This window comes from Tursiops truncatus, chromosome 1 (assembly GCF_011762595.2).
Source record: "Tursiops truncatus isolate mTurTru1 chromosome 1, mTurTru1.mat.Y, whole genome shotgun sequence".
NCBI classification, from domain to species: Eukaryota; Metazoa; Chordata; class Mammalia; order Artiodactyla; family Delphinidae; genus Tursiops; species Tursiops truncatus.
Genome location: NC_047034.1, coordinates 68,010,872 through 68,082,960, shown reverse-complemented (window position 1 = coordinate 68,082,960; position 72,089 = coordinate 68,010,872). Strand labels below are relative to the sequence as shown.

Below are 72,089 nucleotides of genomic sequence, written 5' to 3'. Positions count from 1 at the left end.
ACCACCCAGCCAACTGGTGGTCTTATGGTCAGACAGCAAAGTGTCATACTGGGTCTATGGTGGCAGAAAAGCAGGGCATATCAGTAAAGACTAGAAGAGACATGACCAGTTAGTTGGGAAGAATACTGAACATACAGTTTCCATAGCTCATGTGTGGGAGCAGAGGTAAAGAAATCAGCACAGGTGGGCAGAGTAGATTGGGTCCAAGAAGACCATGAAAGAGCCATGTCTCCAGGGGCCATGATCCCTGATGATTGGGTATGACAGGAATCTCAGGTAAATGTTGGTACCACAGGTATGAGTTATTCTGGAGGGATTTGTACACCAGGGCTTGGGGATATGATTTCAGGCCTGTGGAGAGCACAGGGCCTGAAATGCTGAAGATGGTGATCCAAATTTATTAAGTGGTTGCCAAATCCCTAGTGTCTCTAGAATTAAAAGGATTGGGCCTAAGTTAACTACCATTCATTGAGGACTTGTTAGATACTGTGCTAGGTAGTTATCTGTATTGCCTCATTTAATCCTTATAATAGTATGAGATAAGAACTATTGTTTTGTCTTATTTAAGAAGGACATGACTTCATACAGAGTGAAGTAAGTCAGAAAGAGAAAAACAAACCCCCTAGGCTAATGCATATATACGGAATCTAGATAAATGGTACTGATGAACCTACTGGCAGGGCAGGAATAGAGATGCAGACGTAGAGAAAGGACTTGAGGACACAGTGGGGGAAGGGGAGGCTGGGATGAAGTGAGATAGTAGCATTGACAGGTATACACTACCAAATGTAAAATAGATAGCTAGTGGGAAGATGATGCGTAGCACAGGGAGATCAGCTCGGTGCTCTGTGACCACCTAGAGGGGTGGGATACGGAGGGTGGGAGGGAGGCTCAAGAAGGAGGGGATATGGGAATACATGTATACATACAGTGATTCACTTTGTTGTACAGTAGAAACTAACACAACATCATAAAGCAATTATACTCCAATAAATATGAAAAAAAAAAGAGAAGGACATGATTTGGAGAAGCTAAGTAACTTGTTTAGCTAGTAAGTGACAGTCCCAGGATTAATCCCAGGTGTAACTGACTCCAAAACCTATACTCATAGCTACCCCACTATGGGACCTGTGTAGGCTTGAGAGAGAACGAGGAGTGATGCTCTAATGAGTGGATCCTCCCAGGAGACAGAGAAATCTGAAACACGAAACCCAGAGTTTGCTTTTCCAGCTTCATCAAGGAGCATACACCTGGGGAAGAACAGAAAGTCTCTACCTTAGGATCAGGTTCTCCTGTTCACCACTTGTTCTCACTCATGCTCATCCAGTTGGCCCTTTTTTCCTTCGCTGCCCACCAGAAATGCCTCTGTGTTGCGGCCCAACAGTGTCTGGACTGTTCCCCTACTTGCCCTTTTTCTCCCTGCTCACCCTGAAATCTCAGATTATCCTGCAAGGACACTGGCCTCAGATTCCAGGATGATGCACTGTTAGAGCACGGCAGGAGAAGGGGAAATCAGAGCCCCTGTGCCAACTGCCCTTTGCAGATGAGGACCCTGAGCTCCACAAAGCCGAGGTGAGCTGCTGAGAGGCGGTGAACCCTCTCAGCAAGGCAGTGAAACCTTAGAGAACCCAAGTCTTCCATGCCTTTAGGATTCTCCACTAATTTCTGTGCCAGGAGGCTGAATAAGTTCTCCACGCTTTTCTTCCTTCAAGAGAAAACTAGTTACCCTGTGCCCACCTCAGCTCCCTTGGCAGTATCTCTTACCCAGTACACAGGGTGAAGTGAAGTTGACTGTGTAATTTTGGCTGCTCACAGGATTGCTGACTTGGCAGGTATAAGAACTGGAGTAGTTTTGTGGTGTATGAGTCACTTCAAGCACACTGCTCTGGAACTCTTTTGGAAAGGACTCTGCATACCAGGTGTAGTTTGCAGACTGGTCCTGGATCACACAGGACAAGGTCAGGTTACACTTGTTCCCTTCCTGTGTCTTCTTGACTTCTATGACAGGCTTTGGTACAGGGTCTAAAAATGAATATGTTAAGATGAGACAATGGGTTTATGCATTTATGAAGCATTTATGCTGGGAGGGTTTCGCCAACAAAGTACAAAGGGAGCCCCAGAGGGCTGCAGGAGCAGTCATGGAGAAGAGGCCCCTGCAGAGGGAGCCAGTGAGCAGTTTTGACCTCTGGAGGCTTCAGACTGAAAGAGCTACTCCTTGGAGTGAAGCTAAGCTGGATCCAGAAGGGGGAGCCATGCACCCAGAAACAAAAATGGGGTTATGACAATCTGTGGGCCAGAAAGAACAACAGAGGTTTAGCATAGATATCAGCGGGGTTGGACTTGATATCCCAACTGTCTGAGCTGCTCAGGGCCCCTTCTCTAACAATGGTCCACACTTGGCACCTTGGTCTATCAGTCCTTCAAGAGTTCTTGGGCTCAGATTCAGCAAGAGTCCTGGGGTAAGGGGTACCACCCTATACCTTTCCTGGATGCTGGCAGAACTACAGAGAAGAACCTCATGGAATTCCCAGCAAAAGTCAGTAGTGATGAACAGCACTGCGTCAGTTAACTTTGGTATCTCAGTGCCAGCCACAGAGCAGGTATTCTATAAGTATCTGATGAAAGGGATAGGTGGATGGATGGATGGATGGATGGATGGATGGATGGATGAATCAGTTATGCAATAGAAAAGACAAAACACTTGCTTTACAGTGAGACCAGCCTGGGTCCTGGACTTGGTCCTGGTAGAGTGACATTAGGCAAGATAATTGATCCCTTGAACTTCTTTCTTGCATGTAGGATGACTCATGTTAGTAATATACAATGCCATCATCCATGAGAAAGTGCTTTTGCAGGGTGTAAGCGTTACATGCATGTTGGAGGTCACAGCATCTTCACTGATGTCATCCTGCAGCCAGATTTGTTGAGAGGTAATCCCATCATCTGCTCCTTCCTTGACTAGGACTGCTTTACCTGAAATCCTCTGGGGTCTTTTCCTTCTGGTCAAGCGTAAAACACAGAATCAATACAGCTCAGATGTCATAGGATTAAAATGTGGCAGAGAATTGACCCAATCAGTGCTGGCCTCTGGATCATATGTCTGTGAGGGGCAGTGGAGGCTCTGCCATCTGACCTCCTGAACTCTAGATCCATCTCCTCCGTGAAACCCTATCAGATTGCTGGACTCCTCCTGCATACTTTACATGAGCAATCTTCATACTGTCTTCCATCATTTCCTGTGGTCTGGACTCAAGTCTTGCATACCATCCTCATTTCCCATGGTGAGCAGCACAACCCTGAGCACATTGTGGACAGAGCGAGCTAGGGCAGACTGGCTCCAAGATGCCCCCTTTGAGCTGTCAGAAATTCCTGGGCTGGACTGAAGGATAATTCTTCTGCTAATCGCAACCTCAGGGTCTTATCCCTAGGCAAGTGTGCTAAAGCTAAGCCAGCTTGTGGATTTTAAGATATTCAGAAATTTTGCAAGCTGGTTGTGAAACCATTAGCAGTTTGGAGGTGGCTGTGGTGGGAGTATTTACCACAGAATTTGGTAAATGATACAAATTTGGGATTTTTTTTTAAAACCACTGTAAGAGCCTTTGAATCTTTCCTGTTCCCAGTACGTCTTGAACTTTCAGGCCGTATGACATGGAGGAAGTGAGTGAGAAGGGGATTTTAGCCTCTTAGACCATTCTTCCTTCCCTTCAGCCCTTCTTGACTCTTCTAAACTCCTTGCATTGCTTTAAATAGTCCTAGTTTTTTTTTTTTAAGAAATTCTTTTTTGCTAAAGGTACATCAAATTGGTCTCCATCGCTTGCCATCAACAGAATCTTACCTAATGGGGCAGAGATGGCAAGATCTTTCTCCAAGTTCACACAACTAGTAAGTTATTGACCAGGGTTTTAAACCCAGGTCTGTCTGACTCCAAGTATAATGTTCTAGCCCTTACTTCACTTATACTCGTTAGGCTGGCACTAGGAGTGGAAGTTTTTTTCCCACCCATTCAGTAAGGTAAAAACACTCTTGAATGGCTCTTGCCCAATCCTTTATCTCTTCTATCTTTTTCCTTATGTTTGATGAAGTCTTTGTTCAGTTATGTTATTAAGAAGAGCTCAGAACTGATTTGGGTTGATCACAGGAGAGCATGAAGAGAATAGAGAGGAAACCATCCTTACTGTTTTCTTTATCTTCAAATCTTAGACTCCTTAATGTCAGAAGAGGTTTTAAATGTCCCAGAGTAATCTACTTCGAGTCTGGCTGGCCCAGCCTCACTTCCAAGTGGAACTGGCTCCAGGAGAAATGAATTAAGCCTATCCTGAGGTTTTTCCCTCCCCCTCCCAGGGAGAGTCCCCTCCCAGTGGTCTGTCCAGGGCTCTGGAGTGGGGACTTGCCCTTTGGTTCCCCTAACTCACCAAGCACCTCCAGTGGGATCTTCCATTCGTCCTCGTACCCAGAGTCCTTCAGCACCCTCAGGAGGTAAGTGCTGCTGTCCTCCTTCTGGACGTTATAGATGTGCAGTGTGCCACTTTGACAATCAAGCATGACCCTGTCCTTAAATTTAGTATTGAAGTATTTAAGCTGAACGGGATCACATTCTACAATCTTCTGGTCAGTAGTATAAAGCCAGGTGAGTGATTTGTTTTTCGTCGGCAAACTGGAGATTGACAGACTCACGTTGCTGCCGGAGATGGCATATTTTGAATAATCTGTCAATGAGAGGCAGAGTGAGTGAGACCCATTTTAAAAAAGGCAGAGCTGCCCAGTGGCCCAGGCTTTGGCCTGGGCTGGTGGAACAAAGAAGAAGGAAGAGCCTTTTGCTTGGGAGCAGTGAGTATGATCTCTATCAGAGGGCCTGACCCCTGATCAGGAACTCAATGATAGTCAGAGCTTGAGAAGTGGGCATGAGAACAGGAGATGTGCTCATAATCCGTCTAATTCTGCCCTAGAGGATAAAGAAAAAGGACACTGAGCCAGCCCTTGCTCTCTCCCTTACTCTCCTAATAGGACATTTTCAAAGAAAATGATGACGAGTCACGTCTCCTCTCTGTGCTTGTGTTCCTTGTGTTTCAATTTAGTTCTCCAGCAGTAGGTAAGAAGTGAAGGAGAAACAAGGTTAGAAAGGAAAGGGAACCAGAGTTAGTCAGTGGCAAAGTATTATAGGAGAGTGAACGCATTTTATTAATAAAAATATTGTGCTATTTTTCTGGCTTTCGTGATTTTTGTATTTGTCAGCTTTTAAAAAAACTTGTGATACACTGGGCTTTCTTTTCTCATCCTAACTACATTCATTTTTGTTCCTATTTGTATTTACAGTTCTGTTCTCTTTCTCATGAGGGCACTCCAAATTGTATAAGCCTCAGTTCTAAAAACCCTGGTTTCTTGAATGCAAGGAGAAAGAAAAGGTGATAGCCAGAAGACATAAGATGAAGGAAGGTCTGCTAACTCTCTCTGTGGAGGGAGGAAAACTAAGTGTAAATGTATAGGCTGAGAAAGAGCAGTAGAAAAAAGCTAATGGTAGAGGAAAGAAGAAATATGATCTATATCTCTCTTACCTCATATACTGTCACAAAAAACTTCATATTGTTTAACATCGTGTCTATACCTATTTACTTTCCACATGTCTATCGTTCCCGAAAACATTCTTTTCAATAAAGATTCAAAATGCCTGTGTCCCCAGGTCTTTCAAGTTCCTAGTCACTAATCCTTCCAACCATCCATCTATCCATTCAACAACCAGTTATGGAGCATTTAATTTTTGCCTGGCGCATTCACAAACACACACAGGCATTTATTTCCAGAGTGTTTCTGATTGATCCATTCCGTACTTTATAATCTCTGACAGCCTAGGTCAGTGTTTTTCAACCTTGGCATTATTGACTTTTTGGACCAGAGAATTCCTTGTTGTGAAGGGCTGTCCTTGTGCATTGTATGATATCTAGCAGCCTCCCTGGCCTCTGCCCACTAGATGCCAGTAGCATCATTCCAGTTGTGACCATCAAAAATATCTCCAGACAATGCCAAATGCCCCCTGGGAGGAAAAAATCTTCCTGCCTTCATTCTGGTTAAGAACTGCTGGCCTAGGTCATCCTTGGTAGACTCTCCAACAAGTCTCAGACATATGCTTAGGAAGATAGCACAAGCCACAATTAACCGCTTTATTTCTCAGTAAGAAGTCACAGCCAACCACCAGGATGGCTTTTTTTGAATCATTACACATAGGTGGTGAAGGAAGGAGGACGGAAAGCTACAATATCCTGTGCATGTCTATATCTTAGAACTCATATCATATTAAAGTGATCCATTTAATATCTATTACTTGCCTTTATCACCAGATCACATGCTTCCTAAGGACAAAAAATGAGTCTTATGAGTTTAACTCATTTTCCATTGTAGTATGATGGTTAAGATCATGGGCTCTGGGGACTTCCCTGGTGGTGCAATGGTTAGGAATCTGCCTGTCAATGCAGGGGTTCGAGCCCTGGTCCAGGAAGATCCCACATGCCGTGGAACAACTAAGCCCATGAGCCGCAACTACGGAGCCTGTGCTCTAGAGCCCATGAGCCACAACTACTGAGCCTGCGTGCCACAACTACTGAAGCCCACGTGCCTAGAGCCCGTGCTCCACAACAAGAGAAGCCACTGAAATGAGAAGCCTGTACACTGCAACAAAGAGTAGCCCCAGCTCGCCACAACTAGAGAAAGCCTGTGTGAAGCAACAAAGACCCAATACAGCCAAAACTAAATAAAGAAAGAAAAGAAAAAAAAAAGATCATGGGTTCTGGAATTAGATTATGCAAATCCTGGCCCACTTATTAGCTGTATAACCTTGAGCATTTTACCTAACATCTCTGCATTTGTTTTAGTATTTATCTTACAGAGTTTGTGAAGGTGAAGTTCATGTGTCAAGTTTACTGAGTTAAAGGATGCCCAGACAGCTGGTAAAACACTATTTCTGGATCATCTATAAGGGTTTTTCTGGAAGAGATTAGCATTTGAATCAGTAGACGGAGTAAGAAGATCACCCTTACCAATGTGTGTGAGCATCATCCAATCTACTGAGGGCCAGAATAGGACAAAAAGGCAGGAAAAAAAGGCAAATTTGCTTTCTACTTTGAGCTGGGATATCCATCTTCTCCTACCCTTGGACATCAGTGCTCCTGGTCCTTGGACCTTAGGACTTGAACTAGGAATTAGACCATTGGCTCCCCTGAAGACTCTCTGTGGAAGGATGAATGAAGATGAGTCCACTGAGAATGAAGAACACAGAACATATAGACTCAAATCATGAGTCTATATATTCTAAGGCCTGTGGATTTGTACTGGAACTACACCTGTAGCTTTCCTGGCCTCCATCTTGCAGGTGGCAGATCATGGGACTTCTCCAAAGAAGTACATAATATGGGTTATACTTCCATAACTGCATGGGCCTCATAATAAATCTCTTTCTATATATTTATATATATCCCATTGGTTCTTTTTACTCTAAAGAACCCTGACCCAGAGTTACACAAATAAATGCTTAGAATACAATTAAATTAATACAAATAATCAATACACATAAAGTACTTAGACTAATACTTGGAAGATTAGTAAGTATTCAATAAATGTCATGTATTGTTTTATTATTATTACCTACGTTAATTTTGTATCCATAACATCTAGTACTATGCATTAAGTACTGAGATGTTTAACAACTGCCTGCTGAACTTACTTTATTGTACCAAAACAGTGGTAAAATAAGGACTAGACTAATGATATATTTTTAAGGAATGAATGCCTATGTGTGAATCTGGAAGAGTGAAGAATGTTGAAGTAGGGGCCAAAAATCCAAAAACCTGTAGCAGCTCCTGAAGAAGCTTTCACTTGTAGGCTAGGTCTAAAAGTAAAAGACATCAGCATGCACAAAAGAAAAACAGAACCAGGTCTTTGGCTAGGACATGTGATGATAAGAAAGAGGCCCCAGCACCAGGGTAGGACCAGAAAACTTACCTGAAGCTCCCTTGGGGAAGGAGGAATGAAGATGAACACAATGAGGAATGAAGAATGGAGCATATAGACTCAAGTCATGATCCAGACCCAGGTATAATACACATCATTTCTCCTTGTGAGAATGGAGTCTGCTTTATAACAATGAGATCTTGTTTGTCCAGGGTATCCCCAACATGCTCAAAAAAACTTCAAACTACAGTGTAAGGGGGAGGGAGAAACTATAACAGACACATAGTCACTAAGATTGTGAGCTTCTCAAAGGCAAAGACCATGTCTTACTCAATCCCCACAATATTTGGCTCACATTTGTTGTTTAGTATAGAATGAAAGAATGAATGAATGAATGGCAGGGACAAAAATGCATACATAAGTGTTCCCAGTTGTCTCCTCATGACCTCCTACTAGTCACATTTTTCTTACTTTTACTCTCCCTTAGCTTTTTTTTTTTTTTTTTTTTTTTTTTTTTTTTTTTTACTTACTTCTTAAGATTGGTTTGGACTGAAAAGGCAGAGAGGAAAGGAGAAGAAAAACAGGGGCCACTCAGGTTGGTTTAGGAAATAGGGGTGCTATAGTACTAAGGCTCAAAGGAGTGAGAATCTCTGGGCAGCAGATGAATGGGATGGTTTGAGAAGACTGAAGAGGACAGGAGAGGATATGATAGGAAGTATCACTATAACTTATAAATTGGATTCCCTTTAACATCCTTTGAGAGACTTCAAGTAGAAATTTGAGTTACTATTTAATTACTTATGACCAATGAACTGTGTTTCTTAAGTATCATACTGTGCCCAAACTGGGCCAGTGAAGCAGCCCTGTCTTATGGTTGGGTCCTGAATAAAGGAATAAAAGATGACAATTATGACATAGACAGCAGAGGAGCAATGGAAAAGCTGCCCAGAAACTCTCAAAAGAAACAACATAAAAGAGTGTTGAGGAGACAAGAGAAGATGGGCGGAAGAATAGGATGCGGAGATCACCTTCCTCCCCACACATACATCAGAAATACATCTACACGTGGAACTGCTCCTATAGAACACCCACTGATCGCTGGCAGAAGACCTCAGACGTCCCAAAAGACAAGACACTCCCCACGTACCTGGGTAGGACAAAAGAAAAAACAGAGACAAAAGAATAGGGACGGGACCTGCACCAGTGGGAGGGAGCTGTGAAGGAGGAAATGTTTCCACACACTAGGAGCCCCTTTGCGGGCGGAGACTGCGGGTGGCGGAGACGGGGAGCTTCGGAGCCGCGGAGGAGAGCGCAGCAACAGGGGTGCGGAGGGCAAAGCGGAGAGATTCCCGCATAGAGGATCGGTGCCAACCAGCGCTCACCACCCCGAGAGGCTTGTCTGCTCACCGCCGGGGCGGGTGGGGCTGGGAGCTGAGGCTCGGGCTTCGGTCGGATCCCAGGGAGAGGACTGGGGTTGGCAGCGTGAACACAGCCTGAAGGGGATAGTGCACCACGGCTAGCCGGGAGGGAGTCCGGGGAAAAGTCTGCACCTGCCGAAGAGGCAAGAGACTTTTTCCTGCCTCTTTGTTTCCTGGTGCGCGAGGAGAGGGGATTAAGAGCGCTGCTTAAAGGAGCTCCAGAGACGGGCGCGAGCTGCGGCTAAAAGCGCGGACCCCAGAGACGGGCATGAGACGCTAAGGCTGCTGCTGCCGCCATCAAGACGCCTGTGTGCGAGCACAGGTCACTATCCACACCCCCCTTCCGGGGAGCCTGTGCAGCCCGCCACTGCCAGGGTCCCGGGATCCAGGGACAGCTCCCCCGGGAGAGCGCACAGCACGCCTCAGGCTGCTGCAACGTCACGCCGACCTCTGCCGCCGCAGGCCTGCCCCGCACTCTGTGACCCTCCCTACCTCCCGGCCTGAGTGAGCCAGAGCTTCCGAATCAGCGGCTCCTTTAACCCCGTCCTGTCTGAGCAAAGAACAGACGCCCTCCGGCGACCTACATGCACAGGCGGGGCCAAATCCAAAACTGAGCCCCTGGGAGCTGTGAGAACAAAGAAGAGAAAGGGAAATCTCTCTCAGCAGCCTCAGAAGCAGCGGATTAAAGCTCCACAATCAACTTGATGTACCCTGCATCTGTGGAATACATGAATAGACAACGAATCATCCCAAATTAAGGAGCCGTGTGGATGAAAGGCTCTTGGTGCTGCAGCCAGGAGTTAGTGCTGTGCCTCTGAGGTGGGAGAGGCAACTTCAGGACACTGGTCCACAAGAGGCCTCCCAGCTGCACATAGTATCAAACGGCGAAAATCTCCCAGAGATCTCCATCTCAACGCCAGCACCCAGCTTCACTCAACGACCAGCAAGCTACAGTGCTGGACATCCTATGCCAAACACCTAGCAAGACAGGAACACAACCCCACCCAATAGCAGACAGGCTGCCCCAAATCATAATAAGTCTACAGACACCCCAAAACACACACCAGACGTGGACCTGCCCACCAGAAAGACAAGATCCAGCCTCATCCACCAGAACACAGGCACTAGTACCCTCCATCAGGAAGCCTACACAACCCACTGAACCAACCTTAGCCACTGGGGACAGACACTAAAAACAACAGGAACTACAAACCTTCAGCCTGCAAAAAAGGAGACCCCAAACACAGTAAGATAAGCAAAATGAAAAGACAGAAAAACACACAGCAGATGAAGGAGCAAGATAAAAACCCACCAGACCTAACAAATGAAGAGGAAATAGGCAGTCTACCTGAAAAAGAATTCAGAATAATGATAGTAAAGATGATACAAAATCTTGGAAATAGAATGAAGAAAATACAAGAAAGTTAACAAGGACCTAGAAGAACTAAAGATGAAACAAACAATGATGAACAACACAATAAATGAAATGAAAAATACTCTAGATGGGATCAATAGCAGAATAACTGAGGCAGAAGAACTGATAAGTGACCTGGAAGATAAAATACTGGAAATAACTACTGCAGAGCAGAATAAAGAAAAAAGAATGAAAGGACCTGAGGACAGTCTCAGAGACCTCTGGGACAACATTAAACGCACCAACATTCGAATTATAGGGGTTCCAGAAGAAGAAGAGAAAAAGAAAGGGACTGAGAAAATATTTGAAGAGATTATAGTTGAAAACTTCCCTAATATGGGAAAGGAAAGAGTTAATCAAGTCCAGGAAGCACAGAGAGTCCCATATGGGATAAATCCAAGAAGAAACATGCCAAGACACATATTAATCAAACTGTCAAAAATTAAATACAAAGAAAGCATATTAAAAGCAGCAAGGGAAAAACAACAAATAACACACAAGGGAATCCCCATAAGGTTAACAGCTGATCTTTCAGCAGAAACTCTGCAAGCCAGAAGGGAGTGGCAGGACATATTGAAAGTGTTGAAGGAGAAAACCTAGCAACCAAGATTACTCTACCCAGCAAGGATCTCATTCAGATTTGATGGAGAAATTAAAACCTTTACAGACAAGCAAAAGCTGAGAGAGTTCAGCACCACCAAACCAGCTTTACAACAATGCTAAAGGAACTTCTCTAGGCAAGAAACAAAAAAGAAGGAAAAGACCTACAATAACGAACCTAAAACAGTTAAGAAAATGGGAATGGGAACATACATATCCATAATTACCTTAAATGTAAATGGATTAAATCCTCCCACCAAAAGACGCAGACTGGCTGAATGGATACAAGAACAAGACTAATATATAGGCTGTCTACAAGAGGCCCACTTCAGACCTAGGGACACATACAGGCTGAACCTGAGGGGATGGAAAAAGATATTCCATGCAAATGGAAACCAAATGAAAGCTGGAGTAGCAATTCTCATATCAGACAAAATAGACTTTCAAATAAAGACTATTAGAAGAGACAAAGAAGGACACTACATAATGATCAAGGGATCAATCCAAGAAGATATAACAATTATAAATATTTATGCACCCAACATAGGAGCACCTCAATACATAAGGCAAATACTAACAGCCATAAAAGGGGAAATCAACAGTAACACATTCATAGTAGGGGACTTTAACACCCCTCTTTCACCAATGGACAGATCATCCAAAATGAAACTAAATAAGGAAACACAAGCTTTAAATGATACATTAAACACGATGGACTTAATTGAATTTTATAGGACATTCCATCCAAAAACAACAGAATACACATTTTTCTCAAGTGCTCATGGAACACTCTCCAGGATAGATCATATCTTGGGTCACAAATCAAGCCTTGGTAAATTTAAGAAAATTGAAATTGTATCAAGTATCTTTTCTGACCACAACGCTTTGAGACTAGATATCAATTACAGGAAAAGATCTGTAAAACATACAAACACACGGAGGCTAAACAATACACTACTTAATAACAAAGTGATCACTGAAGAAATCAAAGAGGAAATCAAAAAATACCTAGAAACAAATGACAATGGAGACACGACGACTCAAAATATATGGGATGCAGCAAAAGTAGTTCTAAGAGGGAAGTTTATAGCAATACAATCCTACCTTAAGAAACAGGAAACATCTCGAATAAACAACCTAACCTTGCACCTCAAGCAATTAGAGAAAGAAGAACAAAAAAACCCCTAAGTTAGCAGAAGGAAAGAAATCATAAAAATCAGATCAGAAATAAATGAAAAAGAAATGAAGGAAATGATAGCAAAGATCAATAAAACTAAAAGCTGGTTCTTTGAAAGGATAAACAAAATTGATAAACCATTAGCCAGACTCATCAAGAAAAAAAGGGAGAAGACTCAAATCAATAGAATTAGAAATGAAAAAGGAGAAGTAACAACTGACACTGCAGAGATAAAAAAGATCATAAGAGATTACTACAAGCAACTCTATGCCAATAAAATGGACAATCTGGAAGAAATGGACAAATTCTTAGAAATGCACAACCTGCCAAGACTGAATCAGGAAGAAATAGAAAATATGAACAGACCAATCACAAGCACTGAAATTGAAACTCTGATTAAAAATCTTCCAACAAGCAAAAGCCCAGGACCAGATGGCTTCACAGGCGAATTCTATCAAACATTTAGAGAAGAGCTAACACCTACCATATTAACAAATTGAAGGAGAAAAACCATATGATCATCTCAACAGATGCAGAGAAAGCTTCAACACCCATTTATGATAAAAACCCTGCAGGAAGTAGACATAGAGGGAACTTTCCTCAACATAATAAAGGCCATATATGACAAGCCAACAGCAAACATCATCCTCAATGGTGAAAAACTGAAAGCATTTCCACTAAGATCAGGAACAAGACAAGGTTGCCCACTCTCACCACTTTTATTCAACATAGTTTTGAAAGTTTTAGCCACAACAATAAGAGAAGAAAAGGAAATAAAAGGAATCCAAATCGGAAAAGATGAAGTAAAGCTGTCACTGTTTGCAGATGACATGATACTATACATAGAGAATCCTAAAGATGCTACTAGAAAACTACTAGAGCTAATCAATGAATTTGGTAAAGTAGCAGGGTACAAAATTAATGACCAGAAATCTCTGGCATTCCTATATACTAATGATGAAAAATCTGAAGTGAAATCAAGAAAACACTCCCATTACCATTGCAACAAAAAGAATAAAATATCTAGGAATAAACCTACCTAAGGAGACAAAAGACCTGTATGCAGAAAATGATAAGAAACTGATGAAAGAAATTAAAGATGATACCAATAGGTGGAGAGATATACCATGTTCTTGGATTGGAAGAATCAACATTGTGAAAATGACTCTACTACCCAAAGCAATCTACAGATTCAATGCAATCCCTATCAAACTACCACTGGCATTTTTCACAGAACTAGAACAAAAAATTTCACAATTTGTATGGAAACACAAAAGACCCCGAATAGCCAAAGCAATCTTGAGAACGAAAAAAGGAGCTGGAGGAATCAGGCTCCCTGACTTCAGACTATACTACAAAGCTACAGTAATCAAGACAGTATGGTACTGGCACAAAAACAGAAAGATAGATCAATGGAACAGGATAGAAAGCCCAAAGATAAACCCACACACATATGGACACCTTATCTTTGATAAAGGTGGCAGGAATGTACAGTGGAGAAAGGACAGCCTCTTCAATAAGTGGTGCTGGGAAAACTGGACAAGTACATGTAAAAGTATGAGATTAGATCACTCCCTAACACCATACACAAAAATAAGCTCAAAATGGATTAAAGACCTAAATGTAAGGCCAGAAACTATCAAACTCTTAGAGGAAAACATAGGCAGAACACTCTGTGACATAAATCACAGCAAGATCCTTTCTCACCCACCTCCTAGAGAAATGGAAATAAAAACAAAAATAAACTAATGGGATGTAATGAAACTTCAAAACTTTTGCACAGCAAAGGAAACCATAAACAAGACGAAAAGACACCCCTCAGAATGGGAGAAAATGTTTGTAAATGAAGCAACTGACAAAGGGTTAATCTCCAAAATTTACAAGCTGCTCATGCAGCTCAATAACAAAAAAACAAACAACCCAATCCAAAAATGGGCAGAAGACCTAAATAGACATTTCTCCAAAGAAGATATACAGACTGCCAACAAACACATGAAAGAATGCTCAACATCATTAATCATTAGAGAAATGCAAATCAAAACTACAGTGAGATATCATCTCACACCAGTCAGAATGGCCATCATCAAAAAATCTAGAAACAATAAATGCTGGAGAGGGTGTGGAGAATAGGGAACACTCTTGCACTGCTGGTGGGAATGTGAATTGGTTCAGCCACTGTGGAGAACAGTATGGAGGTTCCTTAAAAAACTACAAATAGAACTACCATATGACCCAGCAATCCCACTACTGGGCATATACCCTGAGAAAACCAAAATTCAAAAAGAGTCATGTACCAAAATGTTCATTGCAGCTCTATTTACAATAGCCCAGAGATGGAAACAACCTAAGTGCCCATCATCAGATGAATGGATAAAGAAGATGTGGCACATATATACAATGGAATATTACTCAGCCATAAAAAGAAACGAAATTGAGCTATTTGTAATGAGGTGGATAGACCTAGAGTCTGTCATACAGAGTGAAGTAAGTCAGAAAGAAAAAGACAAATACCGTAAGCTAACACATATATATGGAATTTAAGAAAAAAAATGTTATGAAAAACCTAGGGGTAAGACAGGAATAAAGACGCAGACCTACTGGAGAACGGACTTGAGGATATGGGGGGGGAAGGGTGAGCTGTGACAGGGCTAGAGAGAGTCATGGACATATACACACTAACAAACGTAGTAAGGTAGATAGCTAGTGGGAAGCAGCCGCATGGCACAGGGATATTGGCTCGGTGCTTTGTGACCGCCTGGAGGGGTGAGATAGGGAGGGTGGGAGGGAGGAAGATGCAAGAGGGAAGACATATGGGAACATATGTATATGTATAACTGATTCACTTTGTTACAAAGCAGAAACTAACACACCATTGTAAAGCGATTATACCCCAATAAAGATGTTAAAAAAAAAAAGAAGATGTGGCACATATATACAATGGAATATTACTCAGCCATAAAAAGAAACAAAATTAAGTTATTTGTAGTGAAGTGGTTGGAACTAGAGTCTGTCATACAGAGTGAAGTAAGTCAGAAAGAGAAAAACAAATACCATATGCTAACACATATATGTGGAATCTAAGAAGAAAAAAAAGTGTCATGAAGAACCTAGGGGTAAGACAGGAATAAAGACACAGACCTACTAGAGAATGGACTTGAGGATATGGGGAGGGGGAAGGGTAAGCTGTGACAAAGTGAGAGAGTGGCATGGACATATATACACGTATAATAGATATATAAACGTAAAATAGATAGCTAGTGGGAAGTAGCCGCATAACACAGGGAGATCAGGTAGGTGGTTTGTGACCACCTAGAGGGGTGGGATAGGGAGGGTGGGGGGGAGGGAGATGCAAGAGGGAAGACATATGGGAACATATGTATATGTATAACTGATTCACTTTGCTATAAAGCAGAAACTAACATACCATTGTAAAGCAATTATACTCCAATAAAGATATTTAAAAAAAAGTGTTGAGTAGAGCATTCATGGTTTCAGTATCAAGAAATCAATAAAAAGCAGCTAAGGGAAACCTTGAAATATAAACCCAGCAGCCTCTCATGGGCTGAGACTAATGCTTTAGAATAGCAATGGAAAAGTGAGTTTGGGGAAAAGAATCTGAAAAAGAATGAATATATGTTTACGTATAAAACTAACACAATATTGTAAATCTACTACACTCCAATATAAAATAAAAATTAATTTAATAAAAGAAAAGTGAGTTTTGCTATGAAATATCTAATGAAAGGGTGGGCTTAAAAAGCAACATGAACCTAAAGATAGAAACAGTAGAAAGAATGCTTGATTAACCATAAAAAAAGGGAAAAAAATATTCTAGTCTTCTGGAAGGATTCTTTAATCCAATCACAAGTTGAAGAAAGATGCATTAATATTACTAATATAGATTGCAAAAATTAATGTACAGCCATTATATAATTTGGGATAACAAGGTGGTGGTTTAGTCTGTTACAGAGGATTGTCTAATAAATTCAGAAAGATAGATTCACTTATAGTTTTCTTATATATAATATATTTATGTATTTTTTCAAATTTTAAAGTAAATTGAAAAAAATCTTGATTTGCCTTCCTAACAATTCCATGTTTTAGAAGTAGAAAACTACCTTAAGAAAAGTACTATTTTGATTTAATTCTATCGAGAAGAAGTAGTTGGTTATGTGTGTGGATGCTTAGGATAAAGTAACTGTGTTTTCCTGTAGTTTATAACAGAAAATGAAGCAGATCTTTCCTGTGCTTACCCATGTTTCTTGTCTGTAGAGAAGAAAAACTAAAATGGGGTGGGGGGAATTCAGATCAAAGGAAGTTGTAATTTCATAGAAAAAGTGTCTACCCAGGAAGGAGAAAGAGGTCCTAAAGGGGAAATTCTGATTACTCTAAAAACAAGTCATGTGATTTCTAGTAAAACTTTGAAGAACTGAAAGAGGTGAGTTTTAAAGATATTGATATAGAGTTACCTGGAGCTCTCTAATGAGATCAACTATTTAACAAACCTGTACAAACCTTTCAAGGAAGTAATTTGTCAGTAGATATCAAGACTCCAGATGTGTGTCATGGGGGACAAGATGAACAGAGAGAGTTCCATTTCCTGAGATGGGAAGTCTAATGAGTTTAATCGGCCAGATTGCAATGACTAACTGGAAGGTGAGGAAGTCCCAGTGTTGTGGTGGCTTGTTATGCAGCAGTAGATAGCTGGAACAAAGATGGAGAGTTAGATTTTGGAAATGTGTTTGGAGAGTCTGGAGATGTTTAAAAAGCAGTTAGAAATTCAGGTCTGTGGCTCAGGAGAGAGTGCGGGGCTTTAGAGTTTCCTTATGTTCTTCTCAGCTCTTATCTACCTCGAATTGTATGTGGTCACAATCACAGAGCAATTTCACATTCTTTATTTCTTTTGATCTTAACAATAACCCCTTGAAAAAATGGTGAGCATATTGTTATATCCATAACAGAGTGGAGAAAATTGAGGCTCAGGAAGCTTTCACAATTTATAGAAAGTCCCATGGCATGGAACTCAGAACATAGATCTTCTGATTCCCAGTTCAAGCTGTTTCCACCACACTCTGTTGTACTGAAGGGAGACAGGGAAGATGCCTACTAGTGATGAGGGGGCCCTGAGGTCAGAGAGCTGAGAAACTCAAGTCTGAGGAGGAATTAAGGAGAAGATTTAAAATTACTTCTTAAATTTCTTCACAAGAGCATCCCTTACTGGGGAGGAGAGAATTACTATACCCCTAGGAAGATCTGGACAGATAACCTGAAAGGAAGTTCTTTGATGTCATTCATTCATAGGATTAACAATTATTTATTGAGCCCATGCCATGTTCTAGGCACTGTGCCATGTTCAGCACTGGACAAGGTCCCTGTCCTCACGGGGCTCAAGGAAACAGACAGTCAAGCAGTTCACCAACCATAACTTGGAGTCTGAGGTTTCCAGGAGGAAGTCACATGAAAATGGAATGCTAAGGGAGGAGCTGAAGAGAAGAGAGTGAAGGAAATTTTAGGCAGGAGGAAAGGCATTTGTATAGACCTAGAGGTAAGAGAGACAGAACCTCCTTCAAGGCAAACAGCAAAGTTAAATTTAGATGAAATGTGGTTATGGGGTGAGGGAGTCATAAATTGGGGTTAAAAGGACCATCTGTAGGCATAATCGAGGCATAAAAAGATTTAGACACATTGACCTAGGTCTAGAAAAGTCCTGAAATATTCCAGTTCTCTTGGCATCTCTATCTTTCCCAACAATTGGATGAATAATTCATGCCAGCCCCCACTCCCAAGGTCATATCAGTGCCCTATGAGTAAACTCAGTCCCATGGAGCCCACACAGCCATGAGTACCCTGAATATATCATGTATCTAGGCTTACACAGCCTAAAGGAGCAGAATTTGCCACCCTAATATATGTTTCTTTGGCATATTAATTGTTTTAAGCTGGTTATTTTCTAAAGAAAGAGAAACATTCTGAAAATCATGTAGGAGTTACCCTTTTGTAAGAAACATTTATATTTGTAAGGGAAATTTTCATTTGTAAGAGTGTCTCCCTCTCTGTACCGGAAGAGGACAGAGAGGGAGACCAAGTCTCTAGAAACTCTTATCAACGGAGAAGGCATTAACTTAAGTCTGCCTAACAACCTTACCCTTGTTTACTGTGCTTTTCCTGATAACCTCCCAGAACTGCCACCCTTAACATCCTCTTGTCTTTAGCTGAGGATGGTATTTAAAGTGAGGGCTTCAGCCATTATGGCAAGTTATTCAGGTTTTCTGGGTTTCTCCCATGTATGCAATATTAAACTCTGATTTTCTCTTGTTAATATGTCTCATGTCAATTTAATTCTTAGACCAGTCAGAAGAATCTAGAAGGGTAGAGAAAAATTTCTTCCTCTCCTAAACTTGTCATAAACCAGATCCAATGTATTACCACCCTGAGAGGCCTTGCATGAGTGGCCAACAGGGTTTCCTTCAAGCATTGCTATCTCATCTCCCTAAAAGTTACATACTGTCATAATTCTATGATGTTATATTTGTTTCCCATACGAACATTCACTTTTACTCATTTTTTTCCATTGTGGTGAGCATTAAAGCCCCTTAAATGAAAAAGACCTGAGTATTTATTAGGAGGAATAGTGAGAAAGACAATAGCTTAGCTCTCAATTCTCAGACAGGTACTGGAGGGCTGGGCAGCTGTAACAGGGAAAGGAAAGTTAGCACAGGAGGGGACCAGAACAAGCCCATGGCAGAAGAATGAACCTGAACTCTTAATCAGATGTTTGGGGGTTCCTCTGGTACTGAGTCCTCTGCTCAGACTCTCACTCAGAGACCCTAGACAGGTTTCCTTTCCCACAGTTTTGATCTCTCTCTGGGACAATGACAACATCATTTACCTTTGCTCATGACACAATTCCTTGCATAGACAAAGGTCTCAAAGAATGCCTCAAGGGGCACAACACACCTGAGCATAAAATGTGGCAGCTATCAGAGTAGCTTCCTGTTATTCACAATGCAAGGAGACTTTACAGAGGACAAACCACAGCACTAAATATGAGGGGCCTACTTTCTCATCTCACCAAGGTCCTAATTTTGTCACATCCCCTTGGGGAAATAGATGGAGTCTGATTCTCCAGGCTAAGGAAGGCTCCCCAACTCACCACAGCCCTGTTACTAGGATGAAAATACCTGCTGCCTGGAGCCCCTACTCCACTTCCAGGTTGAGCCACACCCCATATTCCCTTTTCCGTCTGACAGGGCTTTCAGCGCACAATTAGAGGCAGACAATTTGTGGAAATTACCTTGTATGCTGGTTGCCAAGAACAAATGAGGCAGCAGTAGAAGTTGCAGAGCCAGACGCAGTTCCCACCTTCTGGAGCACATGCTACTCTCCAGAACTTCCCAGGAACTCTAGAGACAGGCCAGAACCAAAGGGCTCTCTTGAATTCGTGTCTTAAGGTTAGAGAAAAATAGCACTGAGCTCTTCTCTTCATTCAGCAACTCGTGGGTGGGGCCTAGGCACCAGAAACAGGAAGTCCCATTGCTTTTTTTTAATTTTTTTTTAATGCGAGCACAACAGGAACGAACCATTTTGTTTGAATGTGTGTTAGTTTTTTTTCTGGTGAGAGGATCCATAGCTTCTACTTGTTTTCAGAGGTGTCAGTGCTCAGAAAAGATTAAAGACCCCTGATAGAGAATATCTGCTTTTGGTTTCCCAGTTAGGAATCACCCTGATTAATCCAGAAGCTAAAATTTGCAGGTACCCACCCAAGGGGATTTCTGACCTGAGCCAACTTTAAATCATGTGAGGAGTAGATCATGTGTGGGTAGGTTGAGAGCACAAAGTGTGGGAACTCAGACCTACACAGTTTGAATACTGGTCTCCCACCCCCAGGCTCTTCCTCCCTTATGACAAATTCACTGTATGAACCTTTACATTGGCCTATCCACTGAACATTAGTAGAAAAGCAAGGTTATTTGACCCAAATGAATGGATTCCACACCCTTGTGGTCTAAGAAATTTCAGGTCCATCCCTCTTGTATCTAAATGAATTATTTCCCCACCCAGGACAATTTGGAGACCCATAAAGCAGCCACAGTCCCTGATACAGCATATTAGTAGCTATTTCCAATTGGGGACATTTCTGATTCTCAACATGGAGATGACAATAAAAACACTGCTCTCCTCAATCTCTGAACTCTTGTCTTGGAAGTAGTTACCCTCCCCAAAGGATCAGCATGGGGAAATGGAGTCGGCTAAATACCAGAAATTGTATATGACACTTGATCATATTGGAGCCCTGTGAGCCCTGTTTATTTTACTACCTGCATTTCCGAACTGAAACTCAGGGTCAGACTTGCCTGAGGTCATGCTTCAGCTCCAGTCAACCCCAGTTTTCACTCAGCTCTTCCCCCAATGTGGACTACAGTAAATACTTGGACTAGAAGATAAGATGAGACAGGAGTAGAATGAGCAAGGTTGAAGTGGAGTTAACTAAGAAAAACTTTAAAGTGAACCATGAAAAAGAAGCTGAGGAGGAGTAGGCGGAGTCAAATGACAGAACAGGGTAAGGGATGGAAGTCGAGGTCATGGGATTTGCTCAGACTGATTCCTCTGAGGATTTTTCAAAAAGGTTGTTGCCCAGTGGGTTTTGTTTTTGTTTTTTCTCTTGATCTTTTTTTATTTTAATTTTTGAATTTTATATTACTTATTTTTTTATACAGCAGTTTCTAATTAGTTATCCATTTTATATATATTAGTGTATACATGTCTATCCCAATCTCCCAATTCATCACACGACCACCACCACCACCCCACCGCTTTCCCCCCTTGGTGTCCATAGGTTTGTTGTCTACATCTCTGTCTCAATTTCTGCCCTGCAAGCCATTTCATCTGTACCATTTTTGTAGGTTCCACATATATGTGTTAATATACAATATTTGTTTTTCTCTTTCTGACTAACTTCACTCTGTATGACAGTCTCTAGATCTAGCCACGTCTCTACAAATGACTGAATTTTGTTCCTTTTTATGGCTGAGTAATATTCCATTGTATATATGTACCACATCTTCTTTATCCATTTGTCCGTCAATGGGCATTTAAGTTGTTTCCATGACCTGGCTATTGTAAATAGTGCTGCTATGAACATAGGGGTGCTTGTGTCTTTCTGAATTATGGTTTTTTCTGGGTATATGCCCAGTACTGGGATTGCTGGGTCATATGGTAATTCTATTTTTATTTTTAGTTTTTTAAGGAACTTCCATACTGTTCTCCCTAGTGGCTGTATCAGTTTACATTCCCACCAACAGTGCAAGAGGGCTAACTTTTCTCTACACCCTCTCCAGTATTTTTAGTTTGTAGATTTTCTGATGATACCCATTCTAAATGGTGTGAGGTGGTACCTCATTATACTTTTGATTTGCATTTCTCTAATAATTAGTGATGTTGAGCAGCTTTTCATGTGCTTCTTGGCCATCTGTATGTCTCCTTTGGAGAACTGTCTACTTATGTCTTCTGCCCATTTTTGGATTGGGTTGTTTGGTTTTTTAATATTGAGCTGCATGAGCTGTTTATATATTTGGGAGATTAATCCTTTGTCAGTTACTTCATTTGCAAATATTTTCTCTCATTCTCAGGGTTGTCTTTTCGTCTTGTTTATGGTTTCCTTTGTTGTGCAAAAGCTTTGAAGTTTCATTACATCCCATTTGTTTATTTTTGTTTTTATTTCCATTTCTCTAGCAGGTGTGTCAAAAAGAATCTTGCTGTGATGTATGTCATAGAGTGTTCTGCCTATGTTTTCCCCTAAGAGTTTGATAGTGTCTGGCCTTACATTTAGGTCTTTAATCCATTTTGAGTTTATCTTTGTGTATGGTGTTAGGGAGTGTTCTAATTTCATTCTTTTACATGTAGCTGTCCAGTTTTCCTAACACCACTTATTGAAGAGACTATATTTTCTCCATTGAATATCCTTGGCTCCTTTGTCATAGATTACTTGACATAAGTACATGGGTTCATCTCTGGGCTTTCTATCCTGTTCCATTGATCTACATTTCTCTTTTTGTGCCACTACCATATTGTCTTGACTACTGTATCTTTGTAATATAGTCTGAAGTCAGAAAGTCTGATTCCTCCAGCTCCGTTTTTTTCCCTCATGACCGCTTAGGCTATTCGGGGTCTTTTGTGTCTCCATACAAATTTTAAGATTTTTTGTTCTAGTTCCATAAAAACTGGCGTCGATAATTTGATAGGGATTGCAGTGAATCTGCAGATTGCTTTGGGTAGTAGACTCATTTTCACAATATTGATTCTTCCAATCCAAGAACATGGTATATTTCTCCATCTGTTGGTATGGTTTTTAATTTCTTTCATCACTGTCTTATACTTTTCTGCATACAGGTCTTTTGTCTCCTTAAGTAGGTTTATTCCTAGATATTTTATTCTTTTTGTTGCAATGGTAAATGGGAGTGTTTCCTTAATTTCTCTTTCTGATCTTTCATTGTTAGTGTAGAGGAATGCAAGAGATTTCTGTGCATTAATTTTGTATCCTGCTAATTTACCAAATTCATTGATTATCTCTAGTAATTTTCTGGTGGCATCTTTAGGATTCTCTATGTATAGTATCATGACATCTGCAAAGAGTGACAGTTTTATTTCTTCTTTTCCAATTTGTATTCCTTTTATTTCTTTTTCATCTCTGATTGCCATGGCTAAGACTTCCAAAACTATGTTGAATAACAGTGGTGAGAGTGGACACCCTTGTCCTGTTCCTGATCTTAGAGGAAACACTTCCAGTTTTTCACCACTGAGAATGATGTTTGCTGTGGGTTTGTTATGTTGAGGTAGATTCCCTCTATGCCCACCTTCTGGAGAGTTTTTATCATAAATCAGTGTTAAATTTTGTCAAAAGCTTTTTCTGCATCTATTGAGATGATCATATGGTTTTGTGGGGGTTTTTTTTACATCTTTATTGAAGTATAATTGCTTTACAATGGTGTGTTAGTTTCTGCTTTATAACAAAGTGAATCAGTTATACATATACATTTGTTCCCATATCTCTTCCCTCTTGCATCTCCTTCCCTCCCACCTTCCCTATCCCACCCCTCTAGGTGGTCACAAAGCACCGAGCTGATCTCCCTGTGTTATGCGGCTGCTTCCCACTAGCTATCTATTTTACGTTTGGTAGTGTATATTTGTCCATGCCACTCTCTCATTTCGTCACAGCTTACCCATCCCCCTCCCCATATCCTCAAGTCCATTCTCCAGTAGGTCTGTGTCTTTATTCCCATCTTACCCCTAGGTCCTTCATGACATTTTTTTCCTTATATTCCATATATATGTGTTAGCATACAGTATTTGTCTTTCACTTTCTGACTTACTTCACTCTGTATGACAGACTCTAGGTCCATCCACCTCATTACAAATAGCTCACTTTCATTTCTTCTTATGGCTGAGTAATATTCCATTGTATATAAGTGCCAAATCTTCTTTATCTATTCATCCGATGATAGACACTTAGGTTGTTTCCATCTCCTGGCTATTGTAAAAAGTGCTGCAATGAACATTTTTGGTACATGACTCTTTTTGAATTATGGTTTTCTCAGGGTATATGCCCAGTAGTGGGATTGCTGGGTCAGATGGTAGTTCTATGTGTAGTTTTTTAAGAAACATCCATACTGTTCTCCATAGTGGCTATACCAACTCACGTTCCCACCAGCAGTGCAAGAGTGTTTCCTTTTCTCCACACCCTCTCCAGCATTTATTGTTTCTAGAGTTTTTGATGATATGGCCATTCTGACTGGTATGAGATGATATCTCACTGTAGTTTTGATTTGCATTTCTCTAATGATTAATGATGTTGAGCATTCCTTCATGTGTTTGTTGGCAGTCTGTATATCTTCTTCAGAGAAATGTCTATTTGGTCTTCTGCCCATTTTTGGATTGGGTTGTTTGTTTTCTTGTTATTGAGCTGCATGAGCTGCTTGTAAATTTTGGAGATTAATCCTTTGTCAGTTGCTTCATTTGCAAATATTTTCTCCCATTCTGAGGGGTGTCTTTTCATCTTGTTTATGGTTTCCTTTGCTGTGCAAAAGCTTTGAAGTTTCATTACATCCCATTTGTTTATTTTTGTTTTTATTTCCATTTCTCTAGGAGGTGGGTCAAACAGGATCTTGCTGTGATTTATGTCATAGAGTGTTCTGCCTATGTTTTCCTCTAAGAGTTTGACAGTTTCTGGCCTTACACTTAGGTCTTTAATCCATTTTGAGCTTATTTTTGTGTATGGTGTTAGGGAGTGATCCAATCTCATACTTTTACATGTACTTGTCCAGTTTTCCCAGCACCACTTATTGAAAAGGTTGTCCTTTCTCCACTGTACATTCCTGCCTCCTTTATCAAAGATAAGGTAACCATATGTGTATGGGTTTACCTCTGGGCTTTCTATCCTGTTCCATTGATCTATATGCCTCTTTTTGTACCAGTACCATACTGTCTTGATTACTGTAGCTTTGTAGAATAGTCTGAAGTCAGGGAGCCTGATTCCTCCGGCTCCATTTTTCATTTTCAAGATTGCTTTAGCTATTCAGGGTCTTTTGTGTTTCCATACAAATTGTGAAATTTTTTGTTCTATTTCTGTGAAAAATCCCAGTGGTAGTTTGAAAGGGATTGATTAAATCTGTAGATTGCTTTGGGTATTAGAGTCATTTTCACAATGTTGATTCTTCCAATCCAAGAACATGGTATATCTCTCCATCTATTGGTATCATCTTTAATTTCTTTCATCAGTGTCTTATAATTTTCTGCATACAGATCTTTTATTTCCTTAGGTAGGTTTATTCCTAGATATTTTATTCCGTTTGTTGCAATGGTAAATGGGAGTGTTATCTTGATATCACTTTCAGATTTTTCATCATTAGTGTATAGGAATGCCAGAGATTTCTGTGCATTAGTTTAGTTTCCTGCTACTTTACCAAATTCATGGAATAGCTCTAGTAGTTTTCTGGTAGCATCTTTAGGATTCTCTATGTATAGTATCATGTCATCTGCAAACAGTGACAGCTTTACTTCTTTTCCGATTTGGATTCCTTTTATTTCCTTTTCTTCTCTGATTGCTGTGGCTAAAACTTCCAAAACTATGTTGAATAAGAGTGGTGAGAGTGGACAACCTTGTCTTGTTCCTGATCTTAGTGGAAATGCTTTCAGTTTTCCACCATTGAGGACGATGTTGGCTGTGGGTTTGTCATACATGGCCTTTATTATGTTGAGGAAAGTTCCCTCTATGCCTACTCTCTAGAGGGTTTTTATCATAAATGGGTGTTGAATTTTGTCAAAAGCTTTCTCTGCATCTATTGAGATGACCATATGGTTTTTCTCCTTCAATTTGTTAATATGGTGTATCACATTGATTGATTTGCGCATATTGAAGAATCCTTGCATTCCTGGAATAAATTCCACTTGATCATGTTGTATGATCATTTTAACGTGCTGTTGGATTCTGTTTGCTTGTATTTTGTTGAGGATTTTTGCATCTATGCTCATCAGTGATATTAGCCTGTAGTTTTCTTTCTTTGTGACATCCTTGTCTGGTTTTGGTATCACAGTAATGGTGGCCTCGTAGAATGAGTTTGGGAGTGTTCCTCCCACTGCTATACTTTGGAAGAGTTTGAGAAGGATAGGTGTTAGCTCTTCTCTAAATTTTTGATAGAATTCGCCTATGAAGCCATCTGGTCCTGGGCTTTTGTTTGTTGGAAGATTTTTTCTTTTTTTTTCTTTTTTTAACGTGGACCTCTCACTCTTGTGGCCTCTCCCGTTTTGGAGCATAGGCTCTGGACGTGCAGGCTCAGCGGCCATGGCTTATGGGCCCAGCCGCCCCACTGCATGTGGAATCCTCCTGGACCGGAGCACGAACAGATGTACCCTGCATCGGCAGGCGGACTCTCAACCACGCGCCACCAGGGAAGACCCTGTTGGAAGATATTTAATCACAGTTTCAATTTCAGTGTTTGTGATTGGTCTGTTCATATTTTCTATTTCTTCCTGATTCACTCTTGGCAGGTTGTGCATTTCTAAGAATTTGTCCTTTTCTTCCAGGTTGTCCATTTCATTGGCATAGAGTTGCTTGTAGTAATATCTCATTATCTTTTGTATTTCTGCAGTGTCAGTTGTTACTTCTCCTTTTCCATTTCTAATTCTATTGATTTGAGTCATTTCCCTTTTTTTCTTGATGAGTCTGACTATTGGTTTATGAATTTTGTTTATCTTCTCAAAGTACCAGCTTTTAGTTGTATTGGTCTTTGCTATCATTTCCTTCATTTCTTTTTCATTTATTTCTGATCTGATCTTTATGATTTCTTTCCTTCTGCTAACTTTGGGGTTATTTTGTTCTTCTTTCTCTAATTGATTTAGGTGCAAGTTTAAGTTGTTTATTCGAGATGTTTCCTGTTTCTTAAGGTAGGATTGTACTGCTATAAAATTCCTTGTTAGAACTGCTTTTTCTGCATCCCATAGGTTTTGGGTCGTCATGTCTCCATTGTCATTTGTTTCTAGGTATTTTTTTATTTCCTCTTTGATTTCTTCAGTGATCACTTCGTTATTAAGTAGTGTATTGTTTAGCCTCCATGTGTTTGTATATTTTACAGATCTTTTCCTGTAATTGATATCTAGTCTCATAGTGTTGTGGTCAGAAAAGATGCTTGATACAATTTCAATTTTCCTCAATTTACCAAGGCTTGTTTTGTGACCCAAGATATATCTATCCTGGAGAATGTTCCATGAGCACTTGAGAAAAATGTGTATTCTGTATTTTTTGGATGGACTGTCCTATAAATATCAATTAAGACTATCTTGTTTAATGTATCATTTATAGGTTCTGTTTCCTTATTTATTTTCATTTTGGATGGTCTGTCCATTGGTGAAAGTGGGGTGTTAAAGTCCCCTAATATGAATGTGTTACTGTTGATTTCCCCTTTTATGGCTGTTAGTATTTGCCTTATGTATTGAGGTGTTCCTATGTTGGGTGCATAAATATTTACAATTTTTATATCTTCTTCTTGGATCAATCCCTTGATCATTATGTAGTGTCCTTCTTTGTCTCTTCTAATAGTCTTTATTTGAAAGTCTATTTTGTCTGATATGAGAATTGCTACTCCAGCTTTCATTTGGTTTCCATTTGCATGGAATATCTTTTTCCATCCCCTCAGGTTCAGCCTGTATGTGTCCCTAGGTCTGAAGTGGGTCTCTTGTAGACAGAATACATATGGGTCTTGTTTTTGTATCCATTCAGCCAGTCTGTGTCTTTTGGTGGGAGCATTTAATTCATTTACATTTAAGGTAATTATTGATATGTATGTTCCTATTCCCATTTTCTTAATTGTTTTGGGTTTGTTATTGTATGTCTTTTCCTTCTCTTGTGTTTCTTGCCTAGAGAAGTTCCTTTAGCATTTGTTGTAAAGCTGGTTTGGTGGTGCTGAACTCTCTCAGCTTTTGCTTGTCTGTAAAGATTTTAATTTCTCCATCAAATCTGAATGAGATCCTTGCTGGGTAGAGTAATCTTGGTTGTAGGTTTTTCTCCTTCATCACTTTAAATATGTCCTGCCACTCCCTTCTGGCTTGCAGAGTTTCTGATGAAAGATCAGCTGTTAACCTTATGGGGATTCCCTTGTGTGTTATTTGTTGTTTTTCCCTTGCTGCTTTTAATATGCTTTCTTTGTATTTAATTTTTGACAGTTTGATTAATATGTGTCTTGGCATGTTTCTCCTTGGATTTATCCTGTATGGGACTCTCTGTGCTTTCTGGACTTGATTAACTCTTTCCTTTCCCATATTAGGGAAGTTTTCAACTATAATCTCTTCAAATATTTTCTCAGTCCCTTTATTTTTCTCTTCTTCTTCTGGAACCCCTATAATTCGAATGTTGGTGTGTTTAATGTTGTCCCAGAGATCTCTGAGTCTGTCCTCAGTTCTTTTCACTCTTCTTTCTTTATTCTGCTCTGCAGTAGTTGTTTCCACTATTTTATCTTCCAGGTCACTTATCCGTTCTTCTGCCTCAGTTATTCTGCTGTTGTTCCCTTCTAGAGTATTTTTAATTTCATTTATTGTGTTGTTCATCATTGCTTGTTTCCTGTTTAGTTCTTCTAGGTCCTTGTTAAATGTTTCTTGGATTTTCTCTATTCTATTTCCAAGATTTTGGATCATCTTTACTATCACTATTCTGAATCCTTTTCAGGTAGACTGCCTATTTCCTCTTAATGTGTTAGGTCTGGTGGGTTTTTATCTTGCTCCTTCAACTGCTGTGCATTTTTCTGTCTTCTCATTTTGCTTATCTTACTGTGTTTGGGTTCTCCTTTTCGCAGGCTGCAGGTTCGTAGTTCCCATTGTTTTTGGTGTCTGTTCCCAGTGGCTAAATTTGGTTCAGTGGGTTGTGTAGGTTTCCTGGTGGAGGGGACTAGTGCCTGTGTTCTAGTGGATGAGGCTGGATCTTGTCTTTCTGGTGGGCAGGTCCACATCTGGTGGTGTGTTTTGGGGTGTCTGTGGACTTATTTTGATTTTAGGCAGCTACTCTACTAATGGGTGGGGTTGTGTTCCTCTCTTGCTAGTTTTTTGGCATAGGTTTCCAGCACTGTAGCTTGCTGGTCATTGAGTGAAGCTGCGTGTTGGTGTTGAGATGGAGATCTCTTTTCACCGTTTGATATTACGTGGAGCTGGGAGGTCTCTTGTGGACCAGTGTCCTGAAGTTGCCTCTCCCACCTCAGAGGCACAGCACTGACTCCTGGCTGCAGCACCAAGAGCCTTTCATCCACATGGCTCAGAATAAAAGGGAGAAGAAGTAGAGAGAAAGAAAGAAAGAAAGAAAGAAAGAAAGAAAGAAAGAAAGAAAGAAAGAAAGAAAGAAAGAAAGAAAGAGGATAAAATAAAGTAAGATAAAATAAAATACAGTTATTAAAATAGAAAATAATTATTAAGAAAAAAAATTTTTAAGTAAAAGAAAACAAACCAAAAAATGAATGGACAGAACCCTAGGACAAATGGTGAAAGCAAAGCTGTACAGACAAAATCTCACACAGAAGCATACACATACACACTCACAGAAAGAGGAAAGGGGAAAAAATAGTAAATCTTGCTCTCAAAGTCCTCCTCCTCAATTTGGGATGATTCGTTGTCTATTCAGGTATTCCACCGATTCAGGGTACATCAAGTTGATATTGGAGATTTAATCCGCTGCTCCTGAGGCTGCTGGGAGACATTTCCCTTTCTCTTCTTTGTTCGCACAGCTCCCGGGGCTCAGCTTTGGATTTGGCCCCGCCTCTGTGTGTAGGTCGCCTGAGGGCGTCTGTTCTTCGCTCAGAGAGGACGGGGTAAGGAGCCGCTGATTCGGGGGCTCTGGCTCAGTCAGGCTGGGGGGAGGGAGGGGTACGGATGCGGGTTGAGCCTGCGGCGGCAGAAGCCAGTGGGACGTTGCAACAGCCGGAGGCGCCCCATGCGTTCTCCCAGGGAAGTTGTCCCTGGCTCCAGGGACCCCGGCAGTGGCAGACTGCACAGGCTCCCTGGAAAGGGAGGTGTGGATAGTGACCTGTGCTCGCACACAGGCTTCTTGGTGGCGGCAGCAGCAGCCTTAACATCTCTTGTCCGTCTCTGTGGTCCACGCTGATAGCCGCGCCTCGCGCCCGTCTCTGGAGCTCCTTTAAGCAGCGCTCTTAATCCCCTCTCCTCATGCACCAGGAATCAAAGGGGGAAGAAAAGGACTCTTGCCTCTTCGGCAGGTCTAGACTTTTCCCCGGACTCCCTCCCGGCTAGCAGTGGTGCGCTAACCCCTTCCGGCTATGTTCACGCCACCAGTCCTCTCCCTGCGATCCGACCGAAGCCAGAGCCTCAGCTGCCAGCCCCTGCCACCCTGGCGGGTGAGCAGACAAGCCTCTCGGGCAGGTGAGTGTTGGTCGGCACCAATCCTCTATGCAGGAATCTCTCCGCTTTGCCCTCCGCACCCCTGTGGCTGTGCTCTCCTCCGCGGCCCCGAAGCTTCTCCCCTCCGCCACCCGAGTCTCCACCTGTGAAGGGGCTTCCTAGTGTGTGGAAACCTTTCCTCCTTCACAGCTCCCTCCCACTGGTGCAGGTCCCATCCGTATTATTTTGTCTCTGTTTTTTCTTTTGCCCTACCCAAGTACGTGGGGAGTTTCTTGCCTTTTGGGAGGTCTGAGGTCTTCTGCCAGCATTCAGTAGGTGTTCCGTAGGAGCTGTTCCACATGTAGATGTATTTCTGATGTATGTGTGGGGAGGAAGGTGATCTCCGCGTCTTACTCTTCCGCCATCTTCCCCCTCTCTCCTGATCATATGGTTTTTATTCTTCAGTTTGTTAATATGGTGTATCACACTGATTGATTTGCATATATTGAAAAATCCTTGCATCCCTGGGATAAATCCCACTTGATCCTGGTGTATGATCCTTTTAATGTGTTGCTGGATTCTGTTTGCTAGTATTTTGTTGAGGATTTTTGCATCTATATTCATGAGTGATATTGACCTATAATTTTCTTTTTTTTGTAGTATCTTTCTCTGCTTTTGGTATCAGGGTGATTGTGGCCTCATAGAATGAGTTTAGGAGTGTTCCTTCCTCTGCAATTTTTTGGAAGAGTTTGAGAAGTGTTGGTGTTAGCTCTTCTCTAAATGTTTGGTAGAATTCACCTGTGAAGCCATCTGGTCCTGGACTTTTGTTTGTTCGAAGATTTTTAATCACAGTTTCAATTTCATTACTTGTGATTGCTCTGTTCATACTTTCTATTTCTTCCTGGTTCAGTCTTGGAAGGTTATACCTTTCTAAGAATTTCTCCATTTCTTCCAGGTTGTCCATTTTATTGACATAGAGTTGCTTGTAGTAGTCTCGTAGGATGTTTTGTATTTTTGCCGTGTCTGTTGTAACTTCTCCTTTTTCATTTCTAATTTTATTGATTTAAGTCCTCTCTCTCTTTTTCTTGATGAGTCTGGCTAATGGTTTATCAGTTTTGTTTATCTTCTCAAAGAATCAGCTTTTATTTTATTGATCTTTACTATTGTTTTCTTTGTTTCTATTTCATTTGTTTCTGCTCTGATCTTTATGATTTCTTTCCTTTTGCTAACTTTGGGTTTTGTTTGTTCTTCTTTCTCTAGTTCCTTTAGGTGTAAGGTTAGATTGTTTATTTAAGGTGTTTCTTGTTTCTTGAGGTAGGCTTTTATAGCTATAAACTTCCCTCTTAGAACTGTTTTTGCTGCATCCCATAGGTTTTGGATTGTCATATTTTCATTGTCATTTCTCTCTAGGTATTTTTTTATTTCCTCTTTGATTTCTTCAGTCATCTCTTGGTTATTTAGTAACATATTGTTTAACCTCCATGTGTTTGTGTTTTACGTTTTTTTCCCTGTAATCCACTTCTATTCTCATAGCGTTGTGGTCAGAAAAGATGCTGATATGATTTCAATTTTCTTAAATTTACTGAGGCTTGATTTGTGACCCAAGATGTGATCTATCCTGGAGAATGTTCCATGAGCACTTGAGAAAAAAGTATAATCTGCTGGTTTTGAATGGAATGTCCTATAAATATCAATTAAATATATCTGGTCTATTGTGTCATTTAAAACTTCTGTTTCCTCATTTATTTTTATTTTGGATGATCTGTCCATTGGTGTAAGTGAGGTGTTAAAGTCCCCCACTATTATTTTGTTACTGTTGATTTCCTCTTTTATAGCTGTTAGCAGTTGCCTTATGTATTGAGGTGCTCCTATGTTGGGTGCATATATATTTATAATTGTTATACCTTCTTCTTGGATTGATCCCTTGATCATTATGTAGTGTCCTTCCTTGTCTCTTGTAACATTCTTTATTTTAAAACCTATTTTATCTGCTATGAGTATTGATATTCCAGCTTTCTTTTGATTTCCATTGCATGGAATATCTTTTTTCCATCCCCTCACTTTCAGTCTGTATGTGTCCCTAGGTCTGAAGTGGGTCTCTTGTAGACAGCATATATATAGGTCTTGTTTTTGTGTCCATTTAGCGAGCCTGTGTCTTTTGGTCGGAACATTTAATCCATTCACGTTTAAGGTGATTATTGATATGTATGTTCCTATTACCATTTTCTTAATTGTTATGGGTTTGTTGTAAGTCCTTTTCTCCTGTGTTTCCCACTTAGAGAAGTTCCTTTAGCATTTGTTGTAGAGCTGGTTTGGTGGTATTGAATTCTCTTAGCTTTTGCTTGTCTGTAAAGCTTTTGATTTCTCCATCAAATCTGAGTGGGATCCTTGCCAGTAGAGTAATCTTGGTTGTAGGTTCTTCCCTTTCATCACTTTAAATATGTCATGCCACTCTCTTCTGCCTTGTAGAGTTTCTGCTGAGAAATCATCTGTTAACCTTATGGGAGTTCCCTTGTGTGTTATTTGTCGGTTTTCCCTTGCTGCTTTCAATATAATTTTTCTTTGTCTTTATTTTTTCCAATTTGATTACGATGTGTCATGGCGTGTATCACCTTGGGTTTATCCTATATGGGACTCTCTGCACTTTCTGGATTTGGGTGGCCATTTCCTTTCCCATGTTATGGAAGTTTTTGACTATAATCTCTTCAAATATTTTCTCTGGTCCTTTCTCTCTCTCTTCTCCTTCTGGGACCCCTATAATTTGAATGTTGGTGCATTTAGTGTTGTCCCAGAGGTCTCTTAGGCTGTCTTCATTTCTTTCCATTCTTTTTTCTTTATTATGTTCTGCAGCACTGAATTCCACCATTCTGTCTTCCAGGTCACTTATCCATTCTTCTGCCTCAATTATTCTGCTACTGATTCCTTCTAGTGTAGTTTTCATTTCAGTTATTGTATTGTTCATCTCTGTTTGTTTGTTCTTTAATTCTTCTAGATATTTGTTAAGCATTTCTTGCATCTTCTTGATCTTTGCCTCCATTTTTTTCCCAAGGTCCTGGATCATCTTCACTATCATTATTCTGAAGTCTTTTTCTGGAAGGTTGCCTATCTGCACCTCATTTAGTTATTTTTCTGGGGGGTTTATCTTGTTCCTTCATCTGGTACATAGTCCTCTGCCTTTTCATCTTGTCTATCTTTCTGTGAACGTGGTTTTTATTCCACAGGCTGCAGGATTGTACTTTTTCTTGTTTCTGCTGTCTGTCCTCTGGTGGATGAAGCTATCTAAAAGGCTTGAGCAAGTTTTCTGATGGGAGGGACTGGTGGTGGGTAGAGCTGACTGTTCCTCTGGTGTGCAGAGCTCAGTAAAACTTTAATCTGCTTGTCTGCTGATGGGTGGGTCTGGGTTCCCTCCTTGTTGGTCACTTGGTGTAAGGGGACCCAACACTGGAGCCTACCCAGGCTCTCTGGTGTGGCTAATGGTGGACTCTGGGAGGTCTCACTCCAAGGAGTACTTCTCAGAACTTCTGCTTCCAGTGTCCTTGGCCTTATGGTGAGACACAGCCATCCCCCGCCTCTGCAGGAGACCCTCCAACACTAACAGGTAGGTCTGGTTCAGTCTCCTATGGGGTCACTGCTCCTTTCCCTGGGTCCAATGCACACACTACTTTGTGTGTGCCCTTCAGACTTGGAGTCTTTGTTTCCCCCAGTCCTGTCAAAGTCCTGCAATCAAATCCAACTAGCCTTCAAAGTCTGATTCTCTAGGAATTCCTCCTCTCATTGCTGGACCCCCAGGTTAGGAAGCCTGATGTGGGGCTCAGAACATTCACTCCAGTGGGTGGACTTGTGTGGTATAAGTGTTCTCCAGTTTGTGAGTCACCCACCCAGCAGTTAGGGAATTTGATTTTATTGTGATTGCGCCCCTCCTACTATCTCATTGTGACTTCTCCTTTGTCTTTGGATGTGGGGTATCTTTTTTGGTGAGTTTCAATGTTTTCCTGTTAATGATTGCTCAGCAGTTAGTTGTGATTCTGGTCCTCTTGCAAGGACCTCTTGCAAGAGGGAGTGAGAGCACATCCTTCTACTCCGCCATCTTGAACCAATCTCCCTATTGCCCAGTGATTTGCTGAAGCATTTGATGTCTTAGCCAGCAGAGAATAGCAAAACCTATTTGCAACACCCTAGGATGAGGGGCTCTACTTTTGCTGGCTGGCCTCTTGCTGGTTCCAGTAGGCGGCAGTACAACACTGCAGGTGTCTGAGTAAGCTCCAGCTTGGACCTCGGTCTCCAGTGAAACTAAAAGATCTGGAGACCCAGGACACTATCCTGAGGTAGGAGGTAAGCTTAATATTTAAGAAGCAAGCAGAAGAAAAGGATCCCGAAGAGGAAAATGAGAAAGATCTATCTGATAGACAGGAGTCTAAGAGAAAGCAATGTCTCAAAAAACAATACAAAGAAACAAGGAAAAGAGTTTCAAAACTGTATCCAGATTAGCAAAAATTATGTCCAATGCATTTAGTAATTGTGTGGTCACTGGTAACGTTGATCTTGGTGAGCACTATTTTAGTGGAGGTAAATGCCAGATTCTCCTTTGCTCTTCTTCTTCCTTCTATCTATTGGATATTTCTTGAGCTATATCTGAGGATGTAGAAATAAAAGCTACACTCTTTTCTGCTCTTAAGCAGCTCGCAGTCTCATGGAGGAACCAGCTAGAGAAGCAAAGCATTAAAATGTAGTTCTGAAACTATGGGGTCACTTAGAATGACTGCATAATATAACTCTGTGTTATCAGAGGAGACTGCTGGGAGAGAAGTTAATAGGTGTGGTTCCTTTGAAGAATGGGGGAAGTATGTTACATAATGAGGATGAACAATGGTAATATCTGAGAAGCCAGAGAACTTAGCTAGTTCAAGAAACTGAGGATGTTTTAATGTGGTTGAAAGAAAAGGAAAGAAAACCAGGTCCATAGTGCTAAGGTTTTAGTGTCCAAGATTAGGAGTTTGGATTTTATCCTGAAGTCTTTCAAGGAGATGTAAAGAAAGGATTTGGGGCAGGGGAGTGTTATACTTCAATTCACACGTTAGAAACTAAACTGATGAAGAGGAGAATGAGACTAGAAACAAGGAGATATTCCAAGGCTATTGGAAGAATCCAGCTAAGCAATAATGAAGGCCTTAGTTGAAGTGGGGCGGGGAGGGGGGTGGATAAATGGAAGAAGTCAGATTCAGCAAAACTTGATACCTGGTTTTATATGCTAGTTGAAGGAGAGGGAAAAGGAAGAGTCTGGTTGCTGACTTGGGTGATCAAACCCAAGATAAGAGAAGGGACAAGTTGGGACATGAGAGATGATAAGTTCAGTTTGGGACACGTTAAGATTAAGATGTCTATGACAGAGTTGAATATATGGATGTGGGACTAAAAAGAGTCACTTGAGCTACATACCAGATACATGTATAAGCAGCACACAAATTGTGGTTGAAGTCATACCATGTACTAGAAGGATATTTCTTGGAAAGAAAATGTAAAGTGAAAAGGGGGCTGAGGAGGAGCATCCCCTGTGGCTTAGTCCATGCCAGCCACTATGTCAAAAATACCATTATCTATATGGCTTAAACAACACACATTTTTTTTCTCACAGTTCAGGAGGCTGGGAAATCCAAGATGAGGGAACCAACGGACTCAGTGTCTAGTTAGAGTCCACTTACTGATTCATAGACGGGCATCTTCACACTGTGTTCTTACATGGTAGAAAAGAGGAGAGAGCTCTCTGACGTCTCTTTTTTAAAAGTATTAATCTAGGGCAGGGCCAAGAGAGTGGAGTTGGAAGACCCTGAGCTCATGGGCATAACAAAATTATAACTATTTACAGAGCAACTATTGATGAGAAAAACTGGGAGACTAGAAGAAAAGATCTCCTACAACTAGAGATATAAAGAAGGAGCCACAATGAGACAGGTAGAAGAGTGAAGATACAGTATAGTCAAGACCCATAACCCAAGGTGGGTGACTCACAAATGGGAGGACTATTATAATTGTAGAGTTTCTTCCCAAGGAACAAGGGGTTTGAGCCCCACATTGGGCTCCCCTTCCCTGGGGTCCTGCACCAGAACTATGAACCCCCAGAATGTTTGACTTTGAAAGCAAATGGGGCTTACTTTCAGGGGTGTGAGAGGGTTGTGGGAAGTAGACATTCCAGTCTTAAAAGGTAACACAAAATTCCCTGTACTCAGGGACCCAGGGAAGAGGCAGTAATTTGAAAGGAGCCTGGATCAGACCCACCTGCTGATATTGGGGAGCCTCATGGAGAAGCTGGAGGAAACTGTAGCTCACCCTGGGGACATAGACACTGGAGGCAGCCATTTTGAGGAACTCGTTCTACCATGTGGGAACTGGTGCTGGCAAGCACCATTTTGGAATTCTCCCTCTAGCTTATTAGTGCAGGGACCTGGCCCCACCCACCAGCCTTTCAGCACCAGTACTGGGATGCCTCAAGCCAAGCAGCAAGCTGGTCGAGAACACAGTCCCAGCCACTAGCAGGGCTTCTGCCTTAAGGCCTCCTGAGCCCACAGCCATCCCAGGACCATACCCTGCCCATCAGGGCACATATACATATACCAGTGCACCACAACTCATATACCAGTGCACCAACACTAGCCCTGGGAACACAAGGACCCTGCAGTCAGAGGCCCTGGGACCTGGCTGTGCCCACCAATGAACTGGTACTAGCCCCAGGACCATCCTCATCCACCAGTGGGTAGGCACCAACCCTACGACCTGCTGGCCTTGGCCCTAGCAGGCCAACCCCAGCTTCAAGACACCTTGGACCCCTCACTCAGCTGCCCTAGGATCATCTCCACTCATCATAGGCCAACACTAGTCTTGGGACAATTTAGACCCCACAGCCAGTTGTGTCAGGAGCTGGCTCTGCTCACCAGTAGACTGAAAATAGATATGGAACCCTTGGTCTCACAACCACCCATGCCTGACCTGGCTCTGCCTACCAGTGGCCCAGCACTAGACACAAAACCACCTGAGGTCCTGCAGCTATCAGCCTCATGACTCAGCCCTGACAACCAGTGGCCAGCAGCTTCCACACAAGACAGAACATGGCAACCAACTGGACTGGGAGCCAGCCACATCTACCAGATTGCCCACAGTAGTCAGCCTGCCACAACAGAAGGACCCACACAGCCCAAATAGGGGACAACTCTAGAGCATAGAGCTCTGGTGACCAGAGGGGAATACGCTACTGTGAGACATAGGAGGTCTCCTCCAAAAGGTCACTTCTCCAAGCACAGGAAACATAACCAACCTACAGATACATAGAAATAAAAACAGCAAATTAAGCAAAATGATGTAACAGAGGAATATCTTCCAAATGAAGGAATAAGATAAAACCCCAGAAGAAGAACTAAGTGAAGTGGAGATAGGCAATCTACCCTATAGACAGTTCAAGTTAATGATCATAAATATGTTCAAAGAACTCAGAAGAAGACTGGATAAAAAGAATGAGAAGTTAGAAGTTTTTAACAGTTAGAAAATATGAAGAAGACCAGAGATGAAGAATACAATCATTGAAATGAAAAATACACTAGAAGTAGTCAACAGTAGATTAGATGATTCAGAGGAATGGATCAACAAACTGCAAGGCAGAGTAAGGGAAATCAGTGTAAAGGAACAGAAAAAAAGAACAAAAAGAAATGAGGGCAGTTTAAGAGACCTCTGGGACAACGTCAAGCATACTAACATTCACCTTATAGGGGTCTCAGAAGGAGAAGTGAGAGAGCAAGGGGCAGAGAACAAGTTTCATACAAGGGATCTCCCATAAGGCTATCAGCTGACTTTTCAGCAGAAACTCTGTAGGCCAAAATGGAGTGGCCCGATATATTTAAAGTGATGAAAGGGAAAAACCACAACCAAGAACACTCTACCCAGCAAGGCTTTCAATCAGATTTGATGGAGAAATCAAAAATGTTACAGACAAGCAAAAGCTAAAAGAGATCACACCACACCAGCTTTACAAGAAATGTTAAAGGGACTTCTCTAAGTGAAAAAGAAAGGCTGCAACTAGAAACACGAAAATTATGAAAGGAAAAATCTCATTAGTAAAGGCAAATATACAGTAAATCAGCCATGTATAAAGTTAGGAGGGAGGGCAAAAGACAAAGGTAATAAAATCGTGTATATCTGCAATAAGTAATTAAGGGATACACTAAACAAAATGATGTAAAATATGACATCAAGAACAGTTAGTGTGTTGGGGGGAGTGAAAATGCAAGTTTGTCAAATGCATTTGAATTTAAGAGATCAGCAACTTAAAATAACTATATGTGTGTGTGTGTGTATATACAGATAGATACAGGTAGATAGTTATGTACAATGGGGGGAATATAGTCAATAACTAATATCTTTGTATGATGACATCATAACTAGACTTATCGTGGTGATCATTTTGAAATGTATAGAAACACCAAATTGCTATGTTGTGGCACAGGAACTAACACAGTGTTGTAGGTCAATTACACTTTAAAAACAAACAAACAAATCATAGAAAAAGATTGGATTTGTGGTTACCAGAGGCTGGGGTTGGGGGGAGGGGAATTGGATGAAGGCAGTCAAAAGCTACAAACTACCAGTTATAAGATAAATAAGTACTAGGAATGTAATGTTCAACATGATAAATATAATGACCATTGCTGTATGTTAAATATGAAACTTGCTAAGAGAGTAAATCCTAAGAGTTTTCATCACTAGAAAAAAATGTTTTTCTATTTCTTTAATTTTGTTTCTTTATGAGACGATGGGTGTTCCCTAAACTTGTTGTAATAATCATTCATGATGTACAAAATTCAAATCATTATGGTGTACACCTTAAACTTACACAGTGCTGTATGTCAATTATATCTCAATGAAACTAGAAGGAAAAAAAGACCACTAATCCCATTCATGAGGGCTCCACCCTCCTGAGTTAATCATCTCCCAAAGGCCCCACTTTCTAATGCTATCACACTGGAGATTAAGTTTCAACAGAAGACTTAGGGTGTTGGAAGGGGAGGGGCACACAAACATCCAGTCTATAGCATCCTGGCAATACTAATATTTAAAGAATTGTAAAGGAAGAGACATACACAGAGGAGATTGACAACAACTCACTAGAAAAGTAGGAAGAAAATTAAAGTGTTTTAAAGGAGGTCAGTAGGAAATTAGAGAATTTGAAGAACTGGGATGTTAACAATGTCAAATACTGCAGAAATGAAATACAGGGATGTGTTCATTGCAGCAATTTATAGAATAAGAATAAGAAAATGCTTAAAAAACATGAAAAATGCACATTCATTCTAGGAATCAGAGAAATATAAATTAAACAGATATTGATAGTATTTCCTATGAAATTGGAAAAAAATAACTGATAGATTCCAGTGATGACAAAATTAGAGGAAACAAGGCACATACACTGTTTATGGAAGTATAAATTGGTGCAGAGTTTTTGGAGAAAAAATTGGTGTTACCTGTCAAAATTTTAATTGTTTGATACCCTTGGTACTCTGTTCTATTTGTAACAATCTGTATACACACATACTAGCACAATTGCATAAGGATAAGTGAGACATAAAACAATGTTCATTACAACATAATTCACAATGAAAGAAGTTGGAAATAATTTACAAATACCAATCAATAAGAGGTTAGGTGAATAAATTATGGTATAAACATACTATAGAACAATATGGATCTGTAATACAGAATGAGACAAAACAGATGGTATTGATCTAAAAGAAATCTGTTATATATTGTTGAAGAAAAAAATTGTAGACAAATACACATGAGAGACTCCTATTTTTTTAATTTTATTTTATAGAAATATAGTTAATTTACAATGTTGTGTTAATTTCTGCTGTACAGCAAGGTGATTCAGTTATATATATATACTTTTTAATATTTTTTCCATTACGGCTTATCACAGGATATTAAATATAGTTCCCTGTGCTATATAGTAGGACCTTGTTGTTTATCCATTCTAGATATAATAGTTTGCATCTGCTAATCCCAAACTCCACTCCTGTTTTATTTCTACCTCTCTGATTCTATTTCTTGTGTTCATCTTTATTACTGGCAGTTCCCAGAATTGTGTCCTTCATCCTTTCTCTTCTCACATATGGTCCCTGAATGATTTACTCTTTTTCTGTGGCTTCATCTATCCCCTGTCATGTTATTTATGATGGAATTTTTCTAATATCAAGAAGATAAAGTTGATAGCAGTATAAGCAATTGGCATACCAGTCTAAACATGCATTGACTCTAGCTCATTCAGTTAAAACTTCACAAGGGTGGCATATTTCTTGTGCATCTGAGAATGTTCCTTCTTTTCCCTTGTACTAAATGATGACTTGAAGTGGCAATAGAGTTCTTGGGTCATCATCTGCACCTTCCTCAACTCTGTAGATGTTATTCAAGTCTTTTATTACATTTTTGCAGCAGAAAGTAGAATTTTCAGGTCTGGTGGTGCTGGTGGTTCTCCCCTATCCAGCTATCTGACTGGAAATCACCACCATTTACCTCCTGGATGTATAGTTCCCTCACAGGAGAGTGAGTCTCAAGGCAGGCCTCACTCTTCCCTCACTCTTGTGTGGTCTACACAGCTTTATCGCTCTAATAAACAAGCTCAGCCAAAGATGGTTTTCCTCCAAGTCTGAGAGGTAATCTCTAAACCCTTGGAATGTCAAGCCTGATAAGAGTGTCTTTGTTTGCCAGGGGAGCTTGCACCTGTCAGATAGTAACAATGTGATTTAGGTTAGGGGATTTAAGCCACATCAAAAATGTGATTCAACGTGGGGACTTTGGGTCATATATATCAACTCAACTTCCTGAAGGGCTGAAAATCGAGATCAGTAATATTGGAGCCTGAATGATGAACCAACACTGACTCTGGACACCAAGACTGGAGTAAGCATCCCTAACTGACAATACTTCATGTATATTGTCATTCATCACTGCCAGGAAGAGTTAACGTTGTTCATGACTCCATGGGAAGAGGACAATTGGAAGATCCATGTTTAAAACCCTCCTGGACTCTTACACAAGCATCCCTTCCTTTGGCTATTTTAATCTGTATCCTTTCCCTATAATAAATCATAACCATGAGTATAGAAGATTTTGGTGATTTTTTTTTTAACAAATGGAGAGAGAGACCCAGAGAGGTCAGCACAGCAAAGAGCTCACACAGTGGCCAAGTGGCAGAACCAGGATTCAAACCCAAGCCCTGCTGTGTGCACTAATCCCCTAGGCCAGCTCTGTTCTTGTTCACAGGGGCCTGCGAGGGTGAGGCTCATTTTGCTGCTCTCCAGAACTGCCTGGAGAGCCTGGTATTTCCACCTGGTTACAAATCTCGAACCTTTCACATGTGAGGTGAATTCTAGTGAGTAATCAAAATAGAGTGTGGTTTTGGGAAGCCCCCTGAACTTGTAATTGGTGTCAGAAGTGAAGCAGTTTTTAGGGACTGCCCCCAACTTCAGTTGGCTAACCTTCACACAGAGACTTTCTAGAGGTTGAGAAAGTGTAGACTGAAGTACCAAGAACTTCTCCCCTTTTGGAGAAAACAGTGGTTTTCTACTTTTCTGTGAATGTTCTGGGAGGCATTAAATTCCATTCATTTGTCACACTATTCTCTAGTCACCCTCCACTGCTCCCATTATTTGAGTAGAACGATTTATAACACTGATTGTGCTGTTATATTCTCAGGAGGTAAATTTCTTGCATGTTCCAGTAAACATGCCATCTCCTTTTAAGATAAAATTGACAAACCTTTATCTAGACTAAGAAAAAAAGAGAGAAGACTCAAATAAATAAAAACAGAAATGAAGGAGGAGACATTACAACTCACACCACAGAAATACAAAACATCACAAGAGACTACTATAAACTACTATATGCCAACAAACTAGATAACCCAGAAGAAATGGTTCAATTCCCAGAAATGTGCAACCTGTCAAGCCTGAATAATGAAGAGATAGAAAATTTGAACAGAACAATGACAAGAAAGGAGATTGAATCAGTAATCAAAAACTTCTCAACAAAGAAAAAGCCAGGACCAGATGGCTTCACTGGTGAACTCTACCAGACATTTAAAAAAGAATTAACACCAGTCCTTCTCAAACTCTTCCAAAAAATTTGAAGAGGAGAGAACATCCCTAAACTCATTTTATTATGCTAGCATTACCCTGATACCAAAGCCAAATAAGGAACTACAGGAAAAGAAAACTACAGGCCAATATCCTTGATGAATATAGATGCAAAGATTCTCAACCAAATACTAGCACACTAAATTCAACAACGTATTCAAAGGATTATACATCGTGATCAAGAAGAATTTATCCCTGGGATTTCAACACAGGTAAATAAATAAATGTGATAAGCCATATTAATAGAATGAAAGATAAATGTCATATGATCATCTTAATAGATGCAGAAAAAGCATTTTAAAAGATTCAGCATCTTTTATAATAAAAATTCAGCAAATGGGGTATAAAAAGAATGTACCTCAACATAGTAAAGGCCATATATGACAAAACCATAGTTAACGATATACTCAGTGGTGAAAGGTTGAAAGTTTTCTTTCTAACATTAAGAAAGTGGACACAAATGTGCCCACTCTCACCACTCTCATTCAACGTAGAGCTGAAAGTCCTAGCCAGAGCCATTAAACAAGAAGAAGAAATAAAGACATCCAATTAGAAAGCAAGAAGCAAACTTGTCTAAATAGTCGTAACGACTCCACCAAAAAACTGTTAGAACTAATAAAGGAATTTAGTAAAGTTGCAGGATACAAAATCAACATAAAAAAATCAATTGTATTTTTTTAACTAGCCGCAAGATTTTATTGTAGGGATCTATATATATCTTTCTAAGAAATGGTTTGAGCTATTCACTTGATGGTTATGAACACAACAGGATCTGTTTCATTGGTATATTTTTGGTTTGCTTGGCAAGGGAAAATCATGAGTCATTTTTATATATTAACAATGAACTAGCTGAAAAATAAAGAAAACAATCTTATTTGTAATAGCATCAAAAATAGTAAACTATTTAGGAATAAATTTAACCAAGGAGTTGAAAGATTTGTATACTGAAAATCACAAGGCTTTGATGAAAGAAATTGAAGACATAAATAAGTGAAAAAATATCCTGTGTTCATGAACTGGAAGATTTAATATTGTTAAAATATTCATACTACCTAAAGCCATCTATAGATTCAGTACAAACTCTACCAAATTTCCAATGGCATTTTTCATAGAAATAGAAAAATTTATATGGAACCATGAAAGACCAAAAGTAGCCATAGCAATCCTGAGAAAGGAGAACAAACCTGGAGGCATCACATGTTCTGATTTGAAACTTTATTTCAAAGCTATAATAATCAAAATAGTGTGGTACTGGCATAAAGACAGACACATAGACCAATGGAACAGAATTGAGAGTCCAGGAATAAACACATGTATATACAGTCAACTAATATTTGACAAGGGAGCCAAGAATACTCAATGGGAAAAGTATAGTCTTCAATAAATGGTGCTGGGAAAACTGGTTATTTACATACAAAAGAGTGAAATTAGATCCCTATCTTATACCAGTCACAAAAACTATCAAAATGGATTAAAGATTTAAGTGTAAGACCCAAAACTGTGATACTCCTAGAAGAAAACATAGCTGAAAAACTCCTTGACACTGGTGTTGGTAATGGTTTTTTGAATATGACATCAATAGCACAAACAACAAAAACAAAAATAAAGAAGTGGGGCTACATCAAACTAAAAAGCTTCTGCACAGCAAAAGAAATAATTGAAAAGGTGACCTACTGAATTGGAGAAAGTATTTGCAAAACATCTGATAAAGGGTTAACATCCAAAATATATAAGAAACTCATGCAACCTGCACCCCAATGTTCATTGCAGCACTATTTACAGTAGCTCAGATATGGAAGCAACCTAAACGTTTATTGACAGGGGAAAGGATAAAGAAGATGTGGTACATATATACAATGGAATATTACTCAGCCCTAAAAAAGAATGAAATCATTCCATTTGCAGCAACATGGATGGACCAAAGATTGTCATACTGAGTAAAGTATGAAGTAAGAAAGTCACAGAAGAACAAATATCGTATGGTATCACTTATATGTAGAATCTTAAAAAAATGCTACAAACGAACTAATTTACAAAACAAATAGAGTCACAGAAGTAGAAAACAATCTTATGGTTACCGGGAGGGAAGGGGGGAGGGTTAAACAGGGAAATTGGGATTGACATATACACACCACTATATATAAAACAGATAACTAATAAGGACCTACTGTATAGCACAGGGAACTCTACTCAATACTATGTAATGACCTACATGGGTAAAGAATCTAATAAAGAGTAAATATCTGTATACATATAACTGATTCACTTTGCTTTACAGCAGAAAGTAACACAACATTGTAAATCAACTATACTTCAATTTAAACATATATATGGAACTCATGCAACTCAATAGAAAAAAATATGATTTAAAAATGGGCAGAGCACATGAATAGACATTTTTCCCAAAGAAGACATAAATGACCAACATGTTCATGACTTATTAGTTCCATGAACTTGGATGTCAAAATCTCTTTCCAGATTTGGGAAATTCTCAGCCATTATTTCTTTTTGTTTTTTGTGGTTTTTTAGAACTTTCTTTTTTTTTTTTTAACATCTTTATTGGAGTATAATTGCTTTACAATGGTGTGTTAGTTTCTGCTTTATAGCTATACATATACATATATCCCCATTACTCTTCCTTCTTGTGTTTCCCTCCCACCCTCCCTATCCCACCCCTCTAGGTGGACACAGAGCCCCAGGCTGATCTCCCTCTGCTATGCAGCTGCTTCCCACTAGCTATCTATTTTACGTTTGGTAGTGCATATATGTCCATGCCACTCTCTCACTTTGTCACAGCTTACCCTTCCCCCTCCCTGTGTCCTCAAGTCCATTCTCTACATCTGTGTCTTTATTCCTGTCCTGCCCCTAGGTTCTTCGGAAGCTTTTTTTTTTTTTAGATTCCATATATACGTGTTAGCATACGGTATTTATTTTCCTCTTTCTGACTTACTTCACTCTGTATGGCAGACGCTAGGTCCATCTACCTCACTACAAATAACTCAATTTCTTTTCTTTTTATGGCTGAGTAATATTCCATTGCATGTATGTGCCACATCTTCTTTATCCATTCATCTGTCGATGGACACTTAGGTTGCTTCCATGTCCTGGCTACTGTAAATAGAGCTGCAATGAACATTGTGGTACATGATTCTTTGAATTTTGGTTTTCTCAGGGTATATGCCCAGTAGTGGGATTGCTGGGTCATATGGTAGTTCTATTTGTAGTTTTTTAAGGAACCTCCATACTGTTCTCCATAGTGACTGTATCAATTCACATTCCCACCAACACTGCAAGAGTGTTCCCTTTTCTCCACACCCTCTCCAGCATTTATTGTTTCTGGATTTTTTGAAGATGGTCATTCTGATCTGTGTCAGGTGATACCTTATTGTAGTCTTGATCTGCATTTCTCTAATGATTAGTGATGTTGAACATTCTTTCATGTGTTTTTTGGCAATCTGTATATCTTCTTTGGAGAAATGTCTATTTAGGTCTTCTGCCCATTTTTTTGGATTGGGTTGTTTGTTTTTTTGACATTGAGCTGCATGAGCTGCTTGTAAATTTTGGAGATTAATCCTTTGTCACTTGCTTCATTTGCAAAGATTTTCTCCCATTCTGAGGGTTGTCTTTTTGTCTTGTTTATGGTTTCCTTTGCCGTGCAAAAGTTTTTAGGTTTCATTAGGTCCCATTTGTTTATTTTTGTTTTTATTTCCATTTCTCTAGGAGGTGAGTCAAAAAGGATCTTGCTCAGCCATTATTTCTTTAAGTAAGCTTTCTGCTCCTTTTTCCTCCTCTTCTCCTTCTGGGTCTCCAAACATGTGTAGATTGTTTATTTTAATGTTAGCCCATAATTCACATAGGCTTTCTTTGCTCTTTTTCATTGTTTTTTCTTCTCCGAGAGAATGATTCAAAGGACCTGTCTTCTAGTTCACTAATTCTTCTCTTTGGTTGAGTCTATTGTTGAAGCTCTCTATGGACTCTTTCAGTTTAGTTACTGTATTCTGCAACATAGGATTTCTGTTTTGGGTTTTTCTGTGTTTTTTTTTTTTTTTTATGGTTTCTATTTCTTTGTTGAACTTTTCATTTTGTTCATGCCCTGCTTTCCTAATTTTATTTAGTTGTCTCTCTGTGTTTTCTTAGAGTTCACTGAATTTAAGAAGATTATTCTGAATTCTTTGTCAAACACTTTGTAAATCTCCATTTCTTTAGCATCAGCCTTTGGAGCTTTATTAGTTTCCTTTGATGGTGTCATGTTTCCTTGATTATTCATGATCCTTGTGGCCTTGAATTGGTGTCTGCACATTTGAGGAAGTAGGCACCTCTTCCAGTCTTTAAAGACTAGCTTCAGCAGGCAAAGCCATTTACCAGTCAGCCCATCAGAGATCCAGAGATCCTGAGTGGGCTTACTTCTTGAGTCCTTGTACTGGCAAGTATGGTGCCTGGGTCAGCAGACTGGCAGGCCTGGTGCTTGGGTTCATTTGTGCCTGGGTCCATGGGTTGGGCCCAGAGCCTGTGTTCACTTGGGTGGGTCTGATGCATAAGTCTGTGTTGGGGAGCCTGGGATCTGTGTCCAAATGGGAAGACCTGTCTTCTAGGACCACAGGGGTCAACCAAGGCTACCAAGGCTAGTCAACCAAGGCTAGTCTCATAATTTGCCTGCAGATTCCCTTGGATTTTCTACATCAGCAGTAATGTGATCTAAACCAAGGCTACCAAGGTACCAGTGGGATGAACCTGACATCTGGGTCTAAAGGGACCAGTCAGGTGCTGGAATGGGCCAGGAACCTGGTTTTGTGGGAGCCAGCCTGGAGGCTGTGGACATGGGGATTGGCCTGGACCTAGGGTGATCCTGGAGCCTGAGGCTACAGCTGCTGGTCTGAAGGTTGGGCCTGAGGGAAGTCATCTGGCACTACTAGGAGGGCAGACTAGGAGCCTGGGTCTGTAAGAGATTATCTAAAGTTTAGGTCTGCAGGGGCCAGCCTGGCACTGGGGCAGGCTGGCAGCTTGGGGTGTGGTAGCATGGGCCCAGCTGGAGTCTGGGTTCATAGAAGCATAGATTCATGGGAGCTAGTTGGGAGCTGGGGCCACAATAGTCATGATCTAAGGGAGCTGGCTTGCTCTGGGGTGGTCCAGGAGGCTTGGTTCACTGGAGTCCACCAGGAGCCTGTTGTCACAGAAGCTGCCTGGAGCCACTGGAGTTGTTCAAATTGATGTTTCTAGGAGGGGACAGGCACTAAAAAATCCCACACTACCATCTTGCTCATTTTACTCCTGTCTCTTCTAAGACTGAATTTTTCTATACACTTGCTAATCACAATATCTGTGTGTTCTTTCTGTGAGTTTTTACTAACTGTAACTGCATTCATTTGCCCAATTTAGCTGTGGAGTCAATACTGACTACTTACATGAGATCAGATCTGGCCACAGCTTGTCAGGGGCACATGGTAGCAAGTTCTTCCAGTGTGCTTTCTAGTCTTAGTATCAATTTGATGTGATTTTCATCTTAATGTGCTAACACAGTGTACCTTCTTTACATCAAAATATAGTATTTTATATAAAAATCCCCCTTAATTTCCACAAAATGGCTCCCAGAGTGATTTTTAAATCTGTTTATACTAATTTGCACAGCTGCTAAGTAACTGAAATATGTTGAGATTCTACCAATTCCCCCCCTTCTTTTTTTTGAAAAAGATTTACATTACAGTCAGCCTTCCATATCCATGTTTCTAGAACCCACAGATACAGAGGGTGATTGTAAGGGACTTGAGCATCCAGGGTATCTTGGTGTGGAGTGAGCAGTCCTAGACTCAATCTCCCATGGATACCAAGGGACTACTGTATATGATTATAATGTCAGAACTTACAATTTGTGTCATGAGCTCTGTGGAAACAGAGACTAGGTGTAACAGACATCTCCATGTTTGTCAACTTACACACACCTTCCATCTCCCACCTACCTCCCCCATCCCTCTTACCTAAGCCTGGCACATGGCACACATATCTGTGCCAGCAGACAACAGCAAAGAGTCAGGGAATCAGAGATGAGGTATCAGTTAGGAGTGCTGTGACCTACCTGAATGAGTCAGGTGGCTTTTCTGTAGTGGGGAGGGAGCTGGAACATCAACGCAGAGGGCAGAGGGCAAGTGCAGATGCACAGCAGGCATATGGCTCACCAGCATTCCTCACATAAAGACTGGGACTAGGGGACTTCCCTGATGGTCCAGCAGTTAAGACTTTGCCTTCCAATGCAGGTGGTGTGGGTTTGATCCCTGGTCAGGGAGCTAAGATTCCATATGCCTCCCGGCCAAAAAACTAAAACATAAAGACAGAAGCAATATTGTAACAAATTCAATAAAGACTTAAAAAAAAAAAAAGACTGGGACTTCATCTGTTTACACTTACAGCCCAAGGTCTGGCTCTTTATAACTGATTAGAAGCTATTTTAAATGAATTATAATTAAAATAATAGCTAATATTTACTGAGGACTTACTAGGAGGTAATCTTGAACTATGTCAAGATTAGTAAACAAGTGTTAACCTGTGAGCCAAGTTAGAATAATATCTTGTATACGATATGGTTGTTTGCTGGAGTCCTGTTCACTCCTTTATTAGCTCTCATAATTTGCCTGCAGATTCCTTTGGATATTCTACATCAGCAGTAATGTGATCTAAAAACATGATAATTTGTGTCTCCTTTTCTAATCCACATACATTTTTATTTTTCTTGTCTCATTGCTTTGGCCAAGACACCAGTTAATTAATAGATAGTAGCAGTAACTGGAGAAATTCCTGCTTTATTCCTGACTTTGATAGTATTGCTTCTAAAGGCTCACTACCTAAATATTATGTTTGCTGTAGTTTTCTACAAATTTTTGCAATTATGAGTGAGTACTGAATTTTGCCAAGTTTTTATTAAATCTTCTGAGATTTTACCAATTAACAAGAAGTCATTTTTAAAGATCCCACCATTATTTCCATGAGAGAAAGATAGATAGATAGATAGATAGATAGATAGATAGATAGATAGATAGATTAGAAAGGTTATAAAAACACATGATCAGACTACTCATTCCAGAGAAGATGAAGTGGGCACATTTTTCTCTACTTTTCCAAAAATCCTGGACATTATATATAAAACACAAACACAAGAAGATTCTAAAAGGTGGAGAGAAGAAGTACTGGATAGGGACCTCAAGATCCAAGGAATGACATGGTGGTTAGTTCCCTGGGTTTCCTTTTTGTCATGTATATACCTTGGGCTGTGTGTTAAACAAGTCTGTAACCCAGAAATGCCAATCCCAAGAGAACTCTTCTCTCTCTTGGCAAAGGATGAGAAAAGAGATGGCCTAGCAAGATAGAAGCCTTTAGGCAATAATCACCTTATTCTGGCCAAATGCCATTGGAAAAATGTGGGACCCCACACCATCAGCAAGGCCAAGAGGAAGGCCTAGACCTCCATCTCTCTTGGCAGTAAGGAGGAATCCCTCCTCTTCCCAACTGAGGTGACGTCAGAAGAGGCTGATTGGGAAGACTGAACTTCCATTCCCACCCTGAAGTAATGAGGCACTACTTCCCTCTCTTGCTTGGGGTGTTATTGAGCAAGGACAAGGGAAAATTTGTATTTTCACAACCACCCAGTGGTAATAACATCACCTACCCCACCACCACAGTGTCAAAAATCCCTCATCATACCAAAAACCAGGAAAATATCAACTTGAATGAAGAAAAGGCAATCAATAGGCACCAAAACCAAGATGAGAGATGTTGGAATTATCTGACAAGGATTTTAAAGCAGCCATCATAAAAATACTTCAACAAGTAATTATAAAACCCCGGAAATGAAAAAAAAGACAAAACCACTAGAAAGTCTCAGCAAAAGAACAGAATATATGAAGAAGAAACAAAGGGAAGTTTTAGAAGTGAATAATGCAGTAAATGAAATTTAAAAGTCACTTGATGGGCTTAATAGCAAAACGGAGATTATAAAGGAAAGAATCAGTGTACTTGAAGATAGAAAATGCCCAACCTGAACAACAGAAAGAAAACAGACTGAAAAAAATTAACAGAGACTCAGAGCTCTATGGGGGCAATAATAGAAGATCTAACATTCTTGTTATCAAAGTCTCAGAATGAGAGGAGAAAAAATAAGAATGCTGGGCTAAAGAAAGAAAAACTATTCAAAAAGTATTGAAATTTCTCCAAACTTGGCAAAAAGCACAAATCTACAGATTCAAGAAACTGAATGAACCCCAAAGAAACTCAAAGAAATACATACCAAGACACATTATAATCAACCAGCTGGAAACTAACAAAAAAGAAAAAAATATCTTCATAACAGAGAGAAACAACACATTAACTAGAGGGGAAAACAATTTAAATGACTGCTGATTTCTCATCAGAAACCAATGCAGGCAAGAGGAGTAGCATAACATTTTTCAAGTGCTGAAATAGAAGAACTGTCAATCTAGAATTCTATACCCAGGGTCGGCAAGATCAAGTGCCTTACAAAAGGTGGTAAAAAGGGAGCCAAGAAGAAAGCAGTTGACCCATTTTCTAAGAAAGATTGGTATGATATGAAAGCACCAGCTATGTTCAATGTAAGAAATATTGGGAAAACACTAGTCACGAGAACTCAGGGAACCAAAATCTCATCTGATGGCCTCAAGGGTCATATTTTTGAAGTGAGCCTTGCTGATCTGCAGAATGATGAAGTTGCATTTAGAAAATTCATGCTAATTACTGAGGATGTTCAGGGCAAAAACTGCCCGACTAATTTCCATGGCATGGATCTTACCCATGATAAAATGTGCTCCATGGTCAAAAAATGTCAGACCATGATTGAAGCTCACACTGATGTCAAGACTACCTATGGTTATTTGCTTCGTCTATTCTGTACGGGTTTTACTAAAAAACGCAACAATCAGATTCGGAAGACCTCTTATGCCCAACACCAGCAGGTCCTCCAGATCCGCAAGAAGATGATGAAAATCATGACCCAAGAGGTGTAGACAAATGACTTGAAACAGGGTAAATAAATTCATTCCAGGCAGCATTGGGAAAGACAGAAAAGGTCTTCCAATCTATTTATCCACTCCATGATGCCTTTGTTAGAAAAGTAAAAATGCTGAAGAAGCCCAAGTTTGAATTGGGAAAACTCATGGAGCTACATAGTGAAGGTAGTAGTTCTGGAAAAGCTACTGGGGATGCAGCAGGTGCTAAAGTTGAGTGAACTGATGGATATGAGCCACCAGTCCAATAATCTGTTTAAAAATCAGACTTCCAATGGTGACAAATAAAAGATCTTATTTGTGAAAAAAATAGAATTCTATGCCCAGGAAATGAAGGTGAAATCAAGACATCCTCACTGTAAAGGAAAACTAAAAGTATTTGTCACCATCAGACCTACCCTAAAAGAATGGCTAAAGGAATATCTTGAAACAGAAAGAAAAAAGAAGGAAACTTGGAACATCAGGAATAAAGAAAGAGCAATGGAAAGCGTAAAAATATGGGTTAAATATCATGGACTATCCTTCTCCTCATTTCTTTCTTTTTATTGGCTGCACCAGGTGGCTTGCAGGGTTTTAGTTCCCCCACCAGGGATTTAACCCAGGCCCTGGAAGTGAAAGTACTGAGTCCTAATCACTGGACCGCCAGGGAATTCCCTATCCTTCTCCTCTTGAGTTTTCTAAATTATACTTGACAATTGAAGCAAAAATTATAACATTACCTGATATGGTTCTCAATATGTGGAGAGGATATGGTTAAGATAAGTTATCAAGGAGCGATGGTAAAGGAATCTTGTAAGGGTAATGTTTCTACATGCTAGTTGAACTGGTAAAAAGCCAACATCAGTAAACCATAAGTTACGTATGTTTAATGTAATGCCTTGAGCAGCCATTTAAAAATCTATTCAAAGAGATATACTCAAGATACACTATAGTAAATCAAAATGGAATTATTAAAAATATATTCAAATAACCTACAGAATGGCCAGGAAAGTAAAACGGAGGAATAAAAAACAGAAGAAACAAGAAGAAAATAAACAATAAAATGGCAGACTTAAGTCATAATATATCAATAATTACATTGTATAAATCAATGGAACAGAATAGGTAGCCCAGAATATACCCACACAAGTATAATCAACTGCTTTTTGACAGAGGTATAAAAGCAATTCAAAATAGACAACTAGTGAAAACATACTGTATAGCACAGGGAATTTTACTTAATGCACTGTGGTAACCTAAATGGGAAGGAAATCCGAAAAAGAGGGAATATATGTATATGTATAGCTAATTCATTTTGCTGTACAGTAGGAACTAATACAACATTGTAAAGCAACTATACTCCAATAAAAAATAATTTTAAAATAAAAAGCAATTCAATATAGAAAGGACAGTCTTTTCAACAAATGGTGCTGGAACAATTGGACAACCATATATTATGGATATAAGCCTCTTGTGGAATAAATGTATTACAAATATGTTCTCCCACTACGTGGCTTGCCTTTTTACTATTATAATGGTTACTTTTGATTAAAAGAACTTCTTAATTTTGCTGTACTATACTCTAAGCCTTCATTTTCTCATCTGTAAACTAGGCATTATGGTAGTATTTCACTCACAGGGTAGTTATGAGGAATAAATAAAAGAATACAGGTACTCCTGGTACTTAGCAAAGCTCAAAAGATATTATTATTATCCCCAGTGCCACCCTTTTTTCTCTGTATAACCTTCTATTTCCTTCCAGGTTCTCTATTATGAATCTCTGAAAGGTCACATGTGTAACAGAAAATGCTGGCCATATGGAGAAAATTGAGATGACTCATTCTCAATCTCATGACCCCACCTACTTAAAATCCCAGCCGGGGTGACTACACCGGGTGACTACAAGAGGGAAGTGGGTTCATTTTAGTGACTGACATCCAAAGAGCAATATGCTTTCTTCCACAGCATGCTTCACCTTCATCTTTCTCCTCTGCCAGCTCACAGGTGAGTCCAGCAAGATCTTCCTGTTTTCTGGACTGCCTACCCCATCCTGCTTGTAGCTCCAGGCTTCTGGCTCCACTCTGGGCCTCTGGCTCATCTTAGGAGGCTCTGCTCCCTCATCTAATATTGCTTTTTTTTAAATAAAAAAAAAAACATCTTTATTGGAGTATAATTGCTTTACAATGGTGTGTTAGTTTCTACTTTATTAACAAAGTGAATCAGTTATACATATACATATGCTCCCATATCTCTTCCCTCTTGCGTCTCTCTCGCTCTCACCCTCCCTATCCCACCCTTCTAGGTAGTCACAAAGCACTGAGATGATCTCCCTGTGCTATGCGGCTGCTTCCCACTAGCTATCTATTTTATATTTGGTAGTGTATATATGTCCATGCCACTCTCTCACTTTGTCACAGCTTACCCTTCCCCCTCCCCATATCCTCAAGTCCATTCTCTAGTAGGTCTGTGTCTTTATTCTTGTCTTACCCCTAGGTTCTTCATGACACTTTTTTTTCTTCTTAGATTCCATATATATGTGTTAGCATATGGTATTTGTTTTTCTCTTTCTGACTTACTTCACTCTGTATGACAGACTCTAGGTCCATCCACCTCACTACAAATAACTCTATTTTGTTTCTTTTTATGGCTGAGTAATATTCCATTGTATATATGTGCCACGTCTTCTTTATCCATTCATCTGATGATGGACACTTAGGTTGCTTCCATGTCCTGGCTATTGTAAATAGAGCTGCAATGAACATTTTGGTACATGACTCTTTTTGAATTTTGGTTTTCTCAGGGTATATGCCCAGTAATGGGATTGCTGGGTCATATGGTAGTTCTATTTGTAGTTTTTTAAGGAACCTCCATACTGTTCTCCATAGTGGCTGAACCAATTCACATTCCCACCAGCAGTGCAAGAGTATTCCCTTTTCTCCACACCCTCTCCAGCATTTATTGTTTCTAGATTTTTTGATGATGGCCATTCTGACTGGTGTGAGATGATAATTCACTGTAATTTTGATTTGCATTTCTCTAATGATTAATGATGTTGAGCATTGTTTCATGTGTTTGTTGGCAATCTGTATATCTGCTTTGGAGAAATGTCTATTTAGGTCTTCTGCCCATTTTTGGATTGGGTTGTTTGTTTTTTTGTTATTGAGCTGCATGAGCTGCTTGTAAATTTTGGAGATTAATCCTTTGTCAGTTCCTTCATTTGCAAAGATTTTCTCCCATTCTGAGGGTTGTATTTTGATCTTGTTTATGGTTTCCTTTGCTGTGCAAAAACTTTTACGTCCTGTGGTCTCACAGAGGGTAGGAAGAGACTGGAGGGAGAGGAGAAGGAATGACTTTGGGAGTTGACTGCCCTTCTGACTGTCCCAGGGAACAAAGGGCTGAAAGAAGTGGTGTTGGGTATCAGGAAAACCTGTGTCCTTATCTGGATTCTGCCATGAAATAGATGAAGAATGTCATCTTCCTCGGACCTCAGCCTTCCTTCATTTTGAGGGTAATTTTAAGAACAAAATGAGATGGTACAGGTGTATATGTATTTACTTAGAAATATATATTTAAAATATTTTAATTCAAATACATTTATAACATTTATACATATACTTCTATGTTTTATATTTATGTAAATATAAATATGTATTATTTAGAAAAATATTTTAAATTATTATGCATTTAACAATCATACTGATGGCAGAGAACATTTGAATTTTCTCTCTTAACCCAAGTAACCCAATCAGTCTCTACTTAGAAAACCAACTCATAGGTAGGAACTTTATATTTAATGCCATGAAGGACTGAGGACTTTTCTATGCCTGTCACAGGTATTCTAGTCTTTCAAGATGTTACTATCTTCAGGGCTCTCAGGAAGGACCAGGAACCCCATAAGTTAGGAATATCTCTCTGGTCATCAAACTCATGGAGAACCACCATGAGGTCTCCCTCTGAGGATTTGGTGTGGCTGGTTCATTTATGTGTGCCCCAGGCCTGCCAGAAGAGAACTGCCCAAGCCCACGTAGTAAGTCAGGGCTCACTATCCTCTCTTCCCCGCCACCTGGTGTCTTGAACTGTTCAGCATCAACAGACTCTCACCCTCTGTGAGTTCGTTAAAAGTTTGCATTTTTAGGAAGCACCTGGTCCTGGAACTGGAACTGACCCTTACTTTAAAAATCACTCCTTGAACGGAAATGGTGATCAGAAGGGGAACTTGGGGATGGTGAAATGAGGAAGGACATGGCAGGACTTTCCAAAACCCAGGTGCCCACCTGAAACATGATCTGGGGCAGCAGGGTGCAAGTTGCAAGTGTGCACCCTGCTCCAGGAGGCTGTGGCAGCCTGCGTGCTATAACTTCCATGATTGAAAGAATAATCTGAGATTGTCATAGAGCCTCCAGTGGGCAGGACGGTGAAAGCAGTGCTGGCCCTGGAGAAGAACTCCTGGGCTTGACTTAGTAGCTATATTATTGTGGATAAGTTTCTTAGCCTCTGAACCTCGGTCTTTACAAGTATGTAAGAGGAAATGAAACTTAACTTGCAAATTATTGTCATGTTTTAAATAAGATATCAAATGCAAAACAATATAATAATAATCACCATTTATTAAGCTCCTATTACATCCAAGGCATTTTTCATACAATCTCCTCACAAATCTACAAGATAGATATTATTATCCCCAAAACTTAGGCTCTGAGAGGTCAAGTGTCTTAGGCACGATTACACAGCTATTAGGAGGTAGAACAGAAACTGAGTTTCCAAACCTAGTGCCATTTCATCACACCAAACTAATGGCCTAATATTGTACCCTCAGAAAAAGTGCTCAATGAATGTGTATTTGAGATGAATCTTCCCCAGAGATTCCTTCCCTCTCCAGGTACATGAGGCCAAGGTAGGCAGTGGAAATGCCCAAGAAGAGTAGGGAACTCCATTTCCAGGATGTGAATGCACCAAACAAAATTCACCCTGGCCAAATTCAGAGGGACCAAGGAATAACTCTTGCAGCCTCAGTATTCTCATCTGGAAAATGGACACAATTTTATGATGATTATAGGATACAGTAGGGTTGAGGAGACAGTTTATAAAAGGAAATCAGAAAAAGTGGGTGAGGAGGTATTGGGGAGGTGTTGAAAAAGACCAGAAGAGACAAACAAGAGGAACGTTTCGGAGATGAGTGAGGGGCAGAACAGTAGGGAACTTGAATATGAATGTTGCAGGTTAGAACTGGAGTGTTGGCAAAGGTGGCTGGTGAATTGGGAGGCTTGTCAGCCTCTGTTCCATGTACATCTTACATGGTACTGATTGTAAATGCCCTTTCCAAGTACATTAATTAAGGGGAATTTGGGTAAAGAACAGTAGTTTCCAAAGTCGTTTTTTTCTTTTTTAAGCAGTGGTTTCCTTTTATAAAAAGAAAACTTACACAGAAACAAACAACTCTGATGCATAGAATTGAAGCCTCCCTGATGGAAGGGGGTAGTTCCATAGTTTCCACCCCATCCCCTACCCCCTTGACCTCCATCTAAGCTCCCAAGAAATACACTGAGGCACTGCCACAGACCTCAAAGGTAGCAGGGGCACAGCTTGGGAAACCCTGCCTTAGGAGCCCTTGTTACTAATCCTGGCCTTCCACTCACTTGGCACACATCACTATAATCTTCAGAGCACCAGACTCTTCATCTATAAAATGGGATTGGACTAAGTAGTCCCTAAAATTCCTCCTAGCTTTGAGATGCTCTGATCCTTGGTTTCCATGGTGAGGGTGGCATGACACTGTGGTGCATTCTGATAGAGGCACCCAGTACTGGAAGGGGTGCTCGGGGACAGGGCTGGCAAGCAGGAGGTGGGCTTTACACACTCCGCTATGCCGAGGTCTTCCTCCTAGGTCACCATTCCTTGATTCTGGCTGTACTGATGGTGCCCCTTCCTCCTAATTTGGCTCCTTCCCTCCACTCAACACATGAGCCTTGGGGGAACAGGTTAAGGGGAGGAGGTGACAGCAAAAAGGAAAGGCAGGTGGCAAAAGGGAGGAGCTGTTGTCCGTTCTTGTTATGAAGAGCATCTTAGGGCTGAATCTTCTGGTGCCAAAAATACCTGAGACTTGGCCAGGGCAGAAAGCAGAGGGTCTCCTGCCCCAGCTTCCTCAACCTCCAAAAGTAGGTTGGTGGGGATGCTTGCTGTAGGAATTATCTCCCTGCGTGGTGATTGGACTTACTCTTTTGCTGTGAATTAGCCAGTGACTGATGTATAGGCGTTAGTGTCCAGACCACCTTCTAAGAAGCTTACCTTACTGAGAAGCCATCCAAAGAAGTTTTGGGAAATCTCACTTTTAGCCATTCTTGCAGAAATGAGACCAAAAAGTGGGAAGGTTTCTCAAAGCCTGTCTCATAACACTCCTGCCTGTCGTTTCCTCTTGCCTCCCACCATGTCTCAGACTGCTCTGTACTTCTCAAAGTGTTTTCACATCTGTATTCACCCTTCATCCTTCCCTAAATCTTGGTGAATAAAGATTATTCTTTTTCTCCTATGAGAGGTAAGAACCCTGAAATTCAAATTTACGTTTAGGATGTAAACTGGGGATAAGCTGAAATTCAAAATGGTAGTGGGAGGTAGCAGTGGAAAGAATGCAGGCCTCTAGAGGAGATGGGGGAACAAACTAGCTTCTCATGTCACTTCTGCCACTTTCCAGTTTGGGGCCTTGGGAAAGTCACTCAGCATCTTGGACCCCCAATGTCTTCATCTATAAAGTGCAGCTTAACCTTTATCACATAGAGTTGACTTGAGGATCAAGAACGGGAATACCCATTAAACCAAGTATTCATTGCTGGAGTTATTATTACAGTGGAACCAGAATGGAACCCAGGTCTCCTGACCCCCATTTAGGCCAGACCTCTAACTTTTTTACACTGTTGCATGTTGTCTGGGAGAAGAGACCATCTCCACATGTCCCTGGATGAGACTCCAGACCCCATCACCAGGTGATCTGGAACCTAAAGCCTGTAGATCAGTGATCCGCTAACTCACAGCAAAATGGTATGTCCAGTCACCACCCATGGGAATAGCTCCTCATGGGGAATTTCAAGTGGAAAATGAAGTGACATTCATGGTGGAATTTCAGGGGGTAGGTGTGAGAAAGAGTTGAAGACTTCCTCAGGGAAGGGCTTTGAACTAGGATTTATGGGTCTTAAATAAGACTTAGATGGACAGAGAAAAGGATAAAGCACCAATAAAAGCGTGAGTTAGGAGGTAAACTGGGGATAAGCTGAGGAAGGAGCCCTGGCTGCTTGTCTGGTGGTAGTAAGTGGGTGGCAGTCCAAGGCTTCATATCTTCCCACAGCATCAACTATTGCTGGCCTAGGAACAAAAGCCCTGATACAATCTCAGATTGTATCTCAGATACAATCAGATACAATCAACCTGGGACATGTGATACCCCTGAACTAATTACTGTGCAGAGGAAAGCTACCACTTGAGTTGAGTTACCCAAACCATATGGCTGCTACAAAATGAGGAAGGACTGAAATGAATGCAGAGGAGGCAAGTTACAACAGTCACCACATTGATCCCGGTGGGAGGGTAGATGATTCTCATGGGGCCCAATCCTCCCTGGCCTTGTAGATAGGTGTTAGTAGCTACTCATTCTCTAGAGCCTTCTGATCACACAGGTCATGTTACATCCCCCACCCCCATCATGTGTTCCCTAAGTACTGTCATTTCCCCTTTCACAGCACATGTTGTTACTCATTTAATGACTCTCTCCCAATTCCATGAGTGCAAGGATCATGACTATCTTGCTCCCCAGTTATACCCTCAGCTCCTAAACAGTGCCAGGCACAAGTATGGAACTAAACAAATTTTAGTTAAAGGAAGGAATGACTGAATGAGCAGAGCATGACTTACCTAGACATGGTAAAACCCTATAGGGTCACACATCACAGGTGGAGAAGCCATCAGAGAAAGGGGAGCTTCAGTTCAGTCTTAGAAGCTGAGAAGAGAAGTGTCTTGTTTCTGGACCCCCTTTCACAGTCAACTGGGAAGAGGAAACAAAACTGGCTAGGACTTAACCAACCCAGGCCCCTAACGTCTGAGCTCACGTTTAGGGAATGGCATGGAACTACTTTCTTCTTTTACGACTCTTCTCCTCACCCTGAAGATACAATAAAGATAGACCAATATCTTCCACCTAGGTTCATGTTGGCAATTTGCACTGTATTGTCCTCCAATTTCATTCTAACAAGGAACAATGAATTTGGGGATATTTTCTTATATCTCCACACAATTAACATTTCTTAAAATGTACCCTAGGAAGATAGCACCATGTATATAAAGATGTAAAAAGAACAATTAATTATTCATGGCTTAAGTGCATGCACACATGCTAAAACACTAAAACCACATCCTTACAATTTTGTCACCTCCTTGACATATACATGTCCCCCAAACCTCACATGAAAATTAAAATACTCAAAGGTGCCCTAATCCAATAATTGAACCTACTTGGGTGCAAGTGATATCCAATCTTTATTTGACTGCAAAATATTCACCCCTTTCATCTCATGGTTGAAGTAAGAGAATGAATACATTAATTGATAAATCAAAAATTCAAATAAAACTGGTTTTGTCTATAACATTTAGTGGAAATATTTTGACACCCCATGAGATGATCAAAGAGAAAGTAATGAAAAACCATCCTCCCTTAGTATTAGAGTAGCAGGGAGGGTAGCTTTTTGGAAAATCAGCTTACTTAACAGGATGATTTGATAAAGGCTTGAGTGATCCAAAGTATATATGCATATATATAAATTATAGGGGAAAACTGTTTGAAAACAGGAATCAGCTCCTAAAAGGCATTTACTCAGGAAGAGAAACAAGTACTTTTAGAGATAAATTTAGCAAAAAATTTGGTCAAGATCCAAGACCTGTTATCAAGGGGCTAGGTCAACATTTGGTAGCACCAGATTCCCTTACTCTGGGGGCACTGGTAGAGCAGCTTGTACTTGAAGGAAGGTCACCAAAGGACTTGAATGGTAAATCGGGATTCCATGAGACCCCAGGGCTTCAGAATTGACACCTGAGCCCTTGAGGGAACCGAAGAAGGGGACTAATGGAAAGGGCTGGAGCTGGTATAAATGCCAAGGGACCTTCAAACTGAGCCATAGTGGAAAGAGTCCAGACTCCAGGGCTGGAGTGACATTGGGTTAAATCCTCAAATTATCACCTGCTAGCTTTGTGCCCTTGGAAAACTTACTTACTTTTTTTGAATCTCAGGTTTGTTTTTGTTTTTTTAATCAAATCCAGTTAACAAACTTTTGCTGTAAAGGGCCAAATAGTAAAATTTTAAGCTTTGCAGGCAGTATGAGCTCTGTCACAACTATCCAACTCAGCCTCTGTAGTGGAAAAGCAACCACAGACAATGTGCAAAGGAAAGAACATGGCTGTGTTCCAATAAAACTTTATTTTCAAAAACAGGGGGCAGGCCAGGTTTGGCCCATGGGCTATTTATTAGGTTGCTGCTCAGTTGACCACTTCTGGAAGCTTTTTCAGCAGCCATTCCTAACTGTTTTTCACCTGGAGCCACAAAATCAGTGATGGTTGTTTGCAAGTCACGCTCTCTGAGGTGAATTAAGATTGCACTGAAACAGAAATTTGGGAGGCAGGGAGCAGTAAAGGCCTACTACAATTCCTGATAGTTCAGGTTAAACATCACAAGGTAGCCTGGGCATATTCCAGAGCTCCCAGTCACTCACCCTTTTCCTTTCCACTCAAGGAAGGATATTGGAATTCAAGTGAATGAGAACCTCATTTGGGGATGAGCTTTAATTCACTCCCATCCACCATAAAATAAAAAGATAAATCATCCTCAAACTTCTAAGCTATCACTATCTTTAAAGACTTACAGCCTGCCTCTCGATGCCCTGGTTTGTGCTTAAGAACCTCTGCCCCAGGTCAGATAGACTGTTACCTTCTTCATCTGCAACAAAATCAGCTCTCCCAGGAGCAATCTGAGAGTCCTAAATGGAGCTTGGACAGTAACCTCCCCACTTGTCACCCCACAGGAACTTGTCAAGGATGCAGCCAACCTCATGGTCTACCTCAGAGCTTGGTCTTTTCAGCCAGAGATCTCTGGGAATGGGGTGGGTTTGCCTGTAGTCACCCCTTTCAGACAGAGAGTTCTGACCTCAGTGCCTTTGTGTGAGTGAGGTTCCAAAGGGTTTCCCAGGACTGGTTGGGTTAGACTGAGAGGGTTTCTTGGGACCTTTCCAGGACCCAAAGGGAGTGAGTAATTGGTGGCAAGGTCAGGAACTCAGGTTTATTTTATGGTTCTCTGTTTTTACAGGGCCAGCAGCCTGTGGAGTACTGAAAAAGCTAGTTGGTGCCCTTGGTGGGTCTGTGAATTTCCCACTGAATCTCTCAGCAGATCCAATTGACAGCATTATCTGGGTCTTCAACACAACCACTCTTGTCACCATACAGCCAAAGTTGGCAGACAAAAAAGCCCTTATCATAGTGACCCAACATCGTAACAAGGAAAGGGTGAATTTCCCACATGAAGGCTACTCCCTGAAGCTCAGCAAACTGAAGAAGAATGACTCAGGTGTCTACCGTGTGGAGATACACAGCTCAACCCTCCAGGATCCCCTAACCCAGGAGTATGAGCTGCGTGTCTATGGTGAGCAGAACCAGTTCCAAAGGTGGATGACTGCCTTCTTAAAATGGTGAACTCCCTGATATTGGAGCTGTTCAGACAAAGGCTGGATAAACCCTTGGCAATAAAGTGGAAGAGGGAACTCATGCATGGATGAAGTAGATATAGCCAACCCTTGAAGTCCCCTCTTAGATATTCAGTAAGAAGGATTGTGGTGCAGCAGATAGGCTTTATGAGAAGTGACAATCACGCAGGTCAAATGTTGGCTTCTCTACTTACTAGTTACATGGCCTTAGACAAGTTACTTGATCTCTTTGAAACTTAGTTTCCATATCTGTAATGGGAAGTAAAGTGATACCTATCTTAGAAAGATTATCAGGTATAACTATCAATCACACCTCTTCCCGTGAAGATTCTAACCAAATGAGAAATAGACACAAGAATCAGAAAGGAAGATAAAAATATCAGTTTTATTTTTTCTGGTAAAGCTGGATAATAAAAATACTTTCCCCCAAGTCTAGACTTTGGTGCCTATTCAGGGAAAATGAACTTATGAAACAATTACTCAACCAGCTAAAAGAATAGCTGCCTTTCTCACTGAGCTGCAATATCAGGGACACCAGGAGATGGGCCTGCAGGTTTGCATGTAGGAGGTAGACCATGCACCTTGATCCAGGTGTGTCCTCCATATAGATATAGTTGAGAAGAATGGAAGACCTGCATTGTGCAGGCAAACTAGCAGGGGTGGGGGGAGGGGGGAGGGTAAACCACATTTAAACAGCAATCATAACAGCCCAAACATGTAAATAGAGAAATGTAGATGAGGGATGTCAGACTCACCATCTCAGCAATGAAACAATTGCTCATCCTCTGAAAGAGTGAGCACAAGGTAGAGAGGGGAACCAGAAGTGTTGCTCCAATACCTTTGTTCTCTCCTAGAGAGTAAAGTGAGTCTCTTCAAGGAAGCCTGAGGACAGGGGAATAGGGAGCCTCCAAAAAAGATAAAACTAATGAACATCTAAAATGCTTTTAACACAGTGCTTACCATATGCCTGTGCTTAGTAAATGGCAGCTCATTCTTGTTGCATTGTAATTATTTCTATTACTACTGTTGTTGTTTTATGGCTGTGGGCAATCTGACCTAGATTGTTCTCTTCCCCAGATAAGAATGAGAATTCTGCTCTGAATTGCTGCTTCCTCTCCACTCTGTAGCACACCAGGGAGATTCAGGTCCAAGGTTTACAAGAATAATGCAGAAAAAATGAGGGCTATGGGCATAATTTCCACACTTGGTTGTCTATTTCTCTTTTACAGAGCACCTGTCAAAGCCCAAAGTCATCATAGGTCTGCAGAACAATAAGAATGGCACATGTATAACCAATCTGACATGTTCCATGGAACAGGGAGGAGAGGATGTAACTTACAGCTGGAAGTCCCTGGGACAGGTGACCAATGAGTCCCATAGTGGCTCCACCCTCCCCATATCCTGGAGGCAGGAGAAAAGTGATATGACCTTCATCTGCATGGCCAGAAACCCCATCAGCAGCAACTCCTCAAACCCCATCTTTGCCTGGAAGCTCTGTGAAGGTGACTGTCTCTCCTCTTTCTCCAGGAGCCCCTGGTCTTAGGACCTATATCTTCTTCAGCTCCTGGCCCCCCTTGGGAACAAGCCCTTTGTGAAAACTGGAAGCCCTGGGGAAGTCATCAGACTGGGAGGAAGGTTGCAATTGCTCCAAAAGTTGGGTCATTTTCCCTAGCTGACTCTTCTCCCTGCCCTGTGCCTACACCCATTCTCTCTTTAAAGGTGCTGCTGGTGGCCTGGCTACCACTGTGATCCTCAAACTTCTGTTGTCACTCACCCTGCTCTGTTTCATTGCACCGGTGCTAATTATTTTGATCATACGAAGAGAAAGAAGAAAAGGTAGAGCATGGACTATTTTTGTCTTCACCCTCAATCATGCATTTTCTCCTTCACTCATTCAACAGTATGTTGGACTGTGTGCCAAGCTTGGTGTTAGGCACTAAGGATGCAGAAATGAAGAAGCCATCATCTCTGTCCTAAAGGACAGCACCAGCCATCTGTACTCCTTAATTCTGGAGTGGAGAGAATACCTGAGCCCTTAACTTCTCTCCTAAGACAAAGGTTCTCCTAATTCCTTCTCCAGTGCCTGCCCTTCTCCTTGCCCTCAGAGGGACTTACTAGTGTATCCCTCCTGCTGACACAGGTCACACACTGTTGACTCTGCTCCCCTGACTGGGAGGCCATGGCCTTCAACTCTGAGGTCCACAAACCAGCACCGTCCGTTCAGCCCATCCCTGTCAGAGCCCCCAATCCATCCCAGTTCTCTCCATTGGATCAACTCCAGAGACTTCTCTCTACTCCCCACCTCAGTCTAGATACATTACTCCTGGAGAAGCCTTTCTCTGTCTTTCTCCAGGCTGTACCCCATGCTCTGTGTCCCTAAACCCTGCTGATTTGTCTTCTCGGGTTCCCACTGATACTGTCCACTCAGGGTATTGGGGAGGGACCTAAGCGTTGGTTGGGTACGAACTGCAAACTTTGAGATATTCTCTCCCTCCTGTAAACACTGTAAAAGCATTTCTGATCTCCTCTGCTTCCTCTTTTGGCTGCCTTTGTCCAGAAATTGGGAAGTGAAGTGATGAGGGTGACCAGTTCATCTTGGGGTTCCTGGGTTTAGCACTGAAAGTCTCATGTCCTGGAAAACCCTTCAGTTACAGGGAAATCAGGATGGTTGGTCACCCTAAGTGGGTCATCCAGATGGTGGGCCAATGTGGGTGGCCAGGGGAAAGAGGAGCCAGCTCTGATTCTCTCCCAACTTGGTTTCAGAGTCTATTGAAGAGAAGAAGGGACTGAACCTTCATCCAGAAACTCTTAACTACTCCCCCACTTTTGGAGAGGCCTCGGAGTATGACACAATCTCTTACTTAAATGTGAGTTCTTTCCCGTCTTTCCTGGGGACTGATTCTCCTCTCTGAGGCCCTCCTTGCTTTACTTGAGATTTTTCCATGGATTTGGGCAACATGGGAAATGAAAATGTATAGCCCTTTAAACCCAATGTACCTGTGCCTCCCCCAAGTCTTCATGGATTCTCTCTTGTGCAGGAACTGGTGGCCCCTGGAGCATCTGGCTCTGACCTAGCCAGTAACGCTCACACTGTGATCTACGGAATCACTCCTTCCCCTCCACTGTTCAAAATGGCCACTCAACAGACCCAATTCCTTTTGCATAGGATGGCGGGTAGAAAAATGTGACTTTGATATGATGTTTGAGTTATGGTATCAGAAAACTGGCTTTAGAGATGCCATTTCCTCTGAGGCAACTCAAGGAAGCATCAGGAGGGGGCTCAGAGGGTCCATGGTGGCTCTGGGCCCTCACTCAAGGCTTCCCAAGTGTGGGTCGCCAAGCTGCAGTGAACAAACACAAGGTTAATTCAAAGAACACTCTTTGAAAAGAAAATCCTAAGACTAAGGTTTAAAGAAATGCAAACAACAAGAGACAATTTGTAGACAAGAACTAGGTAGACAGCTTCAAAAGGTCCACTGGCAAAAATCATTGCAGCTGAGGCTAGGTTTGCTCCTTAGGTTTCATAGTGCCCTTTCCACATTGGCCCACTTAATGAAGAAATAAAAGCACTTTGGAGCTTCAAAACTCTTAGTTTTACTCCAGCCTTCAGTGTCTCCTGATCAGGATGCATCTTCTTACACTTATCCACAACTTTTCCAAGAGGAGGTATTATGTTTCCTCTTCGAAGTTGTTGGTGTCCTGAGAGCTCCTTCCTTCCTCACAGGGGTGACCTCTTTGTGCTTCACTCAGCCCGGCTTCTGTCAAATTCGATCACTTTATCACCATCCTCCCTCTTCCCCTGCTCAAGACACATTCCCTGGAGACCACAAGACTGTCCTAGATGTTCAGGAATAAACTTCACTGACCCAGGATATTTTTCTCCAGCCTGGAAGGAGCTTTTGTTACTGCTGTCATTGTTTTGTTTTGTTTTGTCCCTTTAGTCATCATTTCTGATTTGCCCCATAAGTTCTTTTGACTGATGAAAAAGTTTATTTCCAACATTGACAATATGATTTCAAATTATCCTTTAATAACCTTAGGAGGCTCATAGCTCATACAGTTTAAACAAGATACAGTTTTAAAATAATGCAATTTCTTCTTTTTAAAATTTTATTTATTTTTGGCTGCATTGGGTCCTTGTTGCTGTGCACGGGCTTTCTCTAGTTGTGTTGAGCAGGGGCTACTCTTCGTTGCGGTTCAGTCTTCTCATTGCAGTGGCGTCACTTGTTGCGGAGCACGGGTTCTAGGCACATGGGCTTCAGTAGTTGCAGCTTGCAGGATCTAGAGTACAGGCTCAGTAGTTGTGGTGCACGGGCTTAGTTGCTCCGTGGCATGTGGGATCTTTCCAGACCAGGGCTCGAACCCGCGTCCCCTGCATTGGCAGGTGGATTCTTAACCACTGTGCTACGAGGGAAGCCCGCAATTGCTTCTTGAAAAAAGTCATTAATAATTACAATAGCAGTCACTGACAAGAGCACTTCCCACTCCCCCATTCAGGCTCCAGAACCCTCTCTTCTCTCTCACCGTCTCCTCCCACCTCTGTTTTCCCTTCTCTGGATTCTGGATGTCTCTTTGGCCTTGTCTATGTGACCCAGGGGGTTGGCAATGATTTCTTTTGTTTGTTTTTTGTTTTTTAACAGAGCATTGTACCAGAGGAAAATGCAGTAAATACACTTTATTCCACTGTGCAAATACTCCCAAAGGTAAGAAGCTTTAGAGCTGAGTTTTATCTTAGCTGTCCCATCCTTCTTCCTGTTTCAAGTTTAGCTAGAATTTCTTGGGCCCCAGAGATCTCATTTTCCCTGGTACTAAAAGGCACACCAGGATACCCATTCCCTTTGCTTAAGGTTACACAAGTATGTGGGGAATAGAAGAGAACTGTGTTTTAGGAGTGAAAATGGGGGCAATGTGGAACAAATAGAGTAGGAGAGAGGTTCCAGGCAGGATCAATAGGGAAAATCAGCAGGATCCTGACTGAGGGCCTGGGGAAAGTTCCATGGCTTAGGCTGTGCCTGGGAGAAAGGGATGGCTGGGGAGACAACTCCGGCTTGTTTCTGAGCCACTAGTAAACTGGAGGCAGGAGAGTGTTCCTCTTCTTTTCCATGGTCTAGCTATGTTACATGCGCTTTGCAACTTCTCCCCAGTCAAGCTACTAACGTAGTAAGCTTTTAAAGCTTATTCCTTCACAGATCACACTTGGCAGAAGCCAGGAATGCCTTCCTGTCTCCTCTCCCAACCACATCAGAAAAATGAGGATGGGTAATGCACTTTGCCTAGTAATAGGAAAGGTTGGTTTGGATAGATCATTAGAAGGAAAGTTGAGTTCATTAAGCATTCAACAAGATAAATGTGGGTTAGGCTTGAGGAGTAGTTTTTCTAAGGTCAAAATGATTAAACAGTGGGAGAAAGCATAGCGAGAGGTTTAGGTTGGGTACCCTTGGCAATGAAGAGTGTCTGGGATGGTGGGGTCTCCTGAGGGGATCCATAGTTCTGCTCCTCTTCAGTGTTCTGCATCCTTATGTCTGCCCAGCAGGTGGAGAAATCCCACTCACTGCCCACGTTGCCAGACACACCAAGGAAATTTACCCATGAGAATGTCAACTAAGCAGCCATGTGCTCCAAAGAAAATGGTCAAAAGATTTCACTGACTTAATCAAAAACATCAAGGAAGAATGAAGGACACTGACTTCCTTCCAGAATAAAGTATCCCTTAGGCTCCTACAGACTTAAGAGTTCCCAATCTGGGAATTTCCTGGTGGTCCAGTGGTTAGGACTCTGTGCTGTCACTGCTGAGGTCCGGGGTTCAATCCCTGGTTGGGGAACTAAAATCCCACAAGCAATGTGGTGAGGCCAAAAAAAAAAAAAGAGAGAGAGAGAGAGTTCTTCATCCTACCCACTGCTGAGAAATCTCTTCAAATCCAGAATCCCTCCTGGAAATGTGATTGGGAATTTATCAGCCAACTCAAAGCAAGGGCTTAGAAGCATCTCTGTTGAAATGTAAATGCGGTTTCACACATTTGAATGACAGCTCCCCTTCCAGGGTTTGGAGATGAGGAATATACCAAGGGTTAGGTTGCCAAGAGGGCAAGAACTTCGGATCAGCCAGCTGATGTTCCCCGCAGAAGCAGAAGACAGCAGTCAGAAATGGATTTATTTACTGACTCATCAACGACGTGCCTGGCACTGCGCTGAGCTAACTGTGATTTTCGTCAGATGTGCTCTCTGTTCTCCTGAAACTGACCCTTCATGAATTATTTCCGCGGGCAGTGGCATCAGGCCTGACCACGGATTCCCAACACCCAGGGGGTCAGGTGTGGATTCACAGGACTTGGGAGTCAAAGAACACAAGGACAGAGAAGCCAGGTAGAAGACCAGGTAGAAGCCAAGTGAAAACTCAGAAGTGTGATTGACCACTGCCCCAGCTTCATTTACACTTTTGTACTGCAAGGGAGAAACCCAGGCCTTAGGCCTATGTAGGAGCCCATCTCAGTGGAAGAACTGCCCTGAAGACATACTTTGAATCTATTTATAGGAGACTTGCAAACATTTAAAGTTGTTTAATTCATTCAATGAATATTTATTAGGAACCTCTGTTAGGTCAGTCTAGCAAATAAGACAGACATGATCCCTGCCCCCATAGAGCTCACCTTTTTAATGAAATGAGAAATATGTGGAGGGAGAGTGTTGCTTTGGATGTCTTCCTGGACACGCATCTTGAATGGAAATGTTGGAAAGGGATCTGAGGTCTCAGGTCTAGGGTTGTGAAGTATTTCCTTTATTCAAGGGAAAACAACTTCTGCATTGGGGGAGTACAGTGCCTCACAAGCAGTGCAGCACTCTTCCTGAGGGATTTTGGACAGGAGTGAGTTTTATAGAGTTTTAGAAGAGGCAACTTAGAAACAGGGCGTGATCGGCTAAGAGGTGGGGATTTCCCTCTAAGTTCTAGTTTCTAGGGTAAGGCGAGCTAGGGAAAGCTGAGTTGGAGGATTGTGATGAGTGGATGTTAGGTTCCTGGACAGGTGTTTCCCATAAGTGCAGGCTGACTTAGGCTTAGATTCGTGATGTGGGCTGGACCACTGGGGCAGCTACCATTTTGTGGGTCCAAATATATGAACTATTAGAAATAAAGTGAAGAAATGTGTGTTAAAGTTTGTGAAAGGAGAAAATATCTGCTCTGTGTAGAAAGGCCCACGTGGGAGAAGAGCAAGTCCACTGGCTGACAGCCAAGCTGAGCTTCCAGCCGACAGCCAGCACCAGCTGCCAGCCACGAGAGTGAAGCCATTCTGGATATTCCATCATTCTTGACACCTCAACCAACACCACGTGAAGCAGAAGAACCAGCTAGGAAATCCAGAGAATAGTAAGAAATTTAAAAATTGTTGTTTTAAACCATGAGAGAGAGAGAGAGAGAGAGAGAGAGAGAGAGAGAGAACGAGAGAGAGAGAGGAAATATCTAGAGAAAAAAAAACTTCCGATAGGGCTTCCTTGGTGGCGCAGTGGTTGAGAGTCCGCCTGCCAATGCAGGGGACATGGGTTCGTGCCCCGGTCCGGGAAGATCCCACATGCCTCGGAGTGGCTAGGCCCGTGAGCCATGGCCGCTGAGCCTGCGCGTCCAGAACCTGTGCTCCGCAATGGGAGAGGCCACAGCAGTGAGAGGCCCGCGTACCGCAAAAAAAAAAAAACTTTCAGATATAAAATGGCCAATGTAAGAGATAATAAGCTGTCAAGAAAAAAACTAAAAGGGAGGGGACCAACAGAACAGTCTGAGGCTGATTTGAGGGGAAACAAAGGTTGTGAGTAGGAGGCAGTCCCCCAGCTCTGAGGAACCTGGAGGAGGGCCCAGCTGGCCTCCACGTGGAGCCGTGCAGATGTAGATGAGAAAAAATAATTTTCCTCTGCCCTTCTGGGTTCTTGACTGAGACCCCACAATAAAAAGATTAACAGAAGAAAAACAAACACGTTTAATAACAAGTATTCCTCCTATATACATGTGAGATACCCAGGAAAACTGAATAAACCTCCCTGAAATGGCCTCTTCCATCACCATCTCCAGACAAAAGAAGATGGAGGTGGGGGCAGTTATGGGAGGTTATCAGGCAAAGCACAGTACCACATGATTGTTACACAGTTTTAAATCACTGCCCTCTCCATTGATGAGTTTTTAGAGATTTAGTCACCCCCCTCCTCCTGGTACAGAGAAGGAGACGCCCTCGCAAATGGAGATTTCTCTTGTAAATGTAAATGTCTCTTACAAAAGGGTAACTTCTACTCATTTTCAGAGCTCTTCCTATGTCTGTTGTTTCTTAAAAGTAATCAGCATGAAATAATGCTTATGCCAAAGAGACATATTTTTGAGGTGACAAATTCTGCTCCCCTTCACAGATGTGTCCTTTCTGAGACACCACATCAAATAGAGTGTGATTCACATATAAATATTGTAAATGTCTGTATTTATTACTACAATTACCTTTTTAATAAAATAAGCATGTCTTGAGGAAGAGTTTCTTTTTTCTAATTCTCACAAGGATTGGTGTGGGGTGGAGTGGGGTGGAGTGTAGCTATAGCAGCACTTGGAGGAGAGGGTGATCTACATTGGAGCCAGAAGGGGAAGCTACCAACTGAGTATATGTGTGGCCGACACTGATGCCACCTCAGCTGTGACACTGTACCACATCTTCATGGCCTAGGGTGAAGCCAGTGTGGCATTCATCATGGCACAAAATTTAAGGGAGCACCAAAACACTCAGCCATCAAGGTAAATAATATTTTTGTGCAATATTTAGAAAAATCAAAATTAATGCGAAAAATCCATTACGGGTGAAGGAGTGTTTCCCTTCTTTCCCCTCTTAGTTCTTTTGGCTAGCAATTAAAATGACATAAGGCAGATTAACAGGAGAAAATCAAATTTATTACATGCACAGTAGGAATCCATGTAAGTATGAAGAATTTCAAAGACAGCAAGACAAGGTGAGATGTGTATGTATTCTGGACTAAGGAGAAGGAGGCAGGAGTCTGAAGTTTCAATGGGAAGTAAGGTAACTCACAGGAAGATAAAAAGAGTTAATGTTTGGTAAACAAATGTGTACTGGGCCATCAAAAGATAATGGGACACAGGACTTTGACCAAATGGGCTTTGCTAGGTTCTACCACTGTCTGCCACTCCTAATACTTTATATAGTTTTCTATGGTGAGAGCATCTTCCTGGACAGGCCTCCTATCTTAAAGTCTTTTAGTCAGTAAGGGGTAAGTTCAAGATTCTTCCTGAGACACCAAGATCTGCAGCAGAGAAAAGATTTATTCTTGAGACAGCCAAGTGGAGAGACAGGAGAACAAATCTCAAATCCACCTCCTCAAACGTGAGGGGTTCATGTTATTTATGGGGTAAGAAAGCAGGGTGGTCTGAAGCATGGGGAATGTGGGAAAAGGTGAAAGGAAATAAGAAAAAAAAGGTGAGATAATCATCATTCTGCACACTGCAACTAAACTGCAGGCTTCTTCGTAGGATGCATATTCGGAAAACGGCTGCATACATGTCCTCAGGGTGGAGTTTTAGACCCTCTGATGTTAAAAGGTCACCGAGAGGACACTCATGCATGCCCACTTGGAGGGCCAGAGGTCTTAACTGGCTCAAGCTCCAACTGAACATAGCTAACTCCAAATTCCTGAAAAACAATTAAGGCAAACATCTTATCATTTAGGCTACATGACTCTTGGAGAACATGAAAGTTTTTGTTAAAACTATTAAAGCAAGCTTGATCAGTGAAGGCAGGTTACAAGTTTAATGGAT

At 41.2% G+C, this 72,089-nt stretch overlaps 2 protein-coding genes and 1 pseudogene across 5 annotated transcripts in view; 2 read left to right on the top strand and 1 right to left on the bottom strand.

The window, feature by feature from the left end:
* Positions 1-20,044, bottom strand: part of CD48 (CD48 molecule) — a 21,349-nt gene extending 1,305 nt beyond the window's left edge. Inside the window, exons 1-4 of one of the 2 annotated variants that reach the window (XM_033856385.2) lie at positions 19,842-19,952; positions 17,063-17,251; positions 4,413-4,706; positions 1,765-2,022 (exon numbers count right to left, since the gene is read on the bottom strand). In XM_033856385.2, coding sequence (XP_033712276.1) covers positions 1,765-2,022; positions 4,413-4,542 — 388 coding nt within the window. In that variant the 5' untranslated portion in view covers positions 4,543-4,706; positions 17,063-17,251; positions 19,842-19,952. Of the gene's footprint in view, positions 1-1,764; positions 2,023-4,412; positions 4,707-17,062; positions 17,252-19,841 lie in introns of both variants that reach the window. The other variant, XM_019932669.3, reaches the window with a different exon arrangement.
* A 27,313-nt stretch (positions 20,045-47,357) lies between these two features.
* LOC101330371 (small ribosomal subunit protein eS1-like) lies at positions 47,358-51,853 on the top strand (annotated as a pseudogene).
* A 1,637-nt stretch (positions 51,854-53,490) lies between these two features.
* Positions 53,491-70,796, top strand: LOC101330085 (SLAM family member 7). 3 transcript variants are annotated; one of them, XM_004329418.4, is made up of 7 exons: positions 53,491-53,576; positions 61,909-62,241; positions 63,532-63,804; positions 64,022-64,138; positions 65,066-65,169; positions 66,943-67,005; positions 67,836-70,796. In XM_004329418.4, exons 1-7 carry the CDS (start codon positions 53,522-53,524, stop codon positions 67,905-67,907), a joined length of 1,017 nt encoding a protein of 338 aa, XP_004329466.1. In that variant the 5' UTR covers positions 53,491-53,521; the 3' UTR covers positions 67,908-70,796. The 3 variants fall into 3 exon arrangements, with proteins under 3 accessions (XP_004329466.1, XP_019788177.1, XP_033712270.1); XM_019932618.3 differs by having other exon boundaries at positions 67,833-70,796; XM_033856379.2 differs by lacking the exons at positions 63,532-63,804; positions 64,022-64,138; positions 65,066-65,169.
* The last annotated feature ends 1,293 nt before the right edge of the window (positions 70,797-72,089 follow it).

Excerpts from the sequence above, each read along its gene's own strand:
- LOC101330085 (XM_019932618.3), top strand. The coding sequence starts at position 53,522 with ATGCTTTCTTCCACAGCATGCTTCACCTTCATCTTTCTCCTCTGCCAG. Across the intron at positions 53,577-61,908 it reads TCTCCTCTGCCAGCTCACAG|GGCCAGCAGCCTGTGGAGTA; the intron begins GTGAGTCCAGCA and ends CTGTTTTTACAG. Across the intron at positions 62,242-63,531 it reads GTATGAGCTGCGTGTCTATG|AGCACCTGTCAAAGCCCAAA; the intron begins GTGAGCAGAACC and ends TCTCTTTTACAG.